Source organism: Hyperoodon ampullatus, assembly GCF_949752795.1.
Source record: "Hyperoodon ampullatus genome assembly, chromosome: 9".
NCBI lineage: Eukaryota > Metazoa > Chordata > Mammalia > Artiodactyla > Ziphiidae > Hyperoodon > Hyperoodon ampullatus.
Window position 1 is genome coordinate 62,768,757 of NC_136922.1, and position 72,089 is coordinate 62,840,845.

The 72,089-nt window shown below is 43.9% G+C and overlaps 1 protein-coding gene across 2 annotated transcripts; it reads right to left on the reverse strand.

The window, feature by feature from the left end:
• Positions 1-5,006: 5,006 nt before the first annotated feature.
• On the reverse strand, positions 5,007-48,589 carry NOD1 (nucleotide binding oligomerization domain containing 1; the record flags this gene model as incomplete). Of its 2 annotated transcripts, XM_079711894.1 has the most annotated exons (11): positions 5,007-6,064; positions 16,638-16,721; positions 20,972-21,055; positions 23,663-23,746; positions 24,649-24,732; positions 35,187-35,270; positions 36,390-36,473; positions 38,000-38,083; positions 42,275-44,099; positions 46,900-47,074; positions 48,389-48,589. In XM_079711894.1, the coding sequence occupies 11 exons, from the start codon at positions 48,587-48,589 to the stop codon at positions 5,992-5,994; spliced, it is 2,862 nt and encodes a 953-aa protein (XP_079568020.1). In that variant the 3' UTR covers positions 5,007-5,991. The 2 variants fall into 2 exon arrangements, with proteins under 2 accessions (XP_079568020.1, XP_079568021.1); XM_079711895.1 differs by lacking the exon at positions 24,649-24,732.
• Between the last annotated feature and the right edge of the window lie 23,500 nt (positions 48,590-72,089).

Consider the following 72,089-nt stretch of genomic DNA (forward strand, 5'->3'; position numbering starts at 1 on the left):
GAAGGATGGCCTAGCACAGTCTCCTCTTTTGCCCTATCCCTGATGCTCATTAAGGTCATGCTAGAAGGGAAAGGTCCGATTAGATAACCAGCGTTGCTACTTCTGGAGCTCTACTACATGTCAGGCACTGTTTTAAGTGCTTTACATATATTAATTACTTCTCATAACCAAACAACCCTGCAAAGGGAGCACTATTATTACAGATGGTAAGCTCAGGCACAGAAAAGCTAAGTCACTTGTCCAAGGTCACACAACTTCTGGTAGCACTGGAATTTGAACCCAGATCTTCAGTACCCACAGAACTTGCTGTAACTCTGCTGTTTATATGCCTTGGGGCCAACTCTCCCTAACTTAACGCTGTCTTTGAAGTCATGGATGAATGGGCTTACAATGAAGTTGCTCTTAACACCATGTACTTTGGATTTTTATGTAAGTAGAACATTGGGTCAGTCATCAGGCCCCCTGCACAGTTGAATCCTTTAGGCCACTTACATAATGGACTAATTGCTGGATACGTGCTGCCCTCTTGTGATGAAAATAATCCCAATACGACCTTCTCGAGCTCTCCGGAATGCACCTACTTCCTTTAGTCCAGTCCCATGGTTGGGGGGTAGAAGATGTGTGAGCTCTGAAAAGTCAGACTCTTGTGTCACCTGACATTCTCCAGGGTGTTTCTAGCCTTGTGACTCTCAGTCAGTGAGGCTTGTAAACGTGATTCCAGAGTCCTGTAAATTTTAGCACCATTAATATAGAAGAGACCAGGCTTCCCAAAGGGACACTAAAGAGACCCCACCTGTGTCCTTGGGGGGAGAGTTCATTTTGTTTAATTTGCCCTAGTGGATTGGGATCAGGTTTAAGAGACTTGGCAGAAAAAAGGTCAGTCGGAGAATGAACTGAAGGTCACAAACTATCAGAACAGAGGGAAAATAAAGCCAGCAGAAGGCCTGTGTTCTGGTTCTTGCCACAGTGATAATACAGCGTGTGGCCTTGGGCAAGTCACTTTTGCTCTCTGATGCCAGTGTCTGCACTGGCAGAGTAAGAGGGGTGAACTAAGTGAGCTCAAAATCTTAGATATTACCAGGTCCAAAATCCCTTTCCCAAAGGGTGTTGCTTCACCACCACCACCACCCCCGCCCATTTTTAGAGGCATCCTCATTAGTAAAACAAGGTACATATCCATACTCACTAGTTGTCAGTTTCCTCACTCGGGAAATAATCCCTACTGGACAGGGTTGTTGGGAAGAACCAGTTTCCATTTGACCCAGTGCTAATGGGTTCAGTCAGACTGGGTTTGTTTAGGCAAAGACACACGCACACATACAAATGTTTAAAATCAAGGAAGACTAACTTTGAAGATACACCTACCCAGTTATAAGTGACTGTCTTCACAGTGCCTCTTGAAAACATGCTGATTTATGGGTTACTCATTATTCCCTGCAGCTGTAGTTACTACCAGTGCCTGTCTGTGGCTGTAACACATCTATGTGTGTGGGCAGTGCCTGGGTACCGTCTAGGGTGAACGGTCCAGGGCAGGGAGTCTCTTCCTATCCAAAGAAGACATTACATTGTTCTGTAACTTCCACCTGCTTCCAAACCATTTATTAGACTCCTATACTTGACGGGTTCATGTAGATTGAAAAAAAAAAAACAAAACTCATAGCAAGAGTCTTTGACTTGCTAATCCCACTGCAAAGAAATAATCCTAAAGAACTTTCTACTTCCATAGAAATGTAAGAATCACCACGACCACCACAGCCAGTCTGGAAACCTGAGTGTCTGTCTAACACTTGGGACATAATTGAGCAAATTATCAAACCAATAGAATACAAATGATAATTATAAAGATTAACAATGTGCGGAAATGATTGAAAGAAATTGCAGATGTACACTGTGATTATAACTATGTAAAAAGATGTCAAAATAGTCAACCTTAAAAAAGAAATTCTGACATGGACGAACTTAGGATATCATGCTAAGTGAAATAAGCCAGTCATAAGAAGACCAACACTGTATGGCTTCACTAATATGAGGGACCTAGGATAGTCAAAATCACAGAGAAAGAAAGTAGAAGGGTGGTTGCCAGGGGCTTGGGGAATGGGGAAATGGGGAGTTATTGTTTAATGAGTATAGAATTTTGGTTTTACAAGAAGAGTAATTCTGGAAGTGAGCATTGGTGATGGTTACACAACATATGGATGTGTTTATACCACTGAAATGTATACTTAAAAATGATTAAGATGGTAAATTGTATGTGTATTTTACTACAACAAAAAAGTCTCCGAGTAGGCAAAATATGGAAAAATAGCATGCAAAAATAAGTAGCTGTGTTAGCATTGTGTTACTATAAGCGTTATTTGAATCTTTTCCTTTAATATTGTGATACTGCTTTTGTAACACAAATGTGACAGAAAAAGTCAAGGAAAAAAATTCGAGTTATTTCGATATTTGTTATTTGCCCCAAAAAGCACCTAAGTAGTCTTGGGGAAAATCAGAAACTTATTTAACATCCTTGAACTTATTTTATAATTTACTATTGTTTAAAATCTTTTTTTTTTTTTTTTCATTACAGATCATCGGGCGCCTGTAATCTTTTCAGTGCTTAGTGCTTCTAAAAGTTTTAAGCTGGTCTTGGATGCAGTTAATTCAGTTTTTGTTTTTTGTTTTGGTTTTTTTTTGTGGTACGCGGGCCTCTCACTGCTGTGGCCTCTCCCGTTGCGGAGCACAGGCTCCAGACGCGCAGGCTCAATGGCCATGGCTCACGGGCCCAGCCGCTCCGCGGCATGTGGAATCCTCCTGGACCGGGGCACGAACCCGTGTCCCCTGCATCGGCAGGTGGACTCTCAACCACTGTGCCACCAGGGAAGCCCTGTTAATACAGTTTTAAGTGAGAATCACGCTGGGATAGCCCCTGGGCCCTGCAGCTCTGCTGCCAGCCCATCTGTGTGGTAACGAGCTTTGTCCTTACCTGCTAATTCCACTTTCATTAAAATTCCTCTCTATGGACCTGGAATAATGGTCATGGTTCTGCCTTTCAGCTCCAGAGCAAGGATTTTTTTTTTTTTTCCTGTAAGTGAGCAATTAGTTACTGGAAATAGATGTGTGTAACACCTGGAAGTGGACGAAAACACCGATGAGCCAAATGCTCCTTCCCAGTTTGGCAGCCGAAAGGGACACCTGGCAAAGGCTGGAGGGCCTGGCTCTGTACAGTGGTGCCAGCTCCCGCTCTGCTCTTACTGTGCAGTGAAGACCTGGATGTGCCTCCCTCTGTTCAGTGAGTGACACTTAAATGGTAGGGCGCGTTGGTAAGAATGATGACAACTAACAGCTATGCTTTTCACTGACGGAGCCAGGATACTGCAGGAAGCTCGATGTGGAATGTTTTTAAGACTTGACTTTGAGAACTTCCAGTCCCATATTTGACCTTGTTGGGAAGTTCCCTAAGCCTAAGAGTGTAAAGAGGACACCTGGGGGTGCCATTGTGAGCAGAAATGAGAAACGTTGGTTTAATAATATTGTATATTGAGCACTGACCCTGCACTGGGCATTGTGCTAACTGCTTTTCATGCTTCAGCTCATTTAATCCTCACAACAACCCTGGGAGTCAGTACTCTGGGATTCCTATTTTTCAAGGAGGAAATTGAGATTCTGACAGTCTTAAGATGTGGCCCAAAGCCCCACAGTGATTTGACATGGCTTATTTTGTAAGTTCCAAATCAGCAAGGACAAGCCATAAATGTAGTTCTGAAATACAGGAGCTATAGTTTCTCTCCCTAAATCAACTCACGGTTCCTGTGGAAAGAAATAGTCATATCCTAAGTTTGTGGAATTCCTTTATTTCCCCAAATTTTCTGTTATCTTTTTCTTAATTAGGAAAAGTCTCCACTTCTCTGCACAGAAGCTCACCTGTGGGTAATGGAGAACTTTAGTGAATTAGGAGCCTGATTTTACTTTTGTAAGAAAAATAGAAAATCTATCATTCAGCATCTAAAAGACTAAAGTATTTCCAAGTTAGAATTTAAGCCAACAACACACAAATTCAGTTTCCCTTAGAGGCAGCAGTTTTAATTTTGATAGTCTCTAAAAGCAGTAATATTTGGTAGTTTCTGGATACATTTTAGACTCTCAAAAGTTTAGTTTTAGCAGTTTAATAAATTATGAATTTTTCAGCTGAGAAGTGTGGTTCTCTCACTCGGCAAGCCTGAAGTCTGTTTGAAGCACCCTTGACCAGTGCTCATTCCTTTGTGCTTTCTGGGCATATCTGCTGCCCAGAATCTCTGGTAGAGAGTTGCTGCCTCAGGGGCTATTAGGCAAATACCCAAATCGGGGGGTGTGGGCAGAGTGGGTAGGAGCCGCCAAAGCAGTGCCTTAGGGGAATGGCCCCCATGTGCTGAGTGACTGTACGGGATTTTCCCCCTAACTTCCAGGACCAACTTCCTGAATTGAACCCTTCCTAACCGGGGCTGCTGTATTAAGTCAGGCTGGACTTCTGAGAGCTCCCAAGGTACTGTTGGAGGGCCCCTCACCCCTGCCCCTCTCATGCTTGGCCCGTCACCTTGGTGCCTCTTGCCACAGTGGGTCCAGGCCCACCTCTGTCCTCCCCTCGGCAGTGAACAGCCGAGGAAGATAGTGGACGTCAAACCCGGCCTGCCAGGGCCCATCATGGCACGGTGCTGAGGGATGTGAGGTTCGGCCATGCCAGCGTACCCTGGCCCCAGCCATTGGGGACTCAAGTTATTCCCCCTGAGAAGCCACCTGTGTGGGTCGGGTAGTTAAATGGAGAGGCCTCAGATGCTTCCTCTGCTTTTTTCGGTCCCTTGGTGGGTAGAGAGGCCTGCGAAGGATCACACTGAGGATGCCTCTTGCCTTCCCTCGTCAGGCTGTCCTCATAGCACGTCACCCCAGGGCCCCACCCCATGCAGTAAGTGCCTCTAAAGAGGTCACAGTGTGCTTGCCAGGCCGAGTCCCTTTTTAAAGTCCCAGACTCAAGCAGTTAGAAAAAATGAGTGTTTTCAGTATTTTACTAACAAATGAATTGGCAAAAGAACAAGTTCTCTGGTGATACCTCCCCCTTTCCCCCATTTAGCATCCACCAGGTGCCCGCCCCGGTGGCAGGGGTCTGACGTGCTCTCTGGGTTATCAGCGGCGAGAGAGAGAATGAGAGAGAGAGAGAGAGAGAGAGACTGACTCCCGTTTGGATGCCAGGGCCACATGGGCAAGCCAGGCCTTATTCCTTTTGGAGGACGGCGCTGAGAACCTCTGCCCACAGCATCAGTCTTCCGAAGGTCAACCCCGACCCACGAAAGCCCTGAGTGGAGCCTCAGCATTACGAAGGCAGCGTCCTGTCCCTCAGACTGGCTAAGAGGAGGGCATCCTGCAATCTTTGTCTGCAGACGGTGAGACTCCAGGACTAAGACGTAAGCCCATGGCGGGTCCTTCCTTCGGCACCAAGTCCCTACAGAACCTTGGATGAGTCAGATCCCCACACTGTACCCCCCCTCAGTATCCACAGCTGTGAAGTGGGAATAATATCAACACATGGGGAAGTACTGAGGAGGAAGAGAACATTGCAGGTAAAACACTTTTGTTCGTTCAGCACCTTTTCCCCAAGAAACATGGCACCAACTTTGCACCATGTCCCCAACTCTTCATTGAATGCGGCAGTGACCGACTCACTCTCCCTGGTCTTTGGGCAGGCGTTTCTATGAGCTCAAAGTCTCATTCCTCTAATTTCAGATTAAAATAATCATGCATTAACATCTCTTCAGAGTATGTTTACAGTCACTAAAACAGCTCATACTTTTCCTGCAGAATTGTAACAGCTACTCAGGGACTCTGCCAATCAGAGTGCCCGCACGGAGCTCGTTTCGCACCATGAAGGCAGGAATCCTGGAAGTTCCACCTCGGCAGACACTGGATGTTTCAGACATCCAAGACAGGCAACTGCACAGAGTCACCCCCAGGGCCAAGACCCACCCACAGGAAAACATCCCCTCAGAAACAGACAATCCGCTTCTCGCCTTCAAAGACTTTGGCCTCCTCTGGCTTTATCAAGTTTCCGTTTAAGCTGTTGGAGAAACACAAAGAACACAAGTAAGTGTGAGAGACTACTGTATGCTCCTTCCCATTATGTGTTCCTAACACACTCTTGTGCTTCACACAACCCTGAAATTAAGGAACAGAATCTGTCCAACACTTGTTTTTACTTTTCTCTTTTTTAAAATTGAAGTATAGTTGATTTATAGTATTGTGTTAATTTCAGGTGTATAGCATGGTGATTCAGTATTTCTGCAGATAATATTCTGTTACAGGTTATTACAAGATAATGGGTATAATTCCCTGTGCTATACAGGATATTCTTGTCTATTTTATATATAGTAATTAGTATCTGTTAATCCCATACCCCTGATTTGTCCCTCTCCCCTTTGGTAACTACAAGTTTATTTTCTATATCTGTGAGTCTGTTTCTGTTTTGCATATACAAGCATTTGTATTATTTTTAGATTCCACATGTAACTGATATATAGTATTTGTCTTTCTTCCTCTGACTTATTTCACTTAGCATAATTTTCTCTAGATCCAGCCACACTGCTGTAAATTGTAGTATTTCATTCTTTTTTATGGCTAATACTCCATTGTGTGTGTGTATCACATATTAATCCAGTCATCTGTTGATGGGCACCTGGGTTGCTTCCGTGTCTTGGCTATTGTAAATAGTGCTGCTTTGAACACTGAGGTGCATGTATCTTTTCAAATTGGTGGTGTAGTTTTTTGTGGATATATACCCAGGAGTGGAATTGCTAGATCATATGGTAGTTCTATTGTTAGTTTTTTAAGGAACCTCCATACTGTTTTCTATGGTGGCTGCACCAATTTACATTCCCACCAACAGTGTACAAGGGTTCCCTTTTTTCTACATCCTTTCCAGCATTATTTGTAGACTTTTTGACGATAGCTATTCTAACAGGTGTGAAGTGATACCTCATTGTGGTTTTGATTTGCATTTTCTAATAATTAGCGATGTTGAGCACCTTTTCATATGCCTGTTGGCCATCTGTAAGTCTTCTCTGGTAAAATGTCTATTCAGATCGTCTACCCATTTTTTAATTGGGCTTTTTTTAAATGTTAAATTGTATGAGCTGTTTGTATATTCTGGACATTAACCCCTTGTTGATTGCATCATTTGCAAATATTTTCTCCCATTATGTAGGTTGTCTTTTCATTTTTTTTGATGGTTTCCTTTATGGTGCAAAGGCTTTTAAGTTTAATTAGGTCCCATTTGTTTATTTTTGCTTTTATTCCTTTTGCCTTAGGAGACTGACCCAAGAAAAAATATTGCTATGATTGATGTTAAAGAGTGTTCCCCCTATGTTCTCTTCTAGGAACTTTATGGTTTCCAGTCTTACGTTTAGGTCTCTAAACCATTTTGAGTTTATTTTTGTATATGATGTGAGGGAATGTTCTCATTGTTTTACATGTAGCTGACCAGTTTTATCAGCATCACGTGTCGAAGACATTGTCTTTTCTCCATTGTACTGTATATTCTTACCTCCTTTGTTGTAGATTAATTTACCATAGGTGCATGGGTTTATTTCTGGGCTCTGTATTCTGTTCCACTGATCTGTTTTTGTGCTGATACCATGCTGTTTTGATTACTGTGGCTTTGTAGTATAGTCTGAAGTCCAGGAGGGTTATACCTCCGAATTTGTTCTTTTTTCTCAGGATTGCTTTGGCAATTCAGGGTTTATTGTGGTTCCATATAAATTTTAGGATTATTTGTTCTAGTTCTGTGAAAAATATCATGGGTATTTTTACAGGGGTTATATTAAATCTGTAGATTGCTTTGGGCAGTATGGCCATTTTAATAATATTTATTCTTCCAATCCAAGAGCATGGGATATCTTTCCATTTGTTTGAATCACCTTCAATTTCCATCATCAGTGTTCTATAGAGTATAGGTCTTTCACCTCCTTGGTTAAGTTTATTCCTAGGTATTTTATTTTTCTGACATGATTTTAAATGGGATTTCTAAAACTTTTCTCTTTCTAATATTTCATCATCAGTGTTACAGAAACACAACCGATTTCTATATATTAATCTTGTATGCTTCCACCTTGCTGAATTCATTTAGTAGTTTTAATAGTTTTGTGGGGAGACTTTAGGGTTTTCTATATAGTATCATGTCATCTGCAAATAGTGACAATTTTACCTCTTCCCTTTCAATTTGGATATCTTTTATTTCTTTTCTTTCTTTTTTTTTTTTTTTTGTCTGATGTGGCTAGGACTTCCACTGCTATTTTAAATCAAAGTGGTGAGAGTGGACATCTTTGTCTTGTTCCTGAATTTAGCAGAAAGGCTTTCAGCTTTTCACCATTGAGTATTATACTGGCTGTGGGTTTGTCATAAATGACCTTCATGATGTTGAAATATGTTCCCTCTATACCCACCCACTTTGATGAGAGTTTTTTATCATGAATGGATGTTGAATCTTGTCAAGTGCTTTTCCTGTGTCTGTTGAGATGATCATGTGGTTTTTTTTGTCTTTCCTTTCGTTAGTGTGGTGTATCACTGATTGATTTGCATATGTTGACCCATCCTTGTGTCCTGGAATAAATTCAGTTTATCATGGTGTATGATCCTTTTTATGTATTGTTGGATTTACTTTGCTAACATTTTGTTGAGGATTTTTGCATTTATATCAAAAATATTGGCCTGTAGTTTTCTTTTTTGTAGTGTCGTCTGGTTTTGATATCAGGGTAATAGTGACCTCCTAGAATGAATTTGGGAATGTTCCCTCCTCTTCAATTTTTTGAAATAGTTTAAGAAGGATGGGTATAAGTTCTTTATATGTTTGCTAGAGTTCCTCTGTGAACCTGTCTGGTCCTGGACTTTTGTTTGCTGAGAGTTTTGTTTGTTTGGTTTGGTTTGGTTTTTATTAGATTCAGTTTCACTTCACTTCTAGTGATCAGTCTGTTAAAATTGCCCATTTCTCCTTGACTCAGTCTTGGTAGGCTATATGTTTCTAGAAATCTGTCCATTTCTTCTACATTGTCCAATTTGTTAGCATATAAATGTTCATAGTATTCTCTTAGGATTTTCTGTATCTCTGTGGTATCAATTGTTATTTCTCCTTTCATTTCTTATTTTATTTGGGTCCTCTCTCTTTTCTTCTTGGTGAGCCTGGCTAAAGGTTTATCAATTTTGTTTCTCTTTTCAAAAAACCAGCTCTTGGTTTCATTCATCTTTTCTACTTTTTTTAAAAAGCTCTTTTATTTCCTCTCCAATCTTTATTATTTCCTTCCTTCTGCTGACTTTGGGCTTTGTTTGTTCTTCTAATTCCCTTAGGTGGTATGTTAGGTTGTTTGAGATTTTTCTTATTCCCTGAGGAAGGTCTGTATCACTGTGAACTTTCCTCTTAGAACTGCTTTTGTTGCATCCCAGAGATTTTGGAAAATTGTGTTTTCGTTTTCAGTTGGCCTTGAGGTATTTTCTGATTTCCTCTTTGAGTTCATCATTGACCCATTGGTTTTTTAGTAGCATATTGTTTAGTCTCCACATATTGTTTAGTCTCCACATGTTTGTTGTTCTCTCATTTTTCTTTCTGTAGTTGACTTCTAGTTTCATACTATTGTGGTCAGGAAAAATGCTTGATATAATTACTATCCTCTTAAGTTTGCTGAGGCTTGTTTTGTGACCTAGTATGTGATCTATTCTAGAGAATGTTCCATAGGCATTAAAATAATGTGTATTCTGCTTGTTTCGGCTATAGTGTCCTGTAGATATCAATTAAGTCCAACTGGTCTGCTGTGTCATTTAGGACCTCTACTGCCTTACTGATTTTCTATCTGCATGATCTGTCCATTGTTGTAAGTAGGGTGTTAAAGTACCCCACTATTATTGTATTATTGTCAATTTCTCCCTTTATGTCTGTTAGTATTTGCTTTATGTATTTAGGTGCTCCTGTATTGGGTGTATATGTTAATGAGTATAATAACCTCTTGTATTGATTCCTTTATCATTATATAATGCCCTTCTTTGCCTTTGTTTTAGTCTATTTTGTCTAATATGAGTATTGCTCCCCCTGCTATCTTGTCGTTTCCATGTGCATGAAGTTTTTTTCCATCCCCTCACTTTCACTCTGAATGTGACTTTTGCCCTGAAGTGAGTCTCTTGTAGGCAGCATATTGAAGGGTCTTGCTTTTTTATCCAGTAAGCCACCCCTTATCTTTTGATGGGAGCATTTAGTCCACTGACATTTAAGGTAATTATTGATTGGTATGTACTTATTGTCATTTTATTCCTTGTTTTCCAGTTGTTTTTGTAGTTCTTCTTTGTCCATTTCTTCTTTTTGTCTCTCCTATTGTGGTTTGATGCATTTCTTTTTTTTTTTTTTGCGGTACGCGGTCCTCTCACCGTTGTGGCTCCTCCCGCTGCGGAGCACAGGCTCCAGACGCGCAGGCCCAGCGGCCATGGCCCACGGGCCCAGCCGCTCCGCGGCATGTGGGATCTTCCCAGACCGGGGCACGAACCCGTGTCCCCTGCATCGGCAGGCGGACTCTCAACCACTGCGCCACCAGGGAAGCCCCTGATGCATTTCTTTATAGTATACTTGAGTTCCTTTCTTTTTGGTTTTTGTGTATCTATTGTAGGCTTTTGATTTGTGATTACCATGGAGTTCATATATGTTGACCCATAATTATATATACTTGCTTTAAACTTACAATCATTTAAGTTCAAACACATTCTAAAAGATCTACATTTTTTACTCCTGATGTCATATTTTATATCTCTCTGCTTTATCCCTTTACTGTTTATTGTAGTTATAGTCACTTTTATAATTTTTTTGGTTTTTTATTATGATGGTTTTATTAACAAGTATATAATATACTGCATACTGTACATACGAGGACTGTACAGTACAAATTTATGTTCACAGTTTGACATGACAAAATGTCATCACTGAATTCCATCTTTTTTTTAATCCACATACTGGTTTAAGTGATCTTCAATCCTCAATATATATATGTCTTTCCTATTATTATTTTCCCTTTCCTATAGATTCTTCTTTTCCATTTAAAGACTCTTCAACATTTCTTTCAGGGTAGGTTTAGTATTGCTGAATTTTTTGTTTTTTGCTTGTCTGAGAAATTCTTCTCTCCTTATATAATCTTCTCTCCTTGATAATCTTGCTGGGTTGAGTATCCTAGGTTGTAGGTTTTTCCCCTTCAGGACTTTGAATATATCATGCCACTCCTTCTAGCCTGCAAGGTTTCTGCAGAGAAATCAGATGATAGCCTTATGGGGGGGGGGGGTTCCCTTGTGTATGACGCTGTTTTACACTTGCTGCCTTTAGAATTCTAACTTTTGCCATTTTAATTATGATATGTCTTGGTGTGGGTCGGTTTGGGTTCATCTTGTTTGGGACCCTCTGTGCTTCCTGTACCTGGATATTTGTTTCCTTCTTTAGGTTTGGGAAGTTTTCAGCCATAATTTCTTCAAATACATTTTTGATTCCCTTCTCTCTTCTTGTTCTGGAACCCCTATAATGCAGATGTTGGCACATTTTATATTATCCTATAGGCACATTTTATATTATCCTATAGATCTCATATGTTGCTTTCATTTTTTTTCATTTTCTTTCTGCTGTACTGATTCGATAATTTCCATTTTTTAATCTTCCAGATCATTTGTGTTCTTCTGTCATTTAGTCTGCTATTCATTGCTTTTAGCGTGCTTTGTATCTAAAATGGAATTATTTTTGATTGGGTCTTCTTTTTATAGTTTTTCTTAAAATGATCTGTGCTTAGATCAACTCTTTCTTCATTCAGTTAGCATTTTTATTACCAACTTTTTGAACTCATTGTTACCTCTGTTTCATTACTTTTTCAGGGGGGTTGTCTTGCTCTTTCAATTGGGAATAGTTCCTCTGCTTTTTCATTTTACTTAACTTTCTCTGTCTCAATGAATTTAGGTGAAACAGTTACCTATTGTGGTCTTGAAGGGGTGTTTTTTTGTGGGAGTGTCCCTTGTAGACTGTGTGCCCAGTGTTTTTGGTGTGAGGATGGGTTTTGATGTGGATGCCAGTCATGTCTTCTTCAGGATGTGCTGGCCACTATCACCTTGATGGGGGTGTGGCTAGAATTGAAAGAGCTAGAGCCTGCACAGGATGTGATGCAGGACCTCCTCTCTGCTCAGTGGCCATCACACAGGGCAGGGGGCTGCTCCTAAGTTGCTGGAGTGAATGCCCTGAGGGTCGGGCTCAAGCTGGCTCTGTTCCCTTTAAGTGTATGTTTCTCCTTCTCCCGGCACTGAGGCTTGTGCACTTACAGAGGTCCAGTGGCACCGCCTGTGTAGGCAGCTACAGCTCTGCTCAGATGCAGCCCAAGGTCATGTCTTTTCCCCACTGTGGTCATCCCAGATCTAGTGCAAGGTTGTGGAGTGGGTGGAGCTGGAGCATTTGCTCAACTAGCACTGGGGGTCATGGCATTATGGCTGTGGGAGTTGAAGCAGCTATGCTGCCATCAGATGTCTGGGCTGCTTCTGTAGTGCTGTTTTAGTAAGTGCTAACAGTGGCAGCTGCTGCCCTACCTGGACCACCCCCCAGGTTCCTGGGCCACCTCTGCATCTCTAGATCAAGTCTTCTCCCAGGACATGGTTGCCCTAGGTCTAGTGCCAAGCTGTGGTGTGGAATGAGCTGGGGTGTTGGCTCAGCTGGGACTGGAGAGCGTGGTGACACCACCATGCTAGGGCAGACCTCGCTTTGCCCTCTCTGGTGGTAAGCAAGCACCCATGCACTCCTCACAACTGGAGTCTAGGCTTCTCCAGTCTTTCTGTCTGTCCTAGCAGTTCTCCAAGCAGCCAATGGGGCTTGTCTCCTCTGTGTAGGACCCCCAGGACTGGAACACCCAGTCTGTGGCTCAACCTGCTCACTCCCCAGGGCAAGTATCCACCTGTCTGGTCTTCCTTTTCCTCTTAGTCCCCTCCCATGGGCTCTGACCTGATGCTTTTTTCCCCCATCCTATGTGATGACATGGGAATCTTTCTTGCAGCCTTGGTTGTATAGGAGTTCTCCTGCCAGTTTCCAGTTAGTTTTCCACAAGACTTGTTCCACATGTAGATGTATTTTTGATGTGTTTGTGGGGGAGGTAAGCTCCACGTCCTCTTACCCTGCCATCTTGATGACTTGTTTGATATTCACATATTAATCCTTTCCAGCTACCATCATTCTATGGGCTGGGTCTCACTAAGGTAACCAATAGCCTCTATAAACCTGAATTTAAATGACAGTTTTTAGCCCTTGTCTTTCCTGACCCTCACAGGCATTTGGCTGTCCTGCCCTCTCCCTCCTCCTTGAAACACCACCTTCCCTTGGTTTGATATTATGCTCTCTGGTTTCTTTCCTACATCTGGCCACTCTGTCTCCTTTTTTATATCCTCCTCCATGTGACCTCCAAATAATGGATTTCCTCCAGGCTTGGGGCCTGGCCCTCTTCCCCAGAAGAACCTCATCTATCCCTGGCCTCATTCATATGTCATTGAGCTGGGCCAGACCGCTCCACTGTGGAGCCACTTACCTACTTGACACCTTCATCTGGACACCTCCCAGGTACCTCAAAGTGGGCACATCTCCCCAGGGTTCCCTAGCTCCATGAATGGTACAACTCTACATCCAGTTGTACAAGTTAGTAACCTGGGGGTCAACCTTCGTCCTCATCTTCATATTCTATCTCACAGAGTTCTGTTTTAGTCCCTAAATACCCCTAGAATGGGCTCCCTGGAACCTCTCCATATGTTCAGCACCACCGTCCTGATCTGAGCACCCATCATCTCTTCTCTGGCTCACTGCAGTGCCCTACTGACTGTCCCTTTACATGGCCTCCTCCAATCCGCTTTCCTAGAGGAGCCAGAGTGGTCTTTTTACAATGCACATCTGATCACATCCCTCTTTGCTTCAAACTGTTCAATGACTTTCCATTGCTTTTAGGATAAAGACCAAAATACTTAACATGACCCACAGATATTTTATGGTGTAGTCTCCGCCTGTCTCCTCTGCCTCCTGGTACTCCCTCTTCCACACTGTCTGAACCACAGGCCCATCTGCTTCTTGCTGTTCAAGGGCACCATGTTTTTTCCTGCCTCAGAGCTTTTGCATGTGCTATTTCCCCACCTGGAACACTTTCAGCTGATGAACTCCTATTCATCCTTCATGGCTCAGTTTAAATGCCACTTCCTTAGGGAGACCTTCCCTGAAACCTCATCTGTATTAGGTTCCCTTCTTAGCTTTCCCCTTTCTAGCACTCATCATGATTGTAATTAAATAATTACTTAAATGATTTTTTTTCTTAACTGTCTTCCTCACTAGAGGGTACACCAATAAGGGCAGGTCCATTTTGTTCACCACTAGATTCTTGGTACCAGCATCGTGCCTGGCACACAAGCACTTTGTTGCTCAACAAATGAAGATGCGGTGCTTTCCCTGGGGACTCAGCAGTGACCATGACACAGGCCCTACCCTCAAGGAGCTACAGTCTGGAGGAGACAGCCTCACAGGAAGCTATTACAATGGAGTGCGGTAAATGCTATAATTTACAATACCAGGTCACTAAACACTGCTAACTTCTGTCTTTGAAGACTGAGGGACTTCAGACCTCAAGTTCTTTTCGGACAGGGACAAGGCAGAAATAAATGTCAGTACAGATAATGAGTCCAAAGAGATGGTCCAAGGTCATCTGTGCCAGTGTGGCCCCAGGCAGAGCTGCTCCCTCATCTCCACTCCCCTGCTGGCTCAACCCCTGGACAGGGCCAACACAGCCAGTACCCTCACAGAGCCCAGTCCCAGGGAGTCAGACACCTGGGATGAGCCAGGGACTGAAGTGAAGATAGTCCTGGGCCAGCACCCGAGCCCTCCTCCTTGTCCTCTTTCCGAGTCCTCCCTGACACCAATGCCTCTTTCAGGCTCTGCAGAGCATGCCTTGAAGATCGACACCTGGTCCTACACAAATAGTTCCTTGTGTAGGAAGAGCAGTTGTCTGTGGTAGGTGACAAAGGCCCATTTCAAGCTTGACGGACTTAAAGCAGCTGCATATCCTTACAACCGTCCTAACCAGCCCCTGAGAAGGGTGGAAGCCAGCTGTAGTCCACAGACTGTCCTGCAGCCTGGCCTCCCCTCCTCTGCCTCCTGTCCTCAAACAACAGAGTCAGCAGGAAACGGGGTGGTTCTAGGAAAGGATCACAGGCTGAGGGTGCTTGGAGATTAACGTGAACTCTCCAGTGCCTTTGAGGGCTGAGGAGCAGGCTTTGGCCTCGAAGGCGCACATGCCACAGCCTCTCCATCGGTCTGCTTGGAGCTGGGCTCTCTACTCTAGGACAGTGTTTTCAAATGTTTTTCTGACTGTGACCTCAAATAAGAACATTTTACATTGTGAACCAGCATCTGTGTATACGTACACACCCACATCTGAAATGAGATTATGAAAGAATATTTCATACTAGGCACAGAACATTCTGGCTCCGTTTCTTTTTTTAAATAATGCTGGTTTCAACCCACCAAACCAATTTTATGATCCACTAACAAATTCTAAAGCGAAATTTAAAAAACACTGTTCTGGGAGCCAAGGTCAGGGAGGTAGCTGTACTTGATCTATTGTTTTTGGCTGTGAAATTCTTCTCCCCAGTCATGAAGAAAGGACTGTAGTTAATGAGCAACTACCCCCTGAGCTGAGGGTTTGGCTCACAGTGAGGCTGCTCCGTGGATCTCAGGGCCCACAGTGGTAGCATGAACTCCTGTGGTCTCTGTCCTCACGGGGCCCTGGCTTTGTGTCATGGTTCCCATGCAAGTCTGAGCCTCACACTCTGCTGGGCTGTCTCAGGCCAGGCCTGGGGTAGATTGCAAATTCCAGAGCACTTGGGGGTCTGGATTCAGAGACACGGGGCCCTCTGTTCTCAGCTCGGTTACATCAGTACTCTGAGGCAGTCAGGGACCTTTCTGTCCAGTTAACTGCTGTTTCCCTAGCACTTAACCCAGTGGTATAACCATTGTCACTAATGGGACACACACACTCCCCCACCCCCGAATATGCTACAGGCCCAGTCCTACCTCGGGGCTGTGTGTCCCGTAGGAGGCACGAGAAATGAAATGGGGCTCAACATTGCAGCAAAGCAGATCACATGCCTTCCTTCTGCTAGCATAACAGAAACAGGAAGTCGAAAAATAGTACAATCAGCTCAAATACAGCCTGGAAGCCCAGAGAAGGAAAAGAACATGCTTCAAACTCCGGGCCAGCATAGCCCTCTCTCAGGCTCATGAGTCCCAGAGTGATTAACTTTCAGTGAGAATCCCTTCCCCAGTCTGTCTGCCCCCGTGCAACCCAGGACAGTACGCAGGACAGGGAGGCTGGGGAGGAGAGCCCTGACTATGGAGTCGTAGTCTGGGCTGAATTCCAGCTTCTCCTCTTAGGTGTGACCTTGGTCTGGGCCTCAGTTCCTACATCTGTGAAATGGAGACAATACTACCTACAATACAGATTGTTGGAAAGATGGGAAATAAATGGACATTGCCCTGCATTGTGCATGGCACATAGTAAATGGTGCTGAGTAAATAATCGTTGTTGTTATCATTACAAGTGGTAGATCGGTCTTACCAAATCTCCATTATGCCAGTGTTCTTCTGTAATGCATCTGCCAACTGGGCAATCCCTTTGGCTGTAATCTGGTTCTGGATAAGCCTGAAAGAAGAATATATCTTTTGTATCAAGTAATACTGGATTAAATCTGCCCACTTCATTAGGGGGTTGGAAGGATACGATGGGATAAGAGACAGGGTCAGGGGAAGAACCGAGTCCCCTTAACGTTCAATCTTGCTGAGATTGTGTCGATCAGGTCCATGAGAATAAAGAACATGCTTTAAAATGTTTAATTTTTCTGATGGGCAGAAGACCTAAATAGACATTTCTCCAAAGAAGACGTACAGATGGCCAATAGGCACATGAAAAGATGCTCATCATCACTAATAATTAGAGAAATGCAAATTAAAACAACAATGAGGTATCACCTCACACCAGTCAGAATGGCCATCATCAAAATGTCTACAGACAATAAATGCTGGAGAGGGTGTGGAGAAAAGGAAACCCTCCTACACTGTTGGTGGGAATGTAAATTGGTACAGCCACTATGGAGAACAGTATGGAGATTCCTTAAAAAACTAAAAACAGAGCTACCATATGATCCAGGAATCCCACTCCTGGGCATATATCCAGAGAAAACAGTAATTCAAAAGGATACATGCACCCCAATATTCACAGCAGCACTATTTACAATAGCCAAGACATGGAAGCAACCTAAATGTCCATCGACAGATGAATGGATAAAGAAGATGTATATATATATATATATATATATATATATATATATATATATACAATGGATTATTAGCCACAAAAAAGAATGAAATCATGCCATTTGCAGCAACATGGATGGACCCAGACATTATCATACTAAGCAAATTAAGTCATTAAGAGATAGACAAATACCATATGATATCACTTATATGTGAAATCTGAAATACGACACAAATGAACATATCTACGAAACAAAAACAGACTCACAAATAGAACAGACTTGTGGTTGCCAAAGGGGAGGGAAGGTTTGGGATTAGCAGATGCAAATTATTATATATAGGATAAACAACAAGGTCCTACTGTATAGCACAGGGGACTGTATTCAAAATCCTGTGATAAACCATAATGGAAAAGAATATATGTATGTATAACTGAGTTACTTTCCTGTGCAGCAGAAATTAAATACAACACTGTAAATCAACTATACAAAGTAAAAATTTTTTAAATGTTTAACTTTTCTGTGTATTTTTATAGTGAGCATAATATATCTGTATATTCATATGTAGGTAATTTAATACATGAACATATATGTATGCATGTGTGCTTGACATTTTTCACTGCAGGGGTGCCCAATCAAAATGTTTGGAGACTACCAGTCTGAACAACAAATTCTAAGGAACACATCTGGGGAACAGGCAGTCTGATGTCTCCTTCCAGATGGCTGGAGAAAGGCAAGGCAGTTTTTAAAGTTAAGTATTTTTTAAAGAGCTGGCCATTCTCTTCTTTGGGGGAAACAAAGGCTTCCAAGATGGTACCATGTCCTCTTCAACATCTGAGAGGGAGGGAGGAAGAACAGTTCTGCTGCTACTCATGGGTCCCAGTGGAAAAGCATCAATAATGGGGCCTCTAAGAGTATACCCCATTATGTTGGGTGGCATTGATTCTAATGAAACAAAGATTTCAGATATAGCTGGGAAGCCTGGGCAATTCCCAAATTGCTCCCCTGGGAAGCCATGCTTCTAACCCACCCAGGAAAGAACAGCACAAGTCAGTGATATGTCTGTGCTTCATCACAGTTTCACTCCTCACCCCCCAGCTATTTGTAGCATAAGGCTACTACTCAACTTGACCTTTAGAAATTCTGGGCACTGATCCAAGAAGGTAGCTGTGTACCAGGAAGATAATGACCTATATTACTGTGACTAATGAGATTATAGAAATTAAGCCAGTCCCTTAAGGAGGCAGTATAGCATAGTGGTTAAAAGCTCTCCTCATATACATACACCCACTCCCCACTTCTCAGCTGCAGATCCTTGAAGAAATAAACTTAAGCTTTCTATTCCTCGGCTGCCTGATCTATAAAATGGGAATAACTATAAGAGAACCCCACTACCCGGGGTGTGTGAGGTTTCAATAGGAGGATGTGTATGAAGTAGTTCTCATCATTTCTACCATGGCACCCAGGGGAAGGGAGCTCTTGTCACCATTCCTGCCCAAGCACACAGGACTCGGTGGCTGTGCTGCAGCCAGGACCCAGTGATCCCCGCCACATCTCTCAAAGACTGGGGCCCCTGGGCCGAGTGGCAGAGGTGAGACCTTCTGGTAAGCACAGCCACAGTGTGACTTGGACATTTTTGCAAAAGGACCAAAAATAGAACCTGGAAGTGGGCACTGAGTTCTGCATTCAGTTAAATTCTGCTGTTTCCTAATCACTCCTTCCACAGTTGCAACCACTGGCGCCACCTACACCTTGCTGCGGGGAGGGTGAGCTGCCTGAAGCCTAGACCTGGCAAGAGGCTGGGTAGGAGGAGAAGTAAAAAGCCTGGCAGTGCTCAGGCACATATGCCCACTGGCTACCTTCACTGCAGCCAGTGTAGTCTGTGCTGGCACCAAGAGCTAAGACTCACTCTCTAGCCCTGTTCTAGCTCTGTTCTCGTGGAGGGGCTGGCGTGACACCTAGGCAAGGGCATAAAAGAAAGTCTACAGTCAGAAAGAAAAGGAATAAAACAAAAAAAACAGATGTAAAAGTAGCACACTCTGGGTTTTTTTGTTTTTACAGAAATTGACATGGTGATCTAAAATTCACATGGAAATAAATGCAAGGGACCCAGAATAGTCAAAACAATATTGAGAAAGAAGAACAAAGTTGGAAGACTCACATTTCCTGGTTTCAAAACTTATTACAAAGTTACAATAATCAGGACAGTCTGGTCCTGGCATGATGATAAACATATGGCTAGATGAACTAGAATAGAAGGTCCAGAAATAAACTCACACATCTATGGTCAACTGATTTTTGACAAAAGTGTCAGGGCCATTCAAAATGGAAAGAGACTTTTCAACACATGGTGCTGGGACAACTGGGTATCTACATGCAATAAAATGAAGCTGGACCCCTAACACCTCATACCATACACAGAAATGAACTACAAATGGATCAAAGACCTAAATGTAAGCACAAAACTATTAACACTTAAAGGAAATCTTTGTGACCTTGGATTAGCCAATGATTTCTTACTAAGAGACCTAAAGCACAAGCAGCTAAACAAAAAATAGATAAATTGGATTTTATCAAAATTAAATACTTTGGTGCTTCAAAGGTCACTCTCAAGAAAGTGAAAAACCTCACAGAAAGAGAGGAAATATTTGCAAATCGTGTATCTTGTAAATGTGTAGCACCCAGAATATATAAAGAACTCTAACAACTCAGCAATTAAAAGGCATATAACCCAATTTACAAATGGACAAAGGATATGGAGACAGTTTTCTAAAGAAGATACACAAGTGGCCACTATGCACATGAAAAGACACCCAACACTGTTAGCAGTCAGGGAAATGCACATCAAAACCATGATGAGATACCACTTCACACCCACTAGGATGGCATTACCCAAAAAGATAGACAACAGCAAGTGCTGGTGAGGACGTGGAGAAATGGGGACCTTCATAACATGACTGGTAGAAATGTAAATAGCACAACCACTTTGAAAAACCGTTTGGCATTTAACACAGTGACCATATGACCCAGCAATTCTATTCCTAAGTATATACCCAAGAGAAATGAAAACATATGTTCATATACAAACACGTGCACGAATGTTCACAGTAGCATTATTCATGATAGTCATAAAGTAGAAACAACCCAAATGTCCAACTGAAGAATGGACAAACAAAACAAGGACTGTCCATACAATGGAAAATCATTCAGCCATAAAAAGCAATGGAGTACTGATATATGCTACAATGTAGATGAACCTTGAAAACTTATGCTAGTGAAAGAACATAGAAACAAAAGGTCATATATTGTATGACTGCATTTCTATGAAATGCCCAGAATAGGCAAATCCATAGAGACTGGAAGTAGATTAGCAGGTGCCAGGGACTAAGGGAGGAGAAGGATGGGGAGTGATTACTTAACGCGTACAGGTTTCTGGCGGGTAGGGGAGGTAGGTAGTTTTGTAAAAATGTTCTAGAATTAGATAGTAGTGATGGTTTCACAACCTTATAAATATGCTAAAAACCACTGAACTGTACACTTCAAAAGCATGACTTTATGATATGTGAATCAAAAAATATTTCAAAAGATATATCTCAAAAAATATTTCTTTAAAAAAGCACAGTGTTGAAATCTGAATTACCATAAATGTTTCAACGTCTGGTTGACTTTCAGCATCTCTGCAAAGCTCTCTGCCACTTCATCATCAAGTTCATTTTTGGTGAGCCTGGAAAAGAAAGGAAGTGTCGACTCAGGGCAGCCCTGCCTGGCACCCACTCTCCACTGAGTTCACAGAAGCGGATACCAGCCCTGGCGTCTGCAGCTATGCAGCTCATCACGTGCTGAGAACCCAGCAAACAGCCAGGCTCCAAGCCCGCCTCTGAGCCCCGCAGACAATAAACGGAGGTTCATTTCTAGTGCAAACCCTTCACCCAAGCTCCTACTTCTTAGCCCTGCTGCTGCAGGGGGAGCCCATACTCCCTCCCCATCCTTGCTGAGCCCTCAGATCTCTCAGAAGACGGGCCCACAGAAAGCGAGGGGCCAGCGCCTGCTTCTTGGGTCTCCTCCAGCCGTTAAGATCCCTTGAACACCACAGACGGTGTGTTAATAAACTCAGTCAGATGAAGACCTAGAAAAGCCTGCCAACTGCACGTTAAAATGTGCTCATCACTTGGCTCTGAGGCCAGTTATGTAGGACCCGAGTTCCGTGACTGAAAGTTCAGAAGTCTCAGTTTGTAAAAGCAGGAAGTGATCTGGATAAAGAACAGAGGGCTAGAAGCTCCTAGTTGTAAAGAGGATTAAACCCTGTTGTGCCAGTGGATGAAAGAATAAGGAAGGAGAAGAATATAAAGAACATTTAAAAAATCATTCCTTGAAGGGCAATTTGGTAGTGTCTATCCACATTTTAAATGTGTTTCACTTTCGGCCAACAATTCGACGTCTAGAAATCCACCTTATGGTGTGCAAAGACATTACACACAGGTTCTATACATGCAGTATTGGTTGTAGTCTTTTCGGTCATAATGTAAGATGTGAACTAATTTCAGTATCAGTAGAGGCAGCCAGCAAAATACATTGTGAGTGTACATTCAAGGGACACTGCAACGTTTAGAGAGAATGAGGTAGGATGAAGAAAGAGACAGAGGGCTTCCCTGGTGGCGCAGTGGTTGAGAGTCCGCCTGCCGATGCAGGGGACACCGGTTTGTGCCCCAGTCCGGGAAGATCCCACATGCTGCGGAGCTGCTGGGCCCGTGAGCCGTGGCTGCTAAGCCTGCACGTCCGGAGCCTGTGCTCCGCAACGGGAGAGGCCACAACAGTGAGAGGCCCACGTACCGCAAAAAAAAAAAAAAGAAAAAAAAAAAGCAGAAGAGCATGGGGCTCAAGATGCTCTGAGCCAGACATGCCGGCTGGCACTGGTCGCAGGGCGACCACAGCACGTGGTTGAACTTCTCTGGGCCTGAGTTTTCTCACCAGCAAATGTGAACAGTAATGGTACAGCCCTCATAACACAGTTGTGAGAATGAGTTAATACATGGAAAAGGCTGAGAACAATGTGTGATGTACAGTGAGTACTCAAGAGATTTTGGGGATTGACATTATTATCCACCTAGACCTGTGGTTCTCAACTGGGGTGACTTCTCCTCCAGGGGACACTTGCCAATGTCTGGAGACAATTTCGATTGTCACAATTAGGGGTTACTACTGGTATCTAATGGGTAGAGGCCAGGGATTCTGCTAAATATCTTACAATGCACAGGACAGCCTCTCAACAAAAAAGAATTATTTGGACCAAAATGTCAACAGTGTTGAGACTGAGAGACCCTGACATAAAAGGACATGTCAAATATGTACAATATATGGTTGAGATATTTTTTTTAGTCACTTGCTAAATGCTATTCAGTTTCATAAGAAAAGCGATATTTATTTGAATATACATTCAAATGCTAGAAATAAAAGATTATTTAGAAAGCATGAGGGAGGAGGTTCTTTCACTTCCTACTTTCCCAACTTCAGTGTCTTATATTTTTTTCAAAAAAGCATGTATTTTCAAAATCTTTTAAAAGATTTTTTGAGGGGAAAGGGAAAATGCACTTACTGGCCAGCAGGTCTAGTATCTGAATTCTCATAATGATGACATTTTCATTAACTAATTTAGCCAATATCTCATGAGGAGGATACAGAGACATGTAATATAACTTCCTTTCCCAGAAGCAATGTATGATACAGGCAAGTAAATAAATAAAAATATGGTAAATGACCAAAAAAGGAACAACCAAAAGAAAGAAAAAAAGCATCACTTTCAGAAGGTAACAAACAGTTAACTAGTGGCCCTGGAGTGCAGAGAGGGAGCGAGGGCTGTGGGCTTCCCGTGACAGGTGACAGGTGAGCTGGAGTATGAAGGCCAAGTCCTGATGTGACTACCTGGGGACAGAGGAGGCTGCACGGGGGGTAGGCAGTTTAAGAGGAAGAAGGGAGAAAGTTTTGAGACAAGTGCGTGAAAGTTGGACTCCTCAAGGCATATCTGAGGGTGTTCCAAGGATATCCTGACAGAATAGCTAGCCTTCTGGTTTTCCTGAGGCCTAGGGTGGGCAAAGAAGGCTAAGGTCTCAAATTCATGTTCCTGGGACCCATTCCACCCATTCTGTACTTGTTTGTGCTTCTGGGAATGGCTATTTTCTAATCTAGGAGAAAATGAAATTATAAACCTTCCTTTGAGGAAAGGCCTAGAGCCTTTTAAAATGGAGAGGCAGTCTTTCAGTTAAGATTCCAGGCTGTGCACAGTCTTTGGAAAAATCCCTGAGACCCAACCGTTCAAAATGACTATGGTTATTACCAGAATATTCTCAGAGATGCATTCTGCTGCAGGGCCCACGCGAGGCTCTTTCCTCCTTCTGTAGAAATGCCATTGAATGCAAGACTAGGAAGGAAAAACATTTGGGGTAGGTTATTAAAAACACGTCTACATTTGGCTTTGGTTTCAGCAACTAAAACAGCTGGCAAGACTCCACCTGGAGGTGGTTCCTGCCTGGGCTGACTTGAAGCAGGAAGCGTAAGTGCCGGCCTCACCAGCAGCCACTCAGCCTTTGCTGCTCCAGAGCCCAGGACGAGGACAATCACCAGACTGCTCGGGGAGAGGCCAGACAGGAAACGGAACATGGCAAGACCTGGTCACACGGGCTGAGGAGGCCTGGCGAGCTCTGCTTCGGAGGCTGACACCTTACAGGCGCCTGTCAGTGAGGCCTGGAGAAGTTTCCTCTGTTCTTGTAAGGAAGGAACTCTGCTACTTCCCCCACCGTATTAAGCCCTTATGTCAGTGACAGGAAGGACACGGGCAACCAGGAGACCCCCGAGTCTCAGAGGTTTGGCCAGAGGCCTAAAGGAGGGCCAGGGAGGACCAAGTCTGTTTATAGAGGTGAAGGGTCCCCTCTTGTCCCAGCACCATCCTGAGAAATGAGGAAGGGGCAGGAATCTGCGGGCCAGTGTCTCTTTCAGTTCTGTCTGGACTGAAGAATTCCTCCCCAACCCCCAAGGGGCACGGGAAGACTGCAGAGGGGCTGGCAATATCTAGTCTTGATCTGACTGGTGTGTGCGCATGTCACAACACGGAGCTGAAAACTTAAGCATCATATACTTAACTGTATGCCTCTTCTACGTCAATAAAAACATTTTTAAAAAGAAAAAAACCACACACACAAATACCTTCCCTGTTAGGAATGCCAGCCACCCTCTTTCCCCTGGCTCCTCCTCTGGTAAAACAAGAGGAACACGGAGTGACCAGGTTGGCCCTGAAGACAGCAGGTCTCAGAAGGCAGCAGTTACCTCAAGTTAGTCAAGCTTGGGTGGTTCCTCAGAGCCTCTGCGAAGGCCCTTGCTCCTTCATCACCGATTTGATTGCCCCACATCCTGAGGGCAGAGGCAAGACAGTGAAAGTTACCTCATGCTCATCCCTTATTTTCTGCTCATGGCCATGGCATGTATACTCAACAGGCAGATGTTTTTGCTCCATCCCTGGAGCTGTGGCCTGGAGATGAATCCCTCCACCAGCCCCTTAGTGAGCTGCTCGGGAGGAAAAAAAAGCAGTAGAAGGCTTGTGAACAGAAGTCAAATCAGACAGCTGCACGATTAGAAACCAAGTCTCACCCCTGAGCTTTTGGAGAGCTGTCAGTCAGAGCCTAAGCTCACAACTATCCCTGAAATGTCACCTGCAGAATATACAGGTTGGTGGCAGCTTGAAAGGAAGGCCTGTGGTGGTGCCAGACTCCCAATATCCATTTGACCCTGTGCAGGGGTGCCAGACATTCTTGAAGACATAGTCGGTCTTGCATGAAGCAAAGATCAGAAAGCACACTGAGAAAACTTATCAGCAATTTCCCTGGTATGTAAAGAGGAGGTGACCAAACCATGCTGTTCAGATTGTTGCAGTTTTGGTGGGGAGGTGCAATGACAAGCCGTATTCTCTCCCCCACAGTAGAAAGCCTTAGAGGATCTGGCTAAATTGAGGGTCTGCATGGTCAGACGTTGGGCTCCCATCCTGGCCCTGCCCCCCACCACCTGGGCGTGCTTGGGTAATGCATAGTCTGTGAGGTCTTAGTCTCCTCATCTGTAAAGCTAGTGTAAGAAGAGCATTTCCTCATAGAGTTGTTGTGAGGATTAAGTGAGTTAATATATGCGAAGCACTCCAAACAGTGCTGAGCCTATAATAAGAGTCAGCTATTCCTAAAAGGCTGAGGGTCACTGTCTACAGAAAGCAAGTCTGCCAGGCCCACCACAGAACTGGGGCTGCCTCAGCTACACGCTCTCACCAGGCAAGTGGCCTGCTGACGTCCCTGCCAGTATGGCTTCTAAAACCCCATAGTGAGAGTTTTCAGCATTTTGAAAAAAAATGTGTGTACTAGGTAAAACTGCATGGTATCAAACTTTTAATAAAGTGGAAAACTATACTCATGACATGACATTAAGTGAAAAAAGGTAGAATAAAATTCTGTACAGATAGTTTGATGTCTACCATATTAAAAAAAAAATAGTATAGAGAGAACATACACTGCATGAGAGACAGCAAGAAAGCTTACCTGACCTCAAGTGTTGACAATAATTATTTCTGAGAAGATGATATCCATTATACTGTTCATATTTTCCATAGTTTACAAATAAAATTATCTATGTTTCTTTTAGAATCACAGAAAAAATTGTAACTCTATGAAAAGCTGTAGTCTCCTGAATCAAAACCATAATGAAATATCACCTCACACCCATATGGATGGTTACTATCAAAACACCAGAAAATAACAAGTTGTTGGTAAGGATGTGGAGAAACTGGAACCCCTGTGCACTGTTAGTAGGAATGTAAAATGATATAGCTGCTGTAGAAAACAATATAGTGGTTCCTCAAAAAATTAAAAATAGAATTACCATGTGATCCAGCAATTCAACTTCTGGGTATATACCCAAAAGGATTTAAAGCAGGGTCTCAGATATATGTACACCCATGTACACAGCAGCATTATTCACAAGAGCTAAAAGGTGGAAACAATCCAAGTGTCCACTGACAGATGAATGGATAAACAACTGTGATATACATATAGAATGGTCTATTACATCACCTTAAAAAGGAAGGAAAGTCTGACACATGCTACAACATGGATAAACCTTGAGGACATCATGCTAAGTAAAATAAGCCAGTCACAAAAGAAGACAAATACTGTATGACTCCACTTACAACTCCCTACAGTAGTCAAATTCACAGGAACAAAGGATACTATAGAAAGGTGGTTGCCAGGGCTGAGGGGAGGGGAGAATGAGTTTCTGCTTTGCAAGATAAAGAGAGTTCTGGAGATGGATAATGGTGATGGTTGCACAACTATATGAATGTGGTTGCACAACTATATGAATGTACTTATTGCCACTGAACTGTACACTTAAGATGGTAACTTTTATGTTATATGTATTTTCAATAAAAAATTGAATTAAAAAAGCCTCCAGAGACAAGGTGGCAGAGTAGAAGGATGTGAGCTCACCTCTTCTTACGGAAACACCAAAGTTACAACTAAATGATGAACAACCATTGATGAAAAAATGCTGGAACCTACCAAACAAGATGTCCTACGTCCAAAGACAAAGAAGAACCCACAATGGGACAGTTTGAGGGGTGCAATCATGATAAAATCAAATCCCATACCCACTAAGTGGACAACCCACAAACTGGAAAACTATCACAGAAGTTCTCCCACAGGAGTGAAAGTTCTGAGCTTCACGTCAGGCTCCCCAGCCTGGGGGCCTGGCAATGGGAGGAGGAAGAGCCCCAGAGAATCTGCCTTTGAAGGCCAGCGGGATTTGATCACAGGAATTCCACAGGACTGGGGGAAACAGAAACTCCACTCTTGGAGGGCACACACAAGGTCTTATGCACACCAGGACCCAGGGAAAAAAGCAGTGACCTCTCCTAAGAGCCTAGGCCAGACCTATATGCTGGTGTTGGAGGGTCTCCTGCAAAGGCAGCGGGCGGCTGTAGCTCACTGTGGGGACAAAGACACTGGTGGCGGTAGTTCTCGGGAGTACTTATCGCTGTGAGCCCTCCTGGAGGCTGCCATATTTTCACCAACACCTGGCCCCACCCAATAGCGTGTAGGCTCTAGTGCTGGGTCACCTCAGGCCAACCAAGTGGGAACACAGCCCCACCCATCAGCAGACAGGCTGCTTAAAGTCCTCCTGACCACACAACTGCCCGCTGAACACACCCCCGACACAGCCCTGTGCATCAGAGGGACAAGACCCAGCTCCACCCACCAGTGGGCAGGAACCAGTCCCTCCCACCAGGAAGCCTGCACAAGCCTCTTAGACCAGCCTCATCCACCAGGGAGCAGACAGCAGAAGCAACAAGAACTACAACCCTGCAGACTGTGGAACGGAAACCGCAATCACAGAAAGTTAGACTAAATGAGACAGCAGAGGAATATTTCCCAGATGAAGGAACAAGATAAAACCTCAGAAGAACAACTAAGTGAAGTGGAGACAGGCAATCTCCCCAGGAAAGAATTCAGAGTAATGATAAGAAAGATGATCCAAGATCTCGGAAAGAGAATGGAGGCACAGATTGAGAAGATACAAGAAATGTTTAACAAAGACCTAGAAGAACTAAAGAACAAACAAACAGACAATAAAATAACTGAAATAAAAAATACAGCAGAAGGAATCAATAGTGGGATAAGTGAGGCAGAAGAACAGATAAGTGAGCTGGCAGCCAGAATGGTGGAAATCACTGCCACGGAACAGAATAAAGAAAAAAGAATGAAAAGAAATGAAGACAGTCTTAAAAGACCTCTGGGATGACATTAAATGCACCAACATTCACATTTTAGGGGTCCCAGAAGGAGAAGAGAGAGAGAAAGGACCTGAGAAAATATGTGAAGAGATAATAGCTGAAAACCTCCCTAATGTGGGAAAAGAAACAGTCACCCAAGTCCAGGAGGCACAGAGAGTCCCAGACAGGATAAACCCAAGGAGGAACACACCAAGACACATAGTAATCAAATTGACAAAAATTAAAAAGAAAAAATATTAAAAGCAACAAGGGAAAAATGACAACATACAAGGGAACTCCCATAAGGATATCAGCTGATTTCTCACCAGAAACTGCAGGCCAGAAGGGAGTGGCATGATATATTTAAAGTGGTGAAAGGGAGGAACCTACAACGAAGATTACTCTACCCAGCAAGGTTCTCATTCAGGTTAGACAGAGAAATCAAAAGCTTTACAGAAAAAAGCTAAGAGAATTCAGCACCACCAGACCAGCTTTGCAACAAATGCGAAAGGAACTCCTCTAGGTGGAAAAGAAGCCAGCAACTTAAAACAACCTTGTACATACATAGACTGCCATATCAAAACCTCATGGGAGGCAGAAATAGAGACACAGATGTAGAGAACAAACGTATGGACACCAAGGGGGGAAAGTGGCGGGGGGGCGGGGTGGTGTGATGAATTGGGCGATTGGGATTGACATGTATACATTGATGTGTATAAAATTGATGACTAATAAGAACCTAATGTATACTAGGAATAAATCTACCTAGGGAAACAAAAGACCTGTATGCAGAAAACTATAAGACACTGATGAAAGAAATTAAACATGATACCAACAGATGGAGAGATATACCATGGTCTTAGATTGGAAGAATCAATATTGTAAAAATGACTATACTACCTAAAGCAATCTACAGATTCAATGCATTCCCTATTAAATTACCAATGGCATTTTTTTATGGAACTAGAACAAATCATCTTAAAATTTGTATGGAGACACAAAAGACCCCAAATAGCCAAAGCAGTCTTGAGGGAAAAAAACGGAGCTGGAGGAATCAGACTCCCTGACTTCAGACTATAGTACAAAGCTACAGTAATCAAGACAATATGGTACTGGCACAAAAACAGAAACATAGATCAATGGAACAGGATAGAAAGCCCAGAGATAAACCCATGCACCTATGGTCAACTAATCTATGACAAAGGAGGCAAAGATATACAATGGAGAAAAGACAGTCTCTTCAATAAGTGGTGCTGGGAAAACTGGACAGCTACATGTAAAAGAATGAAATTAGAACACTCCCTAACACCATACACAAAAATAAACTCAAAATGGATTAGATACCTAAATGTAAGACCAGACACTATAAACTCGTAGAGGAAAACATAAGAAGAACACTCTTTGACATAAATCACAGCAAGATCTGTTTTGATCCACCTCCTAGAGTAATGGAAATAAAAACAAAAACAAATGGGACCTAATGAAAGTTCAAAGCTTTTGCACAGCAAAGGAAACCATAAACACGATGAAAACACAACCCTCAGAATGGGAGAAAATATTTGCAAATGAATCAACAGACAAAGGATTAATCTCCTAAATACATAAACAGCTCATGCCGCTCAATATTAAAGAAACAAACAACACAATCCAAAAATGGGCAGAAGACCTAAATTTTAGAGGTATAAGTAATAAATCGATAGTGGAAATAAAATGGAATCATTAAAAAAAAATCCCCACTAATGCAAGAAAAAGGAAAAAAGAAACAAAGAAAAGTTTGGACCAAACAGAAAAGAGCTGGCAAAGTGGTAGATTTTAATCCAATCAATAATCACATTAAATGTGAATAATCTAAACATACCAATTAAAAAGAGACTGTCAATTTAGATAAAAAGGCAAAACCCAACTAGATGCTGCCTACAGACAAAGATGACAGTGAAGTTGTAAAGGGAGTGTGCATGTTTGGGGGTTTGGGGGTTACTGATTTGGGTGGTCGTTGTACAAAGTATTTCCTTTGTAATTGCTTGTTAAACTCCATTTTATATACTTGATATGTATATTCCCAATAAATAAATAAAGTTAACTGGCAATCAAATGTCTGCTGAGGTGGGGGGGAAAAAAAAGAACCTGCTGTATAAAAAAATAAATAAAATTCAAAAATTTAAAAAACCTCATGGGAACAGCAAACCCAAAAACTACAGTAGATACACACACACAAAAGAAAAAGCAACCCAAACACAACTCTAAAGATGGTCATCAAACTACAAGAGAAGAGAACAAAAGAGGAAGGAAAGTAAAAATACCTACAAAAACAAACCTGGGCTTCCCTGGTGGTGCAGTGGTTGAGAGTCTGCCTGCCAATGCAGGGGACGCGGGTTCGTGCCCCGGTCCGGGAAGATCCCACATGCCGCAGAGCAGCTAGGCCCATGAGCCATGTTCCCGAGGCCTGCACGTCTGGAGCCTGTGCTCCGCAACGGGAGAGGCCACAACAGTGAGAGGCCCGCTTACCGCAAAAAAAACAAAACAAAACCAAATGATTAAGAAATGGCAATAGGAACATACATATTGAAAATTACCTTGAATGTAAATGGATTAAATGCTCCAACCAAAAGACACAGGCTCGCTGAATGGATACAAAAACAAGACCCGTATATATGCTGTCTATAACAGGCCCACTTCAGACCTAGGGACACACACAGACTGAAACTGAGGGGATGGAAGAAGGTATTCTATGCAAATGGAAATCAAAAGAAAGCTGGAGTAGCAATACTCATATCAGACAAAATAGACTTTAAAATAAAGACTATTACAAGAGACAAAGAAGGACACTACATAATGATCACGGGATCAATCCAAGAAGAAGATATAACAACTGTAAATATATATGCATCCAACACAGGAGCACCTCAATATATAAGGCAAATACTAACAGCCATAAAGGGAGAAATCAACAGTAACACAGTAATGGTGGAGGACTTTAACACCCCACCACTTTCATCAATGGACAGATCATCCAGACAGAAAATCAGTAAAGAAACACAGGCCTTAAATGACACATTAGACCTATTGGACTTAATTGATATTTATAGAGCATTCCATCCAAAAGCAGCAGAATACACATTCTTCAAGTGCAAATGGAACATTCTCTAGGACTGACCACATGCTGGGCCACAAAGCAAGGCTTGGTAAATTTAAGAAAAGTGAAATCATATCAAGCATCTTTTCCGACCACAATGCTATGAGATTAGAAATCAACTACAAGAAAAAAACTGTAAAAAACACAAACACATGGAGGCTAAACAATATGCTACTAAACAACCAGTGGATCACTGAAGAAATCAAAGAGGAAATCAAAAAATACCTAGAGACAAATGAAAATGAAAACACGATGATCCAAAACCTATGGAATGCAGCAAAAGCAGTTCTAAGAGGGAAGTTTATAGCTATACAATCTTACCTCAGGAAACAAGAAAAATCTCAAATAACCTAACCTTACACATAAAGCACTAGAGACAGAAGAACAAACAAAACCTAAAGTTAGTAGCAGAAAAGAAATCATAAAGATCAGCGCAGAAACAAATGAAATAGAAACAAAACAGTAGCAAAGATCAATGAAACTAAAAGCTGGTTCTTTGAAAAGATAAAATTGATAAACCTTTAAGCCAGACTTATCAAGGGAAAAGGGCGAGGACTCAAATCAATAAAATTAGAAATGAAAAAGGAGAAGTTACAACAAACACCACAGAAATACAAAGGATCATGAGAGACTACTACAAGCAACTGTATGCAAATAAAATGGACAACCTGGAAGAAACGGACAAATTCTTAGAAAAAGGTACACTCTCCCAAGACCGAACCAGGAAGAAATAGAAAATACGAGTAGACCAAACGCAAGCACTGAGATTGAAACTGTGATTTTTAAAACTCCCAACAAACAAAAGGCCAGGACTGTGGCTTCACAGGAGAATTCTACCAAACACTTAGAGAAGAGCTAGCACCTATCCTTCTCAAACTCTTCCAAAAAATTGCAGAGGGAGGAAAACTCCCAAACTCATTCTATGAGGCCACCATCACCCCGATACCAAAACCAGAAAAAATTACCACACAATAAAGAAAATTACAGTCCAATATCACTGATGAACATAGATGCAAAAATCCTCAACAAAATACTAGCAATACATTAAAAGGATCATACACCATGATCAAGTGGGATTTATCCCAGGGATGCAAGGCTTTTTCAATATCCACAAATCAATCAGTGTGATACATCACGTCAACAAACTGAAGAATAAAAACCATATGATCATCTCAATAGATGCAGGAACAGCTTTTGACAAAATTCAACACCAATTTATGATAAAAACTCTCCAGAAAGTGGGCATAGAGGGAACATACCTCAACATAATAAAGGCCATATATGACAAACCTACAGCTAACATCATGGTCAACAGTGAAAAGCTGAAAGCATTTCCTCTAAGATCAGGAACAAGACAAGGATGTCCACTCTCACCACTCTTATTCAACATAGTTTTGGAAGTCCTAGCTATAGCAATCAGAGAAGAAAAAAATAAAAGGAATCCAAATTGGAAAAGAAGTTAAACTGTCACTGTCTGCAGATGATATGATACTATAAATAGAAAATCCTAAGGATACTACCAGAAAACTACTAGAGCTCATCAATGAATTTGGTAAAGTTACAGGTTACAAAATTAATACACAGGAATCTGTTGCATTTCTGTACACTAACAATGAAAGATCACAAAGAGAAATTCAAGAAACAATCCTGCTTCCCATCACATCAAAAAGAATAAAATACCAAGGAATAAACCTACCTAAGAAGACAAAAGACCTGTACTCTGAAAACTATAAGACACTGATGAAAGAAATCGAAGATGACACAAACAGATGGAAAGATATACCATGTTCTTGGATTGGAAGAATCAATATTGTCAAAACAACTTGGGTAGCCAAGGCAATCTACAGATTCAGTGCAATCCTTATCAAATTACCAATGGCATTTTTCACAGAACTAGAACAAAAAATCTTAAAATTTGTATGGAAACACAAAAGACTCTGAATAGCCAAAGCAATCTTAAGAAAAACGGAGCTGGGGGAATTAGGCACCCTGACTTCGGACTATACTATGAAGCTACAGCCATCAAAACAGTATGGTACTGGCACAAAAACAGAAATATAGATCAATGGAACAGGATAGAAAGCCCAGAAATAAACCCATGCACCTACGGTCAATTAATCTATGACAAAGGAGGCATGACTATACAATGGGGGAAAGACAGTCTCTTCAATAAATGGTGCTGGGAAAACTGTACAGCTACATGTAAAAGAATGAAATTAGAACATTCTTTAAACACCATACACAAAAATAAACTCAAAATGGATTAAAGACGTAAATGTAAGACCTGGTGCTATAAAACTCTTAGAGGAAAACATAGGAAGAACACTCTTTGACATAAATCACATTAATATTTTTTTCTACCCATCTCCTAGAGTAATGGAAATAAAAACAAAAATAAACAAATGGGACCTAATTAAACTCAAAAGCTTTTGCACAGCAAAGGAAACTATAAACAAAAAGACAACCCTCAGAATGGGAGAAAATATTTACAAACGATGCAACCGACAAGAGGTTAATCTCCAAAATCTACAAACAGCTCATGCAGCTCAATATCAACAAAACAGACAACTCAATCAAAAAATGGGCAGAAGACCTAAATAGACATTTCACCAAAGAAGACAAACACATGTCCAAGAGGCACATGAAAAGATGCCCAACATCACTAATTATTAGAGAAATGCAAATCAAAAGTGCAATGAGATATCACCTCACACCAGTCAGAATGGCCATCATCAAAATGTCTACAAACGATAAATGATAAAGAAGGTGTGGAGAAAAGGGAGCCCTCCTACACTGTTGGTGGGAATGTAAACTGGTACAGCTGCTATGGAGAACAGTATGGAGGTTCCTTAAAAAATTAAAAATAGAGCTACCATATGATCCAGCAACCCCACTCCTGGGCATATATCCAGAGAAAACCATAATTCGAAAGGATACATGCACCCCAATGTTCACTGAAGCACTATTTACAATAGCCAAGACATGGAAGCAACCTAAATGTCCAAAGACAGAAGAATGGATAAAGAAGATGTGGTACATATATACAATGGAATATTACTCAGCCATTAAAAAGGATGAAATAATGCCATTTGCAGCAACATGGATGGACCTGAAGATTATCATACTAAGTGAAGTAAATCAGAGAAAGACAAATATCATATGATATCACATGCGGAATCTAAAAAAAACGATACAAATAAACTTATTTAAAAAATAGAAACAGACTCACAGACTTAGAAAACAAACTAACGGTTACCAAAGGAGAAAGGTGGGGGGCAGGGGAGGTATAAATTGGGAGTGTGGGATTGACAAATACACACTTCTATGTTTAAATAGATAACTAATGAGGACCTACTGTATAGCACAAGGAAGTCTGCTAATAAGGACCTCCTGTATAGCACAAGGAAGTCTGCTCAATATGCTGTAATAACCTAAATGGGAAAAGAATTTGAAAAAGAATAGATACATGTATAGCTGAATCACTTTGCTCTACACCTGAAAGTAACACAACGTTATTAATCAACTATACTCCAATATAAAATAAAAAATTTTAAAAAGCCTCCAGAGACTATATAATCTTAAAATGAAGCACACCTGCCTGAGGAAGTTTACCACATAGGGCTAAAACTCCCTTTGCTAGCTCCCTCCATTTGCTGGCGGTAATAAATACTGCCTTTTGCATGAATTAAATAAAGTCCATGCGATTGAAGTGGCAGTCAATCCTGGGACTTCCCACAACATTTCCCACGCAGGAGCCAGTGGGGCCCAGCCATCAGGGCATCTGTGATGGAGGCTCTCTGCAGCCTCTGCCCCACAGCTTGCGCCAGCAGTCCTTTTGGCAAGATGGATGTACGAAAAGACCAGCAGGCGCTCCTGTACACAGAGCAGGCTGTATATGCACACCCGTGTGCATCCGTCTCTACTCACCCAACTTCAAAGATGGATTTGCTGTGCTTCACAGCCAGGGCGAGACACTTTCCTCCTTCGCTTGTTATTTTGTTTTTTCCCAGTCTGCAGAGAGAGTCATGCACACATCAGCTACAGCTGTGAGGGGACTCCAGCATCAGCCACCCTCGTCCTTGGCACAGAGCCCCTCTGGCCCCTCATAGGAGGGGTGGTCTTTCTCCTGGGACCCACAGCAGCCATCCCTAGGCATCCCCTCAGGGAGGGGCCCGAAGCCCTGAGGAAAGCCAGTCAGGATTCCTCTCCAGGTGGTCACAATCTCTGCAGAGACTCAGGGACCCAAGTTCCCGCAGAGGTTCTTTAAATGACCACTGAGCATCACTCATTTCCATCAGCAGACCAGAAGGTTCCCACGTCAGCTGCAAATGGTCAAGGGGTAGGTTACCATCACCAGGGCAGCATCACCAGGCTCCTCCAAGGCTGGTGCTCTGACACCTTTGTCAGGACATTCCTGTGGCACAGCCAGGGATCAGGCTGTCATCTGCAATGTTATGGCCTGAAGGTTTGCCTCCCCCAACCCCTACCGGAATCCATATGTTGAAATCCTAACCCCTAAGTGATGGTGCTAGGAGGTGGAACCTTTGGGAAGTGATAAAGTCACTCATCACAGCCCTCACAAATGGGATTAGTGACTTATGAGTGAAGTCCAAGAAAGCTCCCTTTCCCCTTTTTCCACCACCACGTGAGGACACAGTGAGAAGGCACCATCTAAGAATAAGGCATTGGGCCCTCATCAGGCACCTAATCTGCTGGCGCCTTGATCCTAGATTCCCCAGCCTCCAGAACTGTCAGAAATAAATCTCTGGTGTTTATAAGCAACCTCATTTATGGTATTTTGTTACACAAGCCAAAATGGACTAAGACAATGAGGGACTTCCTCAGGGGAAAACGATCTCCAGAAAGGGTGATAGTTGTGGCCTTTCTTCCTGTTAGGAGTTAATGAAATCAAAATGCCACACTCTCCCCCCACCCATGGTAGCGGGCCCTTCCAAACACCAAGCCTCACCCACAGCTCACCTTCTACACACAGGTGTCCTGATTTGACCTGATGTGGTCCTGGGGCAAGCAGAAGGCAGCTCTAGGGTGGCATTTATTCTTTGCTTGAGCAATGAAGGGTGACCAAGAGAAGCTACTGAAGACCCCGCTCGCTGTGCCCACCCCACTTACTTCAGGTGCGTGAGGCCTGTGCACTCATCCAGGATTCTGGCGATGTACGTGGCTCCGACATCGGTGATTTGGTTGTTGTATAAGCTTTGAGAGAAAGCATGGCCGTGAGAATTTAGGACCCCATTTTTTTTTTAGGACCCCATTTTTTAAAGTGAGTGGGTGCTGTCTGCTGATGTACAAAGTCTAGGTCAAAAGGAGAAAGGAAGGGCATGTGGAGGCCTGAGTTTTGGGCTGTGGGGTCTCAGGCTGGGTTCAAGGCCAACTCTGCCACTTTCCCCAGCTTTATGACCTGGGGCAAGGTACCAAGCTTCTCTGTGCCTCAGTTTCTCCACGTGTAATACAGGGGTAAGAATTACGGCTCCCTCGCAGGGTTGTTATGAGGATGGTATGAGATCATCCCAAGCCCTTGCATGTAAGTGCTCGATAAATGGCAGTTAAGGGATATTTTCAGATTAAGATCACGATTGGCATCTTGAGGGGTAAAAGTTTCTAAGCATTAGAACCAACTCAGTGTCTACCTCTTCGTCACTTTACCACGTGACACCAATTCAACAATAAGGCAGAAAGGAGTTGAAAGTGGTAAGCAGACAGGTTTCCAGTGTTCCACAGTCAGGCAGAACTCCAGAGCCAAAAGGCAACCTGAGGGCTTCCCTGGTGGCGCAGTGGTTGAGAGTCCGCCTGCCGATGCAGGGGACACGGGTTCGTGCCCTGGTCCGGGAAGATCCCACATGCCGCGGAGCGGCTGGGCCCGTGAGCCATGGCCACTGAGCCTGCGCGTCCAGAATCTGTGCTCCACAACGGGAGAGGCCACAACAGTGAGAGGCCCACATACCGCAAAAAAAAAAAAAAAAAAAAAAAGGCAACCTGGGATTCAGGGCTTCAGTGTTCTCATGTGACAGCTGAGAAAACTGAGGCCCAAGGAAGCTGACAGGCTGGCTCCAGCTCAGAGAGTCAACAGCAGCTGTGGGGCTGGCGAGGCTGTGGCCCACAGTCTCTCCTGTCAAACTCCAAAACCCCAAAGGCTCTGAAAACCCAAACATCTTCGTAACTATTTTGGCAACCAATGTGGAGCTGTTCATGGTCTTTATCCCAACTGGTTGGAACGTTTATACCTTTTGCTGCAGAAATGTTGAAGTATCTGAAAATGGGGTATTGCCCTAGATCCCACTGGTCATGTCACTGCTAGGTAGCATGGGCACTAATTTCTGATTCGTGTCTTGCCCCATGGGTTCTGGATGACAGATCATGGACCCGCCATAGTGAAATCTACCACATAAACAGTATTCTCACGTCAATAAAACATATCCCGAGGAATTCTGTCATTACAACGCTCAATCACCACCTGTAAAACTATTTGACTACATTAGGATCCCAATTATACAAGGGGGATGAGAAGGCTGAGGCTCAGTGAGATTTCCTGACTTGCTCAAAGAGTGGGCTGCTAGCCGAGCCAAAAGCAGGACCCAGGACTCCTGGCTTCCAGTTCAGTGCTCTTCCTGGCACCCTGGGGCCATCAGCCTCAACCATCCAGTGATCCACAGGAATGGCAACTTCCTGCTGCTCTGTATTCTTACTATATAGCTGTCGCAGTGTTCTTGAGAAATACGTACCCTAAAAAGGTCAGAATTTTGTATTTGGTCAGCTCTTCACTTAGCACCTTCACCCCACTGTCGGTGATCTGGTTCACACTGAGTCTGAAAAAAACAGCAAAGAAAGTTAAAAATCAGAGCAGCTGCTCACTGTGAAAGAGCGTTAATTCCACAAGGATGCACAAGTCTATAGGTCCTGGCGTCTCCCCAGCTATAGATGACCCCCCGAGAGAATGGCCATAGCAGCCAGTCACACGGCCCCTACAGAGCCTGGTCTTCACGGGGCTGAGAGACCCATGAGAACCAGTCCATTGGCAAGGCTACAGCACAGCCCTGATTCAACACAAGGGCAACGAGGGACACCTGAAGGACACGTGTGGACAGCCACCTCTGATATCCTGCATTTGCCGGTGGCCCATGTGTCAATGTGGCGCTCACTGCACAGCGGGGGGCCATGGGATTTGGAAATGTGTAGAGTTGCATTTAGTGGTCATAAGGCTGGGGGAGTGGACGCTCCACCATCTTGCAAGTGCGGCCAGAAATGTTAGGAGTCCTGCAAAAGGCAGGACAGTCCCCACAAGAACTGTCCCACCCAAAACGTCAAGAGCCTTTCCATCTGGAAATGCACGTGTGAAACCTGACTTGCCACCTGAAAAGGTCAATCAAGGGAGACAGCTCCTGAGGTGTGGTTCTGTGCAGGAAGTTCAGCGGCAAGGGAGAAACAGCTAGGTGAGGCAGGTCAGGGAGAGCGTGCGAGGTCCACACTCTCCCACTCCTCTTTAATGCACATGCTGCTTCAGCAGGCCAGGCTTCAAGAGGGAGCAGGAAAAGAGGGCCTCAGGATGATGGATATCTCCTGGACAAGGCCCAGCGTGTACTGGGATTGCTCTTTGAAAGCCCTATACTAGCAGGATATTTTGATTTGGCTAAAATGCAAAACAATTTTTTTTACTACCAAGTACTCTCTATAAACAAACTACCCTGATCTTCTCAATTCTCCACCCCTTTTATTTAGGTGAGTCTAAGGGACGGAGTAAGGCTCAGAGATGGAGGAGCGTGAGGGATGAGGCGAGGGTCAGGGGTGGGTGAAGGAACAGACCAGAGCTCAGCAATTTCTTTCTGTAAAGGGCCAGATAACAAATTTTTAAGCTCTGCAGGCCATCTGGTCTCTATCGCAACCACTCAGCTCTGCAGAGTGAAGCAGCCAATATATAAATAAATGAGTGTGACTGTATTCCAATAAAACTTTATCTATAAACACAAGCCGTGGGCCAAACTGGGCCACTTCTTACACACTGTCCTCTGTGATAAGTAAAAGGCTGAAGAGGTAAAAGCTTGATTTTTAGGCCAATCAAAATGATCACGTCAGACACTCTGAACCCCTCCGCTCATGGTACCCACCTTGGTGCTGGGGCACAGTGTGTACATACACTGCATGACTATCCCAGGGTGGCAAAGCCAACTAGTCACTCCCAATATCTATGCTTACTTAGAAAGAGAATCCCTCATTTTTTAGCTGGGCACATGTGCTTAGGTTCTGCCCAGTGAGATCTAAGCAGCAGTCTCATTAGCAATAGCTGAGAAGTCTTCTTAAAAGAATGGGGTGTGTCCTAAACTAGAACTCAAAAAGATACATGTGCCCCTGTGTTCACAGCAGCACTAATCACAATAGTCAAGACATGGAAACATAAATGTCCATCAACAGATGAACAGATAAAGAAGATGTGGTACATACATACAATGGAATACTACTCAGCCATAAAAAATGAAATAATGCCATCTGCAGCAACATGGATGAACCTAGAGATTATCGTACTAAGTGAAGTAAGTCAGAAAGAGAGAGACAAATATCATATGATATCACTTCCATGCAGAATCTTAAAAAAACATACAAATGAACTTATTTACAAAAGAGAAACAGACTCACAGACTTCGAAAATGAACTTACAGTTACCAAAGGGGAAAGGTGCAGGGGAGGGATGAATTGGGAGTTTGGGGTTGACATAGACACACTTCTATGTTTAAAACAGATAACCAACAAGGACCTACTGTATAGCACAAGGAACTCTGCTCAATATGCTGTAATAACCTAAATGGGAAAAGAATTTGAAAAAAATAGACACACGTATATGTATAACTGAATCACTTTGCTGTACACCTGAAACTAACAACATTGTTAACTATACTCCAATATAAAAAAAAAATGTGGTACATATATACAATGGAATACTACTCAGCCATAGAAAAGAATGAAATAATGCCATTTGCAGCAATGTGGATGGACCTAGAGATTATCATACTAAGTGAAGTAAGAGAAACTCAAATACCATATAATATCACTTATATGTGGAATCTAAAATATGACAGAAATGAACTTACCTATGAAACAGAAACAGACTCACAGACATAGAGAACAGACTTGTGGCTGCCAAGGGTGGGGAAGGTAGGGATGGACTGGGAGTTTGGGATTAGCAGATGCAAACTATTATATATAGAATGGATAAACAACAAGGTCCTACTGTATAGCACAGGGAACTACATTCAATATTCTGTGATAAACCATAATGAAAAAGAATATATATATATGTATAACTGAATCACTTTGCTGCACAGCAGAAATTAACACTGTAAATCAACTGTACCGCAATAAAATTAATTTAAAAAAAAAAGAATGGGGCTTCCCTGGTGGCGCAGTGGTTGAGAGTCCGCCTGCCGATGCAGGGGACATGGGTTCGTGCCCCGGTCCAGGAGGATCCCACATGCTGCGGGGCGGCTGGGCCCATGAGCCATGGCCACTGAGCCTGCGCATCTGGAGCCTGTGCTCTGCAACGGGAGAGGCCACAACAGTGAGAGGCCCAAGTACCTCAAAAAAAAAAAAAAAAAAAAAGAATGGGGTGTGTCCTTTGCCCTTCCTTCTTCCTGGTGACTAGAATGTCAACTGAATGGCTGGACCGTGAGCAGGCATTTTGGGCCAAGATATAGTAGTCAGGTACTGAGGAGAACAGAGCAGTAAGCAGAGGAGAGCCTGGGCTCTTGACGGTCACTGAGACCTCACAGCAGCCCAGAACTGCCCTCCTTTAGATTTTTGCATGAGAGACAAATAAGTCTGTAACTTATCTAAGCCACCAGCACTGTAAGTTTTCTCTAACAGCCAAAACTAGTCCTCACTGATGCCCTCAGGGAGCTCAAAATGCTTCCTTAGGGTTGCCCATTTCTTCCTGCCTTCCCTTGTGCTAGTTTGGAGGCAAACCTGGGGGACCACCATACTGGCGCAGAGCTTCCATCTTATGAAATGGTCACAGGGAGGCACTGAGTGTGAGGTTGCCTGAGGCTACAAACAGAGAGTCGCTGGCTGAGAGCTCAGCGAATAGATTCCAGGCTTTCCAATGCCCACAGCCCAGGGCAGGTTTGGGCTCCCTACATCCCCCCCATCCCCCCACAATGTATGCTCTGGCGCTTGTGTAAGAGGAACCTGGAATCAGTTCCAAATCCCATCTGCTCTTCAGAAATGCATGAGCCAAATAGTGGAGAATTGAAACCCCCGTAGAGATTTACAAGGTGTATTTAATACAGAAAATGCTAATAGAAGAAAGGAGACTGGCTTTTCTTGCCTCTAAACCATCAAACCCGAAACTAATAAAGAGTCAGCATTCTTTACTGAGATCCCCTGGCAGCTCAGGGCTGCCCACTTTTTTCGTGGAAGTTAACTAATGCTAATAAGTACAAAGTCTGCTTTTTCTGCCATCATAAAGGTTTCACGGGCCAGAAACATTTCACGGGCTATCTCTGAGCCTCACATGAATCTCAAAAGGTTCTTTACCATTCTGGCTCCACCATGGCCCACCTGTGTGACCCTGAGCCACTTAACTTCTCTGTGCCTCTGCTTCCTCGTTTGCCAAAATGGAGATGATAACAGTACCTACCTGATAGCGTTGTTAAAAGGATTAAACCAGGTAATATTTTTAATGCACTTCACCCGTTCTCAATAAATGCTGACTGTTATTACTGTAATTGTTAGGATATGAGAATCTCCTTTTTCCAGGTGAGGACGCTGAAGCTCAAAGAGGTTAAGCAGCTTGCTCAAGGACACCCAGCTGGGCCCATCCAGGTCCACCTGACTTCGAAGCTTTGCTCATTACCCTCTGCCACCCCGAGACAGAGAAGCTCCGGATGTTCCCAGACCCCCGGTCATGAGTTCCAGGATAATCCAGGAAGGAGATCCTGCTCCACAGTGCCAGTCCTGGTGTCCCCAGAGCCCTGGCCCCGCCGGCTGCTCCCGGAACCTGGAGGTCTCACCTGATGACGGTGAGGCGGCTGAAGCAGGGCTTCAGTTCGCGCACGCCATAGTCGTTGAGATTGTTGTTGTCCAGGTCGAGCGCAAGCCGCTTGGGGAAGTGGTGCAGGACGAAGGAGAGGGCGCTGCAGTCGGCCGAGCAGGCGTTGCAGAAGGTCAGCTTGAGGTAGTTGGCGCAGATGCCCCTGGCCGCCAGCTGCCCCACCTTCTCGCTCCCCGTCTCGTAGATGCAGCGCAGCATCCAGATGAAGGTGGGCATGGCCTGCACCTGGCTGAAGCTCCCGGACCGAACTCGGGGCAGGTGCTTCAGGTGGGAGCGCAGGCTGGCGAACAGGCAAGCCCACAGGGCCCTGCGCTTTCTCCGCAGGGCGGCGGCAGGCACCAGGTGCCGCAGGAGTTTCTGTTTGTCTTTGGACAGCAGCCCGCACAGGAAGAGGTTGGTGAAATGAAAGTGATCCTTGTTCTTAAAGGGGTCTTCCCCGGCCAGCCCGCGGCCCCCCAGGCACTGGATGGGTAGGAAGCGGGGATAGCAGGACGCAGCTGCTGCCTCCCCGTGAGGAGCCCACTCCCGGAAGAAGCGGAGCAGCTCCCGAGTGCCCACCTTGTCGTCCACCACCAGAAAAAAGGCAGCAAAGAAGGCCTGGAGGGTGAGGTGGAAAAACTCATAGGACTGCTGGTCCCCTCCGAGGCCCAGCTCCGGCACGGCCCGCAGGAAACCCAGCTGCAGGTCCCCCTCCCGCACCTCGGACGCCTGCACCTCCTCCTGGCTGAAGATGAAGAAGCTCTTCTCCATGCCCTGGTGCGCCACCTGGCCCAGCGAGCGCAGGGTGCCCCGGCCGGCACGGAAGGTCTCCGTCTGGCTCCGCGTGTTCTGCTGCACCAGGCTGGTGGGCTGCGTCCTGTTCAGGTGGACCTCGGTGATCAGCAGGAAGACGTCGGTCAGCGTCACCGTGCGATCGGGCAGCTGCAGGAAGCCGTCGAAGGTGTCGCAGAAGTGCTGGAAGCACCGGAAGATGATCCAGCAGAAGAGGGGCACGGCGCACAGGCTGAAGAGGTTGGCGTTGGCTTCCAGCTGATCCAGCAGGCGCTGGCGCACGCCGCGCTCGGGGAACATCCGCCCAGCGTAGGCGCGCAGGTGGCTGGGGGAGAAGCCGCGCAGGAGCACCTTCTTCCAGAGGAGATGCCGCGGGATCTCGATGCCCGTGCGGGCCGTGAGCAGCTTGCGCGCCCCCTTGAGCAGCTTCCCGCTGAGCAGGTTGGCCAGCAGGACCAGGGGGTGGGCGGGCTCCCAGGGGGAGGAGGTGTCGGGCTCGCCGCTCAGGTCGAAGTCCGAGTGGAGCTCGTCCAGGCCGTCGAAGGTGAAGAGGGCCGTGTGCGGGAAGCGCAGCAGGAAGGCGAACACCTCCTCGGGGTCCTGCTCCGGGTAGCAGTAGTGCTTGAAGAGCAGGTCCCGCAGGCACAGCGAGGCGCTCTCCTTGAAGCAGCTGAAGGTGCGGCAGCGGAAATGGAAGAAGAACCTGAGCTCAGCGTCCAGCTGGCCCGCGGCCCAGAGGCTCTGCAGCCGCTGCAGCAGCATGGACTTGCCCACGCCCGCGTCGCCGAAGACGAAGATGGTCTCGCCCTGCTCGTTGAGGACGCCCGTGGAGGGGTCCAGGAGGCAGGCCAGGCTGCCCAGGCTGCCCAGGCTCTCGTTGCCGAAGTCGACCAGCTCCACGACGGTGTCCGTGTACACCTCCTCCAGCAGCAGCTCCTCCTTCTGGGCGTAGCACAGGATGAACTTGGAGTCGCGGCCCAGTTGCTGCCGCAGCTTCTGGCTGTATCTGCTCACTGCAGGGAGAGTGGCGCCAGGTGAGAGGTGGAAGTAGATGGGGAGAGAGAGACACAGGTGGAAAGGGCACCAAATAGGGAGGTCTCAGGCGGAGGAGCAAGCACACAGGAAAACAAACCCGCAGCCTGGACGCCCAGGCCAAGTGCGAGCACTCCTCAAATATAAAGAGCCAGCGCTCCAGAATCTGCGGGCCCTTGGGCCTCCACCCCTCTGTCTGACCTCAGATTTGGCCAGCCTGGGGACAGAATTCAACTGGGATCAGTGTCAGAGACAGGCTCCCTACTCCTCTGTGCAAGTTGTCACTGAACTCCAGCTAAAAACTGAAGTGCCCTCAAATGTGACGCCCAGGCCGCGTGGCCCTGCTACCCCGGCCCAACCCCAGGGTCCTGCTCAAACAGCGCAAGCCAGTCCCCACTGAAACTTGTATCGTTGAGGAAGAAATTGCCCTAACCTTTCTTGTGCTTATGACACTGCTCTTAAAACAACAAATAGTCTCATAAAACCTAACACCGAAACTTCTTGTGATAAGATACAACAGTTGACGTTGATAAGGACTACAAAGGGGCTGTGCCTCACCATAACTGAGTGAGCAAACTAAAGTGAAAACCGGCCTTCTTACACTACACAGGGCACAGCGGCCCTGGTTCCAGAACTGAGGCCTGGGGATCACTGATGCTCAGCACGTGCCCCGGGGGAAGCCCTGGGCTTGCCTACGGGGAAGCACGTGGGTTAATATGCTGACGTGGGGTAACATGCCGACGTAAGTGCCATGCTCTCAGCAGAAACGAGCTACAAAATGAGCTTACTCCAGACAAAAAAAAGGGTGTTCCAAAATTCCTTTAAATAGTTTTTGGGTCTTAATGATAATTCAATTAACAAAAATTGGACACACTTGCACATTTCCAGATTTCATCTACAACCCTTTCCCGTCAACTTAGTCCCACTTGGTTGTCAGCTTAAAATTTGTGAAGTGAGTTCTATTTTTTTTTTTCGGTACGCGGGCTTCTCACTGTTGCGGCCTCTCCCGTTGCGGAGCACAGGCTCCGGATACGCAGGCTCAGCGGCCATGGCTCACGGGCCCAGCCGCTCCGCGGCATGTGGGGTCTTCCCGGACCGGGGCACGAACCCGTGTCCCCTGCATCGGCAGGCGGACTCTCAACCACTGCACCACCAGGGAAGCCCAGTGAGTTCTATTTTTTACAGTTTTAGTAAGGCAAAATTTACAGACTATAAATTCACCTATTTTACAACAGGTATTGTTGTCAATGATTTTTAATAAATTTACTGAGTTAACGCAAACATCACTAAAATCCAGGGGTGCACTCTCCATCATAAGTGCATCATAAGTACATCTGCAGACAATCTCTGCCCCACCCCTGGCCCTAGGAAATTGCTGATCTGCTTTCCGTTTCTATAAATTTGCCTTTTCTGGACATCCATATAAATGGATTCATAGAAAATGTAGTCTTTCACATCTGGCTTCTTGTAGAGTGAATTATACTTTCAAAGCTGTTACAGTAGCTGGGTAAAGGAGCCAGTGGAGAAGTCTTCTACAAGGACTCTTCATCACAGGAATATTTTCCTTTTTTCTTGGGGAAGGTAACAAAGTGAGGTGGGCACGGGCAGTAACAGTAAGAAGCTAGCAGTGGCCGGCTGGTAACTGCAGAAGCAAGAGCTTGTCCCTGACACTCTGTCTCTTGGTCTGGTTTCCCCTAAATACACACCTGACACTCTGGGACACTGTCCTTTGTTTCTGTTTTCAAGGTCAAACTGGATTCTTTAAAACTCACAAGTTTGGGGGCTTCCCTGGTGGCGCAGTGGTTGAGAGTCCACCTGCCTATGCAGGGGACACGGGTTCGTGCCCTGGTCCGGGAAGATCCCACATGCCGCGGAGCGGCTGGGCCCATGAGCCATGGCCGCTGAGCCTGCGCGTCTGGAGCCTGTGCTCCGCAACAGGAGAGGCCACAACAGTGAGAGGCCCGCGTACCACACACAAAAAGAAAAACAAAAAAAAACAAACTCACGAGTTTGGAAGCTCAGTGCTGGTATGTTGCCAACAACTGTCTAGAAGTAAAGAGACCACAGGCACGGAAAGATGACGGCCTGGTCCCCAGACCAGACTGTGGTCCCAGTGTTGGGCTCTCTCAGCACCTTGAACTGCCGTTGTCCTTGTCACCATTTGCAATTACACATGTGTGTAATTATTTACTGCCAGTCTCCTGCATTAACCTCTGAGGTCCCTGAGGGCAGGAACCATACTCCCTATTGTATCCCTGGCATCCAGCACACCCAGCCCTGGCACATGCTGAGTACATCATAAATACCTGTTGAACTAATCATTTAACTAAAGGGGGCCCATGGTGCTTTGGAAACAAGGACTGGCAGTCAGGGGTGACAGAAGAATTCTTTGCCTGGAATCAAATTTGGAAAGATCTTCGAGAAGGAAAGAAATGCAAACTTGAATTTGTACAACCACTAAAATGTCTAGATAGGTCAGAAGTCAGAAAGAGGTCAGAACAGAGGTCATTCCTACACTTCCATGGCTCCCTACATAAATCAGACCAGCTATCCGTAGTCAGTTCAATCACAGTTCCTTGGGCTGCACTAGGGTGACAGGGACCAGCTCTCCTTTCTAAAAGGACCACAGCAGCCAAGCCTGCTGCCTGAGGTGGAAGGCAGGGCTGGTCAAGGTGGACCCCACCTTTATCAACCCTGCTAGACCCACCCAGATAGCATGTCCAAGCCCCGGGGGCCTTGTTTGCTTGGTGGCTGCGGTCTCCCCCAGAGGCTGACTCATACCTGGATCGGTGTTGACGACAGCTTTGCTCTGAATGAGCTGGGAAGGGGAGAAGCTGATCTCCGACAGCCAAGGCCTGAGGTCCACGTAAGCGTCTGTGAGTCGCTGCAGCACGCAGAGGAAGAACTCAGACACCTCCTCGCCCTTGCTCTGCACCAGGTCCAGAATTTTGCGGACCTAGTGTGGCACGAGCAGTAAGGTGTGAGCTGGCGCTAGGGGTGTCTGCCCCCTGGAGAGGCTCCCATGCAGGGCTCTGAGCTCTCACTACAGCCTCGAGCTTGACCGTCCACCCAGCTGGTATGAGATGCTACACGCCAAATGCCCAGGATCTGTAAAATGGACCGCCTGAGCAAGAAACAAACCGCACAGCTCTAGGAAACCAGAGGCTTCCAGGAGCCTAAAAATAAAAAGGTCAGGCTCACAGCTAGAGCCGAGCGCCCCCCTGGAATTTCCCTTTCCCTCCTTTTCTCCTTTTCCCTCTTAAGCTACCACTATTGCTCTCTGGGAATGAGTGCTGAGGGGGAGAAAGTCACCTGTTAGGCATAATGACATGGGCGCTGGGCCACACAGCGAGGGGACAGCAGACGCCCGTGTAAGGTGTACCTTACAAAAGCTTTTTGTCTTATTAAAAATTCAGGGAAGGGCTTCCCTCGTGGCGCAGTGGTTGGGAGTCCGCCTGCCGATGCAGGGGACACGGGTTCGTGCCTCGGTCCGGGAAGATCCCACATGCCGCGGAGCGGCTGGGCCCGTGAGCCGTGGCCGCTGAGCCTGCGCGTCCGGAGCCTGTGCTCCGCAACGGGAGAGGCCACAACAGTGAGAGGCCCGCGTACCGCAAAAAAAAAGAAAAAAATTCAGGGAAAAAAAAACACAACAGTGTTCTACTGTGCTTTTCCCAGAAACCCTTCTGGTCTCTTCTGAGCCCAACAGGATCAGCTTACAAATGAATTCTGTCACTCCTCTCCCCAAGAAGGAGGTTTTCGTCTTGCCATTCTATTTTTCAGAAGATGACACAAAGCTAAAATGAAACTAAGGGCTGTGAAGACTTCCCACAGTGGAGTGTGGAAGATTCTTTACCGTGGACCCAGGCTGGGATGCAGCCATTCCTCAACCAGAGGAATTCTCAGAGCTGTTCCCAGCAGTGAGCAGCTCTCCAGAGTTGAAGGGCACGGAATGGGCAGCACTGCTAGTGTTTCATGCTCGTTTTCTTTTTAAAGAATTCACTCATTTAAAAAGTGAACTGGAAAACAAGTTGTTTGAGAACCAATACGCCCAGCAAGGAGAATGGAGAGGTCAGAAGAGTTTGCTGTGTTTCAGGAACACAGAAGTGAAATACGTAATTGTGGAATAAGCTGGTAACTCAAGCATTTCTGTGCGGTAGATAGCCCCGGCAGGAAATTCCACCCAATGTACTCAACTCCCAAAGCTCTTCACCCAGGTCAATGGGGAGAAGCCCCGTCTGGCCACCAAGGCCGGCATCCCTGTCACCGGCACCTTGTCGGCCTGCGTGGGGCAGGCACACACGATCTCCACGTCTTCGGCGGAGAAGTAGTCATTCTGCAGCAGGTTGTCCAGCAGACACTGAGTGTTGCGGACGTGAGTGACCAGATGCTCCCGGTTGACTTTCAACAATTTGATGTAGGAGTGAGACTCTGATGGGATTATTTCCATCTCACTGCGGCCCTGCTTTTCCATCGTTACAGGAGCAAGTGGCTGCTTTTCCCAAATTCATTTTTGGCTGCATGTGCCTTCCTGGCAGCAGGGCAATCAGGATCCAAGGCCAGCCTCTCAGTGCGAACCCTGAAGAGACAAAGGAAGTCACCAACAAAACCAAAGCCATGGGCAAGATCCCTCCTCCTTTCTCCGGTCCTGGAATTTCTCTATTTAGAACAGGAAGGAGTCATGCTTAAGATATAGATCTGAGATGCAATAAAGTAAAAATCATAATTTAATTGCTCCTGCTTGTGGGTTACACCACTAGGGTAGATGACCAGACGTAGACAACACTATTGTTTAGTGCTAAACTTCTTAATTATTATTTTTTTTTTTTAGTGTGCCTCAGTCCTAGATTGGGATAGGGGTGCAAAGGTATATTTTCCAAATTAGGTAACTGGAATTGGAAGTTTCCATGTGCCCTGTGAGGGGACAGCACCCAGAACTGGGAGCACAGGAGCTATGAGGTTGGTGGGACAGAGGGTCTGAGCACAAAACGGCCTGCGGAGAGAGCGAGCCGGCATGAAGTCTCCTGTGGTAGCCAGAGCCCAGGACCCTGGGAACAGTGACGCGTCAGTCGTTACCGCCTGCGCTGGGTCGTGCTGTAGCTCTCCCCACACCCCCGCCCCAGCTCTCCTTATATCTCCAGCCAAGTTGGCTACATACAAGCACCTTAGGGAATGAAGGAGCAGCAATGGCCATTATGGAGTGAAGCAGGACAGAAGGAAGGTGAGAGGGAGAGGTGACAATTCCCAAGGGATGGATGACCAGGAGACAACGTCTCCCTGGAAATCCTTGAAAACCTCATGCATGTGCTGAACTTCCTGCCTCGGTAGGGACAAGGGCCCAAGCTCTTTTATTTGGGTATTAAAAAAAATACCTTGAGTTTATCTGCACTACCCCAGAATTGTACTGATTTCTTTCTTTTAGAGTAAGGTCTCTCAGCCACTTAATTCTCCAGTCATCCTGTGGATATAAATGGATCACACGCTTGGAAGTAGAAAGGCCTTGAACTGGCCACTTAGTCCTTTGTCTAAAATGCACACACTCTGGAGAGTTTTAAATGTTTTTTGTAGAACTCAAGAAAATATTCATAGACCTCTAAACATGTATGTTTCATGAGCCCACATAGGTTAACATTCAGGTCTAGTGGTTCTCACATTTTTTCCACCAAGTCACACACTAGTCTCCTGATCTTTGACACACTTGCATTTTTTCTTCTTTTACCTATCAAGTTGCCAAATGCAAGCCTTATAGAGATTCTCAGTGGGACCCCACACAGTAACCTTCCTTTCATAACCTGACTGATTGAGCAAAAGACAGTACATTCTAACATTCTAAATAACAGAAAGGGACTTCCCTGGTGGCACGGTGGTTAAGAATCCACCTGCCAACCCAGGGGACATGGGTTTGAGCCCTGGTCTGGAAAGATCCCACATGTCGCGGAGCAACTAAGCCCGTGCACCACAACTACTGAGCCCGTGCTCTAGAGCCCGCGAGCCACAACTACTGAGCCCATGCACAACAACTACTAAAGCCTGCGTGCTCCAGGGCCCATGTGCCGCAACTACTGAGCCCGTGTGCCACAACTACTGAAGCGCAAATGCCTAGAGCCCGTGCTCCACAACAGGAGAAAACACCGTAACAAGAAGCCCGCTTGCCACAACTAGAGAAAAGCCTACGTGCAGCAACGAAGACCCAACGCAGCCATAAATAAATAAATAAATAAAAATAAACAACAGAAAGGCAAGAGATTCTTACCAAATGGAATTTAAAGGGATGAAAATGAGTGATTAGCTACTACTGCACTAAAAGTATGCTGATCAATTTGACTCTAATTCAGCTTCTTCTATTGTCAATTCTGTGACCCACTTAAGGATCCATAGCTTTAGAAAATTAGTTCCCTTAAGGGATACCAGTTGATAATGTTAAATGTATATTTAAATTACTGGTTAATAATACCTTTTTAAGTTTTTGTCATGTGTTCTTTGAAGAAAGTGAGAATATTTTAAAACAACATTCTCTCCTTGAATCTTCAATTTCCAATTTCTTTCTGGAATCTGCAGTCAAAAAGAAAAAAAAGAGAGAAAGGTTTCTTTGAAAACACTCTTGGGGCTTCCCTGGTGGCGCAGTGGTTAAGAATCCGCCTGCCAATGCAGGGGACACGGGTTCAAGCCCTGGTCTAGGAAGACCCCACATGCTGCAGAGCAACTAAGCCTATGCGCCACAACTACTGAGCCTGTGAGCCACAACTACTGAAGCCCGCGTGCCTAGAGCCCGTGCTCCGCAACAAGAGAAGCCAACGCGACGAGAAGCCCACGCACCACAACAAAGAGTAGCCCCCGCTCGCGGCAACTAGAGAAAGCCCACGCACAGCAACGAAGACCCAACACAGCCAAAAATAAATAAATAAATAAATTTATATATTAAAAAAACACTTGTGCTGAATGATGAACAAATAAATAAATGAATGAATGAATGAAATTGGAGAAAGAATAATTTTTAAATCCAGAACTGTAGGATCTCAGAGTACTCTCTTTACCTTCTTCCTTTGGGACAGTGTTTTCCAAATCTCAGTCATTCAGTCACCATAGTCACTTTTTTGGCCATAATTGAGTCCCATAAGCAAAGTTATTTGCTTAACTTTTTGCTTTAAATTGACTTGACTTTACAACTCAGACTAATTTTAAAGGAAAATTTATATTACCGTTGTAAACAAAAAAACCATTTGCAATAAATAGAAAGTAATCCAAAAATAAATTCGCTAGAAATAAAACCATACTATTGTATTCCAGCTCAACAGTGCTGAAAGGTTCTTGGTCTGAGGCCTGTTTTCTCTTAGAAGCATTTGAGAGGTATTAAAGACACAGTAGCATAGGACTGAGACTTTCTCTTTGAGATCATGGTAAATCTGAGAGAGCTGGAAAGGGAATTGCCTTCCCCCTTGGTGATTCAGGGTTTTTTCATCCTATGGCTCCATTCTTACCAAGGCTTGGAATGGGTGTTACACAATGGCCTTCACCCCTCCACTCCCAATCCTCAGCCATCCTCACTGTGGGTCCCATTTCATTCCTGGCTTCTGCCTCTTCCGAGCCTGTGATTCCCACAAAACCAGTGACGTGTCTTCCCAGCCCTTCCCCGTAGTATCACCCACAGACATCACTGCCTCTTACCATCAAAGGCAGAAACTTAAGGAAAATCCCCTGATTTATGGCCACCTAACCAAAGCAATGAATTACATGTCAGCCAGCTGGCAAGGAGGCTGTTGTTTTGTAATGTCCAGAGCTCTGGTTTGAGATTTAATCAGATTTGCAGAGTTTGCTCAATTCAGCAGGAACCTAACAAGGCATGGATGATGGGAAAGGAAACAAAGAAAGCTGATCCTGCCCTGGTAAACAGAATCCAAGGGTAGACCAAATCAACATCATGGAACACTGTAGAGAAATTCAGTTCATGGGCATCTGGTTACCAGAAATACTGATGCCAGAAACGACTCTGAATTGGCTTTTCAGATTAGTTTCTCAGAAAGTCAGTGAGATGGGGTTAAAGAAGTAAGGTCACTGGTAATTCTGTAAACTCAGGGAGAAAATAAGTATAGGACCTAGTGGTTTAGAATGAAGGGAAATTCCTTTCAGTGATTAGATTCAATTTTGCATGCTTGAAAATATCAGAAAATAAGATACAAATGCTATTGATCGCATGGTGAGACAGGAACTTTCATAGTAGGAATGTAAACTGATGGAAAACTTCCAGAAAGCCATGTGACATATTTATCAAGAGCCTGTGAAAAGTTTCGATTTAGTTACTTCTCATTCTAGAACTCTGCCTTCTGAAAAGTTTCACAGATTCGGACAATTTTTTTTTTTTTTAAATGAAGGGCTTCCACTGCCAGCTCTGATAAGGTAGCTTGTTTTTCCCACAGAGGGCAACTACAGGTGGGTGGATCAGCAGATTGGGGTGCATTCATACAGTAGAGTGCTATTCAAAAGTAAATGTGGGGGCTTCCTGGTGGCACAGTGGTTAAGAATCCACCTGCCAATGCAGGGGACACAGGTTCAAGCCCTGATCCGGGAAGATCCCACATGCCGCAGAGCAACTAAGGCCATGTGCCACAACTACTGAGTCTGTGCTCTAGAGCCTGCAAGCCACAACTACTGAGCCCATGTGCCACAACTACTGAAGCCCGTGTGCCTAGAGCCCATGCTCCACAACAAGAGAAGCCACCGCAATGAGAAGCCCGTGCACCACAAGGAAGAGTAGTCCCCGCTCGCCACAACTAAAGAAAGCCCGCACGCAGCAACGAAGACCCAACGCAGCCAAAAATAATTTAAAATAAATTTAAAAATAAATATGAATGAAATACTAATATGACATGAATGAGTATCAAAGATGTTATGCTGAGAGAAACAAGACTCAGAAAAGCATGTAGTATATGATTCCATTCATATGATTCCAGAAATCTGATCTAGATCAGAGCAGTGGTTTCCTGGGTAGGGGGATAGGAGTAAAGGAAAAATTGACTGAATATTGCTGGAGTGATAGAAATGTTCTTTATCTTGCAGTGTCATATATATATATATATATATATATATATAAAATATATATATTATACATACATATATATGTCACATGTGAATATATGTATCACTGCATAAATATATGTATATATGCATATCACGTGTATGTGTGGTGTATGCATATACAACATATGTATATATATATTATGCATACACACATACACATATATATACATATGATTTGTCAAAAGTCATCAACTTGTACACAGAAAATCTCTGAATGTTACTGTATGGAAAAAAAAAAACTTCACTGAAGTATTATGTAAAGGCATTTTGTTTCCAGGTAAACAAAAACTGAGAGACATTGTGGCCAGCATAGCTGCACTAAAATAAGTACTGAAGATTCTTTTAGGTAGAAGAAAAATGATCCCAAACTAAAACAAAATGAGAGCAACAGAAAGTTTTAGTATGTGGGTAAATAAATGTAAATGTATATTGACTGAACAAAACATTATTATCTTGTGGGGTCTAAAATATATGTAGAATTAACATTTAAACAAGGGAGACTGTGCAAGATGGCAGACTAGAAAGACCCTGAGCTCACCTCCTCCTATGGTACACCAAAATCACAACTATTTGCAGAACAACCACTGATGAAAATGGAACCTGCCAGAAAATTTCTTATACAACTAAAGATATAAAAAAGGAAGCACAGAGAGGCAGGTAGGAGGGCAGAGCTGCCATACAGTCAAGTCCCATATCCCTGGCTGGGCAATCAACAAACAGCAGAATAATTATGACCGCACAGGTTCTCCCAAAGGAGTGAGAGGTCCAAGCCGCATGTCAGGCTCCCAGCCCAGGGGTCCTGCACCAGGAAGATGAGTCCCCAGAACATTGGGCTTTGAAGTTCAGTGGGGCTTACTTCTGAGAGTCCCAGAGGGCTGGGGGAAATAGAGACTTCACACTGAAAGGACAGATATAAAATCTCACATCCTCTGGAACCCAGGGCAGAAGCAGTAATTTGACCAGAGGCTGGGTCAAACCTACCTGCTATTCCTAGCGAGTCTCCTGGAGAGGAGGAGGCAACTGCAGCTCACCCTGGGGACATAGACACTGGCAAAAGCCATTTTGGGGAGCTCTTTCTACCATGTGGACACTGGTGCTGGCAAAGCACCCTTTGGGGATCCTCCCTCTAGCTTATTAGCCCCAGGCCCCAGCCCCACTTGGGGCACCAGGGCTGGAACACCTCAGGCCAAGCAACTAACAGGGCATGGACACATCCCCACCCACCAACAGAGAGGCTGCTCTAAGACCCTTTGATCCACAGCTGCCTCTGGACACAGCCCTGCCCACCAGAGGACCCAGGACCCGGCTCCAAGCACCAGTACACAGGCACTAGAACCAAGACCACCAGGACCCTCCAGCCAGAGACCCTGGGACCCAGCTCCACCCAGCAGTGGTGAGGAACCAGCACCAGAATCCCCAGGGCACCAGCCCCACCCACCAGTGAGCCTGCTGTAGCCCCCCCGCCCAGCTCCACCCACCAGGGGGCAGACAGCAGTTGCAAGAAAACCACAGTCCTGCAGTCTGCAGACCTCCCCACTCACTAGCTGCCTAGACCCTGCCCTCTGACCAGTTGTGCCCAGGACCCACCCGCTAGCAGGCCAACACAAGCTTCCAGACACCTCAGGTCCTGCAGCCAATTATGTCAGGAACTGGCGCCACCCACCAGTGGTCTGACACATGCTCTGGGACCCTTGGGCTCTGCAACCAGACCCCAGGACCCAGCTCTGCCTACCAGTAGGCCAGTACTAGCCCCAGGACCTGGCTTCACCCACCAGTGGGTGAGCAACAGCCCCCGGGGTCTCCTGGACCCTGACTCAACCCACAAGTAACCCAGCACTAGTATAGGCCCCTGAAGTTCTACAGTCAGCCACCTCATGACCCAGTCCCACGAACCAGCAGCCAACAGCCTCTACACAAGGCAGGAACTGGCAACCAAACAGACCAAGGGCCAACCAAGCTTACCAGACTGTCCACATAGTCAGCCCACCACAACAGAAAGATCTACGCAGCCCTCATGGGGGAAGCCCTAGAGCATATAGCTCTGGTGATGAAAGGGAAGTGTCCTGAGCACAAAACTGCCTGCGGAGAGAGCGAGACAACATAGGTTGTCTACAAAAGGCTTATTCTTCAAGGCTGGGAAATGTAACCAACCTACCAGACACATAAAAAAAACCCCAGCAACTTAGGCAAAATGAGGTGGCAGAATAACATGTTCTAAATGAAGAATCAAGATAAAACCCCAGAAAAAGAACCAAGTGAAGTGGACATAGGCAATCTACCTGAGAATGAGTTCAAGGTAATGATAATAAAGATGATCAAAGAACTCGGAAGAATGGATGCACAGAATGAAAACTCAGAAGCTTTTAACAAGGAGTTAGAAAATCTAAAGAACAACCAAACAGACATGAAGAATACAATAACAAATAAAAAATACACTAGAAGAACCAAAAATAGACTAAATGATACAGAGGAATGGATCAGCAAGCTGGACGACAGTAGAGGAAATCACTCATGCTGGACAGAAAAAAGAAAAAAGCATGAAAAAAAATGAGGACCATTTAAGAGACCTCTGGAAAATATCAAACACACCATATTTGCATTATAGGGGTCCCAGAAGGAGAAGGGAGAGAGAAAGGTGCTGAGAACATAATTGAAGGCATACTAATTGAAAACTTCCCTAACCTAGGAAAGGAAACAGACATCCATGTCCAGGAAGTACAGAGAGTCCCAAACAGGATCAACCCGAAGGGGAATACAGCAACACGCACTGTAATTAAAATGGCAAAAATTAAAGATAATGAGAGAATATTAAAAGCAGCAATGGAAAAGCAACATGTTATGTACAAGGGAACTCCCATAAGGCTATCAGCTGACTTTTCAGCAGAAACTCTGCAGGGCAGAAGAGAGTTGCACAATATAAAGTGATGAAAGGGAAAAACCTACAACCAGGAATACTCTACCCAGAAAGACTCTCATTCAGATTTCATGGGGAGATCAAAACCTTTACAGACAAGCAAAAGCTTTTAAAAGAGTTCAGCACCTCCAATCCAGCTTTACAAGAAATGTTAAAGGAACTGCCCTGAACAAAAATGAAAAGGACACAATTAGCAACATGAAAATCATGAAAGGAAAAAAAATCTCATCAGTAAAGACCAACATATACATGAAAAGATGCTCAACATCACTAATTATTAGAGAAATGCAAATCAAAACTACAATGCCGTATCACCTCACACCGGTCAGAATGGCCATTATCAAAAAATCTAGAAACAATAAATGTTGGAAAGGTGTGGTGAAAAGGGAACCTTCCTGCACTGTTGGTGGGAATGTAAATTGATACAACCACTATGGAAAACAGTATGGATGTTCCTTAAAAAACTAAAAATAGAACTACTGTATGAACTAGCAATCCCATTACTGGGCATATACCCCGAGAAAACCATAATTCAAAAAGAGACATGTACCACAATGTTCATTGCAGCACTATTTACAGTAGCCAGGACATGGAACCAACCTAAATGTCCATCGACAGATAAATGGATAAAGAAGATCTGGCACATGTATACAATGGAATATCACTGAGCCATAAAAAGAAATGAAATTGAGTTATTTGTAGTGAGGTGGATGGACCTAGAGTCTGTCATACAGAGTGAAGTAAGTCAGAAAGAGAGAAACAAATAACATATGCTAAAGCATATATATGGAATCTAAAAAAAAATGGTACTGATGAACATAGTTGCAGGGCAGGAATAAAGAGGTAGACACAGAGAATGGACTTGAGGATATGGGGTGGGAGGGCGAAGCTGGGGCGAAGTGAGAGTAGCGTTGACAATATACACACTACCGAATGTAAAATAGTTGGCTGGTGGGAAGCAGCAGCATAGCACAGGGAGATTGGCTCAGTGCTTTGCGATAACCTAGAGGGGTGGGATAGGGAAGATGGGAGGGAGGCTCAAAAGGGAGGGGATATGGCTGATTCGCTTTGTTGTGCAACAGAAACTAACACAGTATTGTGAAGCAATTATACTCCAATAAAGATCTATTAAAGAAAAAAACAAGACAAACATATAGTAAAGGTAGGAAATCATCCACACACAAAACTAGTAGGAAGGTTAAAAGACAAAAGTAGTAAAATTACTTATATCAACCATAAGCAGTTAAGGGATACACAGAACAATTAAATGTAAAACATGATATCCAAAACAGTAATCATGAGGGGAGGAGAGTACAAACACAGGGTTGTTAAAACGCATTTGTTAAGCGATCAGCAACTTAAAACAATCACGTGTATATATATAGATTGCTATATATAAACCTCACAGTAACCACAAGACAAAAATCTAAATTAGATACACACACAAAAAAGAAAAAGGAATCCAAACATAATACTAAAGATAGTCTTCAAATCACAAGAGAACAAAAGAAGAAATGAACAAAATGACCTAAAATACAATCCCCAATTAACAAAGTGGCAATAAGAACACAATATCAATAATTACTTTAAATGTAAATGGAACAAATGCTCCAATCAAGACATAGAGTGGCTGAATGGAAACAACAAAAAGACCCCTATATATGCTGCCTACAAGAGACTCACTTCAGATCTAGAGACACACACAGGATGAAAGTGAGGGGATGGAAAAAGGTATTCCATGCAAATGGAAAGCAAAAGAAAGCCAAGGTAGCAATACTTATATCAGACAAAATAGACTTTAAAATAAAGACTGTTATAAGAGACAAAGAAGGACATTACCTAATGATCAAGGAATCAATCCAAGAAAATATAACAATTGTAAATATATATACACCCAACATAGGAGCACATAAACACATAAAGCAAACATTAAAAGACATAACGGGAGAAACTGAGAATAGCACAATAATAGTAGGGGACTTTTAACACCCCACTTACATCAATGGACAGGTCATCCAGACAGAAAACCAATAAGAAAACGCTGGCATTAAATGACATATTAAACCAGGTGGACTTAATAGATATATATAGGGCATTCCATCCAAAAGCAGAAGAATACATACTTTTCAAGCACACATGGAACGTTCTCCAGGACAGATCACATGTGAGGTCACAAAACAAACTTCAGTAAATTTAAGAAGACTGAAATCATATCAAGCATCTTTTCCCACCACAATGCTATGAGACTAGAAATCAACTACAAGAAAAAAACTGCAAAAAACACAAACACTTGGAGGCTAAACAATATGCTACTACACAACAAATAGATCACCAAAGAAATAAAGAGGAAATCCAAAAATACTTGGAGACAAATGAAAACAAAAACACAATGATCCAAAATCTATGGGACACAGCAAAAACAGTACTGAGAGAGAAGTTTATAGCGATACAAGCTTACCTCAGGAAACAAGAAAAATCTCAAATAAACAACCTAACCTTATACCTCAGGGGGCTAAAAAAAGAACAAACAAAATCTAAAGTTAGTAGAAGGAAAGAAATCATAAAAGTTAGTGCAGAAATAAGTGAAATAGAGACTAAAAGAACAGAAAAGATCAATGAAACTTAGAGCTGGCTCTTTGAAAAGATAAACAAAACTAATAAACCTTTAGCCAGACTCATCAAAAAAGACAGAGAGAGAGAGAAGCCAAATCAATACAATCAGAAATGAAAAAGAAATTACAACCAACACAACAGAGATACAAAGGATCATAAGGGGGGACTTCCCTGGTGGCACAGTGGTTAAGAACCTGCCTGCCAATGCAGGGGACATGGGTTCGAGCCCTGATCCGGGAAGATCCCACATGCTGCGGAGCAGCTAAGCCCATGTGCCACAACTACTGAGCCTGCACTCTAAAGCCTGTGAGCCACAACTACGAGCCCGTGTGCTGTGGCTACTGAAGTCCACACGCCTAGAGCCCATGCTCCACAACAGGAGAAGCCACCGCAATGAGAAGCCTGTGCACCACAACAAAGAGTAGCCTCTGCTCGCTGCAACTAGAGAAAGCCCCCACACAGCAACAAAGACCCAATGCAGCCAAAAATAAAAAAAATGAAAGGATCATAAGGGAATACTGAGAACAACTATATGTCAATAAAATGGATAATCTAGAAAAAATGGACAAATTCCTAGAAATGTACCATCTCCCAAGACTGAACCAGGAATAGAAAATATGAACAGACCAATTGCCAGTAATGAAACTGAATCAGTAATTAAAAAAAAAATAACTCCCGACAAACAAAAGTCCAGGACCAGATGGCTTCACAGGTGAATTGTACCAAGCATTTAAAGAAAAGTTAACACCTATACTCAAACTATTCCAAAATATTACAAAGGAAGGAATGCTTCTGAACTCACTCTACAAGGCCAGCATCACCCTGATAGCAAAACCAGACAAAGATATCACACAAAAGAAAGTTACAGGCCAATATCACTGATTAACATAGACACAAAAATCCTCAACAAAATATTAACAAACCAAATCCAACAACTCTTAAAAAAAATCAAACACCATGATCAAGTGGAATTTACCCCACGGATGCAAGGATTTTTCAATATCTGCAAATCAATCAATGTGCTATACCATATTAACAAATTGAAGAATAAAAACCATATGATCATCTCAACAGATTCAGAAAAAGCTTTTGACAAAATTCAATATCGTTTACAATAAAAACTCTCCAGAAAGAGGGCAGAGAGGGAACATACTTCAACATAATAAAGGCCATATATGACAAGTCCACAGCTAACATCATACTCAATGGTGAAAATCTGAAAGCATTTACACTAAGATTAGGAAGAAGACAAGGATACCAACTCCTGCCACTTTTATCCAACATAGTATTGAAGTCCTAGCAACAGCAATGAGACAAGAAATAAAAGGTATCCAAATTGGGAAAGAAGAAGTAAAACTGTCACTGCTTGGAGATGACATGACTATACACAGAACATCCTAAGATGCCACCAAAAAACTACTAGAGCTCATCAATGAACTCAGTAAAGTTGCAGCATACAAAATTAAAATATAGAAATCTGTTGCATTTCTATACACTAACAACAAACTACCAGAAAGAGAAGTTAAGGAAACAATCCCATTTAGCACTGCATGAAAAAGAATAAAATACCTAGGAATAAACCTACCTGAGGAGGTAAAAGACCTGTACTCGGAAAACCATAGGACACTGATTGAAAAGACTGAAGATGATACAAACATACAGATATACCATGGTTGGGGCTTCCCTGGTGGTGTAGTGGTTAAGAATCTGCCTGCCAATGCAGGGGACACGGGTTCAAGCCCTGGTCCGGGAAGATCCCACATGCCACAGAGTAACTAAGCCCACGTGCCACAACTACTGAGCCTGAGCTCTAGAGCCCATAAGCCACAACTACTGAGCCCGTGTGCCATAACTACTGAAGCCTGCGCGCCTAGAGCCCATGCTCTGCAACAAGAGAAGCCATCGCAATGAGAAGCCCGTGCACTGCAACGAAGAGTAGCCCCCGCTCACCGCAACTAGAGAGAGCACACACACAGCAACGAAGACCCAATGCAGCCAAAAATAAATAAATTAATAAATAAAAAATTTTTAAAGTGAATGTCTTAAAAAAAAAAGGTATTCATGGTCATGGATTGGGAGAATTATTACTGTTAAAAACGACCATACTGGGCTTCCCTGGTGGTGCAGTGGTTGAGAGTCCGCCTGCCGATGCAGGGGACGCGGGTTCGTGCCCCGGTCCGGGAAGATCCCACGTGCCGCGGAGCGGCTGGGCCTGTGAGCCATGGCCACTGAGCCTGCGCGTCGGGAGCCTGCGCTCCGCAACGGGAGAGGCCACAACAGTGAGAGGCCCGCGTACCGCAAAAAAAAAAAAAAAAACGACCATACTAAACAAGGCAATCTACAGATTCAATGCAATCCCTATCAGAATACCAATGGCAGAGCATGGGATCAAGATGGCAGAGTAGTAGGATATGAAGCTCACCTTCTCCCACAAATACATCAAAAATACATCTACCTGTGGAACGATTCTCACAGAATGTCTACTGAATGCAGGCAGAATACCTCAGACTGCTGAAAGCGCAAGGAAATCTCCATGTAACCAGGTAGGAAATAGAAAAAATAGAAAGCGAGGAAGGTCTCACGACAGCACCTGTGCTCCTGGGAGGGAGCTGTGAAAGAGGAACGGTCCCTGCACACTGGGAAGCCCCCTCACCAGTGGGGAGATCTGCTGGGACAGAAAGGGAGCTTCAGAGCCTCCTAGGAGAGTGCTGCTGGTTTGCAGCAGCCAGAGCAGAGGGAGAACTGCACAGATGATCAGTGCTGCCGCCCTGCACTGCCCTGCACTCCCCAGCCTGAGACATGCATCCGCCAGTACGGGCAGGGGCTGGGTGCTGGAACTTGGGCTTCGGAGATCGGAACCGGGGAGAGGACTGGGGTTGGCCATGTGAGGATGGCCTTGGGGGGCTGGAATCCAGTGCAACCATGGCTGGGGGTGTACATGGAGGAAGTTTGGGCCAACTTAGAGACCAGTCGCCACTGTTTGGGGACTGCATGAGGGGAGGGGCGGGACCCAGACTGTAGCCTTTTACCCTGTGCACGTGCTCACAGATGGCAGGACACTGCCTGCCCAGGCTGCAGGAGCAGTCGTGAGCCACCACCACCCCGTTGCAGACTCCAGGAGTGGTTGGGAGCCACTGCCGCCTCCCTCCTGGACCCCAGGAATGGTCATGAGCCACCACCTCTGTCCCCATCATGTGCTCTGGGGGTGCACCTGAGCTGCCACCACTGCCAAGAACCCCAGGGCCGGGCACCAGCCACAACACCTGCACACCCCTTATCAAGGGGAGAACAACCAACACACATTGAGGAAAGAGGCAACAGGCATCTATACTAAAAACAGCCCTGGCACCAAATATATTAAACCCACACAAGTTACACAGGGACACCCCCACATATAAATAACCTTCCAAGACCACACCAGATAATCATTTCTCCTAAACTCACAGAGTAAGAGAAATAGAAGTAAAATGAAGCTGAGGAACCACTCCCAGGTGAAAGACCAACAGCATTCTCCTGAAAGAACAAGCAGTGAAGCAGACCTCTCCAGACTAGTAGACACTGATTTCAAAAAGGAGATAATGAAAATACTGAAGGAATTAAGAAACACTATCAATGGAAATGCAGAGTACTGTAAAAAGGAACTAGAAACTATAAAGAGGAACCAAAAAATATAAAACTCATTTGCAGGGAATTCCCTGGCAGTCCAGTGGTTAGGGCTTGGTGCTTTCACTGCTGAGGGCTGGTTCAATCCCTGTGGGAACTGGGATCCCACAAGCCGCACAGTGTGGCCAAAAGAGAAATAAAAAATTCATTTGCCGAGACAAAAGCTGAGCTAAAGGCATAGAATAGCAGAATAGCATAGAATAGCAGAATAAATAATGCAGAAAAACAAATAAGTGACCTGGAAGACAGGATAATGGAAATCACCCAATCAGGATATCAGACAGAAAGCCAAATAAAAAAAAAACAACGAAAGCAATATAAGAGACCTATGGGATAATACAAAACATACACATAATAGGGATTCCAGAAGGAGAAGAAAGAGAAAGGGGATCGAAAATGTATTTGAAGAATTATGGCTGAAAACTTCCCAAACATAAAGAAGGAAACATATCCAGGTACAGGAAGCACAGACGGTCCCAAACAAGATAAACCCAAACAGACCTACACCAAGCAAGACATAATAAAAATGGCAAAAGTTAAAGAGAGGATTCTAAAGGCAGCAAGAAAAAACAAAGAGTTAATTACAAGGTAATGCCTATATCAGCTGATTTCTCTACAGAACTACTGCAGGCCAGAAGGGAGTGGCAAGATATATTCAAAATACTGAAAGGGAAAAATCTGCCACCTAGGATACTCTACCCAGCAATATTATCATTTAGAATAGAAGGAGAGATAAAGAATTTCTCAGGCAAGCAAAAACTAACAGAATACAGCAATACTAAACCTATTCTAAAGGATATATTGAAAGGTCTTCTCTAAATAGAAAAAAAGTAAGAACCTATAGGAAAGAAAAAAAAATCACAATTGGAAAATAAATCACTTAAATAAGCCAGTACACAGATTTAAAAAGTTTCTATGAAAGTGATGATAACAACAATGAACAGCAAAAGGATGAGAATGAAGATGTAAAAGAGGACATCAAAACCATAAAATGGACACGGCACACTGCTGTGGCCATCTTGAATCACAGAGTCATCTGCAGCATCTAAGCTGAGGTGCTGGCACAGTCGTTTCGCACTAGGAACTCTCATCTGAAGTGCCCGGTGCAGTACCTCCACATGTAGTACCCTATGAGCGAGTGAAACTAGACTAAGCACAAAGGACGGGAAAAGACGGCTGCCTTCCAACTGTGTCCTCACGTGATTAAAGTACTCTCTAGTATATCTTCTTGAAAGGACACTAATCCGAGGATTTTCAGGAAGATGGCGAAAGAGTAAGATGCAGAGATCACCTTCCTCCCCACAGATGCATCATAAATACATCTACACGTGGAACAACTCCTACAGAACACCTACTGAACGCTGGCAGAAGACCTCAGACCTCCCAAAAGGCAAGAAACTCCCCACGTACCTGGGTAGGGCAAAGCGGAGAGATTCCCGCAGAGGATCGGTGCCAACCGGCACTCACCAGCCCGAGACGCTTGTCTGCTCGCCCGCCGGGGTGGGCAGCGCTGGGAGCTGAGGCTCGGGCTTCAGTCGGAGCGCAGGGAGAGGATTGGGGCTGGCAGCGTGAACACAGCCTGAAGGGGCTAATGCGCCACAGCTAGCCGGGAAGGAGTCCAGGAAAAAGTCTAGACCTGACGAAGAGGCAAAAGACTTTTTCTTCCCTCTTTGTTTCCTGGTGCGCAAGAAGAGGGGATTAAGAGCGCTGCTTAAAGGAGCTACAGAGACGGGCGCGAGCCGCGGCTGAAGCGCGGACCCCAGAGACTGGCGTGGGACGCTGGGGCTGCTGCTGCCGCCACGAGGCCTGTGTGCGAGCGCAGGTCACTATCCACGCCCCCCTTCCGGGGAACCTGTGCAGCCCGTCACTGCCGGGGTCCCGGGATCCAGGGACGGCTTCCCTGGGAGAACGCAAGGCGCGCCTCGGGCTGGTGCAATGTCACTCCTGCCTCTGCCGCTGCAGGCTCGCCCCACACTCCGTGCCCCTCCCTCCGCCCCGGCCTGAGTGAACCAGAGTCCCCGAAGCGGCTGCTCTTTTAACCCTGTCCTGTCTGAGCGAAGAACAGACGCCCTCAGGCGACCTACATGGAGAGGCGGGGCCAAATCCAAAGCTGAGACCCGGGAGCTGTGAGAACAAAGAAGAGAAAGGGAAATCTCTCCCAGCAGCCTCAGAAGCGGCGGATTAAAGCTCCACAGTCAACTTGATGTACCCTGCATCTGTGGAATACATGAATAGACAACAAATCATCCCAAATTGAGGAGCCAGGAGTCAGTGCTGTGCCTCTGAGGTGGGAGAGCCAACTTCAGGACACTGGTCCACAAGAGACCTCCCAGCTCCACATAATATCAAACGGCAAAAATCTTCCAGAGATCTCCATCTCAACACCAGCACCCAGCTTCACTCAACAACCAGCAAGCTACAGTGCTGGACACCCTATGCCAAACAACTAGCAAGACAGGAACACAACCCCACCCATTAGCAGAGAGGCTGCCTAAAATCATAAAAAGTCCACAGAAACCCCAAAGCACACCACCAGACGTGGACCTGCCCACCAGAAAGACAAGATCCAGCCTCATCCACCAGAACACAGGCACTAGTCCCCTCCACAACCCACTGAACCAACCTTAGCCACTGGGGACAGACACCAAAAACAACAGGAACTACGAACCTCCAGCCTGCAAAAAGGAGACCCCATCACAGTAAGATAAGCAAAATGAGAAGACAGAAAAACACACAGCAGGAGAAGGAGCAAGATAAAAATCCACCAGACCTAACAAATGAAGAGGAAACAGGCAGTCTACCTGAAAAAGAATTCAGAATAATGATAGTAAAGATGATCCAAAATCTTGGAAATAGAATAGACAAAACGCAAGAAACAGTTAACAAGGAACTAGAAGAACTAAAGATGAATCAAGCAATGATTAAACACACAATAAATGAAATGAAAAATACTCTAGATGGGATCAATAGCAGAATAACTGAGGCAGAAGAACGGATAAGTGATGTGGAAGATAAAATAGTGGAAATAACTACTGCAGAGCAGAAGAAAGAAAAAAGAATGAAAAGAACTGAGGACAGTCTCAGAGACCTCTGGGACAACATTAAACGCACCAACGTTCGAATTATAGGGGTTCCAGAAGAAGAAGAGAAAATGAAAGGGACTGAGAAAATATTTGAAGAGATTATAGTTGAAAACTTCCCTAATATGGGAAACGAAATACTCGGTCAAGTCCAGGAGGCCCAGAGATTCCCATACAGGATAAATCCAAGGAGAAATATGCCAAGACACATATTAATCAAACTGTCAAAAATTAAATACAAAGAAAACATATTAAAAGCACCAAGGGAAAAACAACAAGTAACACACAAGGGAATCCCCATAAGGTTAACAGCTGATCTTTCAGCAGAAACTCTGCAAGCCAGAAGGGACGGGCAGGACATATTTAAAGTGATGAAGGAGAAAAACCTGCAACCAACATTACTCTACCCAGCAAGGATCTCATTCAGATTTGATGGAGAAATTAAAACATTTACAGACAAGCAAAAGCTGAGAGTTCAGCACCACCAAACCAGCTTTACAACAAATGCTAAAGGAACTTCTCTAGGCAAGAAACACAACAGAAGGAAAAGACCTACAATAACGAACACAAAACAATTAAGAAAATGGGAATAGGAACATACATATCGATAATTACTTTAAATGTAAATGGATTAAATGCTCCCACCAAAAGGCACAGATTGGCTGAATGGATACAAAAACAAGACCCATATATATGCTGTCTACAACAGACCCACTTCAGACCTAGAGACACATACAGACTGAAAGTAAGGGGATGGAAAAAGATATTCCATGCAAATGGAAATCAAAAGAAAGCTGGAGTAGAAATTCTTATATCAGACAAAATAGACTTTAAAATAAAGACTATTAGAAGAGACAAAGAAGGACACTACATTATGATCAAGGGATCGATCCAAGAAGAAGATATAACAATTGTAAATATTTATGCACCCAACATAGGAGCACCTCAATACATAAGGCAAATACTAACAGCCATAAAAGGGGTAATCGACAGTAACACATTCATAGTAGGGGACATTAGCGCCCCACTTTCACCAATGGACAGATCATCCAAAATGAAAATAAATAAGGAAACACAAGCTTTAGCTGATACATTAAACAAGATGGACTTAATTTATATTTATAGGATATTCCATCCAAAAATAACAGAATACACATTTTTCTCAAGTGCTCATGGAACATTCTCCAGGATAGATCATATCTTGGGTCACAAATCAAGCCTTGGTAAATTTAAGAAAATTGAAATTGTATCAAGTATCTTTTCTGACAACAATGCTATCAGACTAGATATCAATTACAGGAAAAGATCTGTAAAAAATACAAACACATGGAGGCTAAACAATACACTACTTAATAACGAAGTGATCACTGAAGAAATCAAAGAGGAAATTAAAAAATACCTAGAAACAAATGACAATGGAGACACGATGACTCAAAACATATGGGATGCAGCAAAAGCAGTTTTAAGAGGGAAGTTTATAGCAATACAATCCCACCTTAAGAAACAGGAAACATCTCAAATAAACAACCTAACCTTGCACCTAAAGCAATTAGAGAAAGAAGAACAAAAACACCCCAAAGTTAGCAGAAGGAAAGAAATCATAAAAATCAGATCAGAAACAAATGAAAAAGAAATGAAGGAAACGATAGCAAAGATCAATAAAACTAAAAGCTGGTTCTTTGAGAAGATAAACAAAATTGATAAACCATTAGCCAGACTCATCAAGAAAAAAAGGGAGAAGACTCAAATCAATAGAATTAGAAATGAAAAAGGAGAAGTAACAACTGACACTGCAGAAATACAAAAGATCATGAGAGATTACCACAAGCAACTCTATGCCAATAAAATGGACAACCTGGAAGAAATGGACAAATTCTTAGAAATGAACAACCTGCCAAGACTGAATCAGGAAGAAATAGAAAATATGAACACACCAATCACAAGCATTAAAATTGAAACTGCGATAAAAAATCTTCCAACAAACAAAAGCCCAGGACCAGATGGCTTCACAGGCGAATTCTATCAAACATTTAGAGAAGAGCTAACACCTATCCTTCTCAAACTCTTCCAAAATATAGCAGAGGGAGGAACACTCCCAAACTCATTCTACGAGGCCACCATCACCTTGATACCAAAATGAAACAAGGATGTCACAAAGAAAGAAAACTACAGGCCACTATCACTGATGAACATAGATGCAAAAATCCGCAACAAAATACTAGCAAACAGAATCCAACAGCACATTAAATGAATCATACACCATGATCAAGTGGGGTTTATTCCAGGAATGCAAGGATTCTTCAATATATGCAAATCAATCAACGTGATACACTATGTTAACAAATTGAAGGAGAAAAACCATATGATCATCTCAATAGATGCAGAGAAAGCTTTCAACAAAATTCAACACCCATTTATGATAAAAACCCTGCAGAAAGTAGGCATAGAGGGAACTTTCCTCAACATAATAAAGGCCATATATGACAAACCCACAGCCAGCATTGTCCTCAATGGTGAAAAACTGAAACCATTTCCACGAAGATCAGGAACAAGACAAGGTTGCCCACTCTCACCACTCTTATTCAACATAGTTTTGGAAGTTTTAGCCACAGCAATCAGAGAAGTAAAGGAAATAAAAGGAATCCAAATCGGAAAAGAAGAAGTAAAGCTGTCACTGTTTGCAGATTACATGATAGTATACATAGAGAATCCTAAAGATGCTACCAGAAAACTACTAGAGCTAATCAATGAATTTGATAAAGTAGCAGGATACAAAATTAATTCACAGAAATCTCTGGCATTCCTATATACTAATGATGAAAAATCTGAAAGTGAAATCAAGAAAACACTCACATTACCATTGCAACAAAAAGAATAAAATATCTAGGAATAAACCTACCTAAGGATACAAAACACCTGTATGCAGAAAATTATAAGACACTGATAAAAGAAATTAAAGATGATATAAATAGATGGAGAGATATACCATGTTCTTGGATTGGAAGAATCAACATTGTGAAAATGACTCTACTACCCAAAGCAATCAACAGATTCAATGCAATCCCTATCAAACTACCACTGGCATTTTTCACAAAACTAGAACAAAAAATTTCACAAATTGTATGGAAACACAAAAGACCCCGAATAGCCAAAGCAATCTTAAGAAAGAAAAATGGAGCTGGAGGAATCAGGCTCCCTGACTTCAGACTATACTACAAAGCTGCAGTAATCAAGACAGTATGGTAGTGGCACAAAAAGAGAAAGATAGATCAATGGAACAGGATAGAAAGCCCACTGATAAACCCACACACATATGGTCACCTTATCTTTGATAAAGGAGGCAGGAATGTACAGTGGAGAAAGGGCAGTCTCTTCAATAAGTGGTGCTGGGAAAACTGGACAGGGACATGGAAAACTATGAGGTTAGATGACTCCCTAACACCATACACAAAAATAAGCTCAAAATAGATTAAAGACCTAAATGTAAGGCCAGACACTATCAAACTCTTAGAGGAAAACATAGGCAGAACACTCAATGACATAAATCACAGCAAGATCCTTTTTGACCCACCTCCTAGAGAAATGGAAATAAAGACAAAAATAAACATAAGGGACCTAATGAAACTTAAAAGCTTTTGCATAGCAAAGGAAACCATAAACAAGACCAAAAGACAACCCTCAGAATGGGAGAAAGTATTTGCAAATGAAGCAACTGACAAAGGATTAATCTCCAAAATTTATAAGCAGCTCATAAAGCTCAATAACAAAAAAACAAACAACCCAATCCAAAAATGGGCAGAAGACCTAAATAGACATTTCTCCACAGAAGATACACAGACTGCCAACAAGCACATGAAAGGATGCTCAACATCTTTAATCATTAGAGAAATGCAAATCAAAACTACAATGAGATATCATCTCACACCAGTCAGAATGGCCATCATCAAAAAAATCTAGAAACAATAAATGCTGGAGAGGGTGTGGAGAAAAGGGAACACCCTTGCACTGCTGGTGGGAATGTGAATTGGTACAGCCACTATGGAGAACAGTATGGAGGTTCCTTAAAAAACTACAAATAGAACTACCATATGACCCAGCAATCCCACTACTGGGCATATACCCTGAGAAAACCATAATTCAAAAAGAGTCATGTACCAAAATGTTCATAGCAGCCCTATTTACAATAGCCCGGAGATGGAAACAAACTAAGTGTCCATCATCGGATGAATGGATAAAGAAGTGGCACATATATACAATGGAATATTACTCAGCCAGAAGAAGAAACGAAATTGAGCTATTTGTACTGAGGTGGATAGACCTAGAGTCTGTCATACAGAGTGAAGTAAGTCAGAAGGAGAAAGACAAATACCGTATGCTAACACATATATATGGAATTTAAGAAAAAAAATGTCATGAAGAACCTAGGGGTAAAACAGGAATAAAGACACAGACCTACTTGAGAATGGACTTAAGGATACGGGGAGGGGGAAGGGTAAGCTGTGACAAAGCGAGAGAGAGGCATGGACATATATACACTACCAAACGTAAGGTAGATAGAGAGTGGGAAGCAGCCGCATAGCACAGGAAGATCGGCTCGATGCTTTGTGACCGCCTGGAGGAGTGGGATAGGGAGGGTGGGAAGGAGGGAGAGGCAAGAGGGAAGGGATATGGGAACAGATTTATATGTATAACTGATTCACTTTGTTATAAAGCAGAAACTAATTAAAAAAAACTACAATGAGATATCATCTCACACCAGTCAGAATGGCCATCATCAAAAAATCTAGAAACAATAAATGCTGGAGAGGTTGTGGAGAAAAGGGAACACTCTTGCACTGATGGTGGGAATGTGAATTGGTACAGCCACTATGGAGAACAGTATGGAGGTTGCTTAAAAAACTACAAATAGAACTACCATATGACCCAGCAATCCCACTACTGGGCATATACCCTGTGAAAACCATAATTCAGAAAGAGACATGTACCGAAATGTTCATTGCAGCTCTATTCACAATAGCCCGGAGATGGAAACAACCTAAGTTTCCATCATCGGATGAATGGATAAAGAAGATGTGGCACATATATACAATGGAATATTACTCAGCCATAAAAAGAAACGAAATTCAGCTATTTGTAATGAGGTGGATAGACCTAGTGTCTGTCATACCGAGTGAAGTAAGTCAGAAAGAGAAAGATAAATACTGTATGCTAACACATACATATATGGAATTTAAGAAGAAAAAAATGTCATGAAGAACCTATGGGTATGACAGGAATAAAGACACAGACCTACTAGAGAATGGACTTGAGTATATGAGGAGGGGGAAGGATAAGCTGTGACAAAGCGAAAGAGAGGCATGGACATATATAAACTACCAAACGTAAGGTAGATAGCTAGCGGGAAGCAGCCGCATAGCACAGGAAGATCAGCTCGGTGCTTTGTGACCGACTGGAGGGGTGGGATATGGAGGGTGGGAGGGAGACGCAAGACAGAGGGGATATGGGAACATATGTATATGTATAACTGATTCACTTTGTTATAAAGCAGAAACTAACACACCATTGTTAAGCAATTATACTCCAATAAAGATTAAAAAAAATACTAGCAAGCAGGATCCAACAGCACATTAAAAGGATCATACACCACGATCAAGTGGGCTTTACTCCAAGAATGCAAGGATTCTTCAATATACGCAAATCAATCAACGTGATACACCATATTAACAAACTGAAGGAGAAAAACCATATGATCATCTCAATAGATGCAGAAAAAGCTTTCGACAAAATTCAACACCCATTTATGATAAAAACCCTGCAGAAAGTAGGCATAGAGGGAACACTCCTCAACATAATAAAGGCCATATATGACAAACCCACAGCCAACATCGTCGTCAATGGTGAAAAACTGAAAGCATTTCCACGAAGATCAGGAACAAGACAAGGTTGCTCAGTCTCACCACTCTTATTCAATATAGTTTTGGAAGTTTTAGCCACAGCAATCAGAGAAGAAAAGGAAATAAAAGGAATCCAAATTGGAAAAGAAGAAGTAAAGCTGTCACTGTTTGCAGATGACATGATACTATACACAGAGAATCCTAAAGATGCTACCAGAAAACTACTAGAGCTAATCAATGAATTTGGTAAAGAAGCAGGATACAAAATTAATGCACAGAAATCTCTGGCATTCCTATACACTAATGATGAAAAATCTGAAAGTGAAATCAAGAAAACACTCCCATTTCCCACTGCAACAAAAAGAATAAAATATCTAGGAATAAACCTACCTAAGGAGACAAAAGACTTGTATGCAGAAAACTATAAGACACTGATAAAAGAAATTAAAGATGATATAAATAGATGGAGAGATATACCATGTTCTTGGAATGGAAGAATCTACATTGTGAAAATGACTCAACTACCCAAAGCAATCTACAGATTCAATGCAATCCCTATCAAACTACCACTGGCATTTTTCACAGAACTAGAACAAAAAATTTCACAATTTGTATGGAAACACAAAAGACCCCGAATAGCCAAAGCAAGCTTGAGAACGAAAAACGGAGCTGGAGGAATCAGGCTCCCTGACTTCAGACTATACTACAAAGCTGCAGTAATCAAGACAGTATGGT